General features: G+C 43.4%; 1 protein-coding gene and 1 non-coding gene across 3 annotated transcripts; both read right to left on the reverse strand.

Moving 5' to 3' along the window:
• Positions 1–8865: 8865 nt before the first annotated feature.
• On the reverse strand, positions 8866–36843 carry MOSPD1 (motile sperm domain containing 1). Of its 2 annotated transcripts, XM_003272539.3 has the most exons (6): positions 36681–36843; positions 20487–20741; positions 20297–20372; positions 18034–18251; positions 12710–12871; positions 8866–10424 (listed from the first exon to the last, which is right to left on the reverse strand). In XM_003272539.3, the coding sequence occupies exons 2-6, from the start codon at positions 20638–20640 to the stop codon at positions 10393–10395; spliced, it is 642 nt and encodes a 213-aa protein (XP_003272587.1). In that variant the 5' UTR covers positions 20641–20741; positions 36681–36843; the 3' UTR covers positions 8866–10392. The 2 variants fall into 2 exon arrangements, with proteins under 2 accessions (XP_003272587.1, XP_012354126.1); XM_012498672.2 differs by lacking the exon at positions 12710–12871.
• Positions 36844–39785: 2942 nt separating this feature from the next.
• On the reverse strand, positions 39786–39892 carry LOC115833379. Its single transcript, XR_004028816.1, has one exon. It is a non-coding gene; the product is annotated as a U6 spliceosomal RNA (small nuclear RNA).
• Between the last annotated feature and the right edge of the window lie 32197 nt (positions 39893–72089).

Raw genomic sequence — 72089 nt, forward strand, 5'->3', positions numbered from 1 at the left:
TCAAAGAGGCCTGACTGCCTCTGTAGGCTCCACCTCTGGGGGCAGGGCACAGACAAACAAAAAGACAGCAGTAACCTCTGCAGACTTAAATGTCCCTGTCTTACAGCTTTGAAGAGTGTAGTGGTTCTCCCAGCACACAGCTGGAGATCTGAAAACGGGCAGACTGCCTCCTCAAGTGGGTCCCTGACCCCTGACCCCCGAGCAGCCTAACTGGGAGGCACCCCCAAGTAGGGGCAGACTGACACCTCACACAGCTGGGTACTCCTCTGAGACAAAACTTCCAGAGGAACGATCAGGCAGCAGCATTCGTGGTTCACAAAAATCCGCTGTTCTGCAGCCTCCGCTGCTGATACCCAGGCAAACAGGGTCTGGAGTGGACCTCTAGCAAACTCCAACAGACCTGCAGCTGAGGGTCCTGTCTGCTAGAAGGATAACTAACAAACAGAAAGGACATCCACACCAAAAACCCATCTGTACATCACCATCGTCAAACACCAAAAGTAGATAAAAGCATAAAGATGGGGAAAAAAACAGAGCAGAAAAACTGGAAATTCTAAAACGCAGAGCACCTCTCCTCCTCCAAAGGAACGCAGTTCCTCGCCAGTAACGGAACAAAGCTGGACGGAGAATGACTTTGACGAGTTGAGAGAAGAAGCCTTCAGATGATCAAACTACTCCGAGCTACAGGAGGAAATTCAAACCAAAGGCAAAGAAGTTAAAAAGTTTGAAAAAGTATGGGCACGGTGGCTCACGCTTGTAATCCCAGCACTTTGGGAGGCCGAGGCGGGCGGATCACGAGGTCAGGAGATCGAGACCACGGTGAAACCCTGTCTCTACTAAAAATACAGAAAATTAGCCGGGCATGGTGGCGGGTGCCTGTAGTCCCAGCTACTCGGAGAGGCTGAGGCAGGAGAATGTGTGAACCCGGGAGGCGGAGCTTGCAGTGAGCCGAGATTGCGCCACTGCACTCCAGCCTGGGCGACAGAGCAAGACTCCGTCCCAAAAAAGAAAAAAAACTTGAAAAAAATTTAGACGAATGTATAACTAGAATAACCAATACAGAGAAGTGCTTAAAGGAGCTGATGGAGCTGAAAGCCAAGGCTTGAGAACTACGTGAAGAATGCAGAAGCCTCAGGAGCCGATGCGATCAACTGGAAGAAAGGGTATCAGTGATGGAAGATGAAATGAATGAAATGAAGCAAGAAGGGAAGTTTAGAGAAAAAAGAATAAAAAGAAACGAACAAAGACTGTAAGAGGCTAGCAGAAGTGAAGCCATGGTGATGCCACGGGTAGGATCAGTTTGGATCCCCCACCCCCTCTCCCCTGGCCTCTTGACATCTTTTCACTTTGCACAAACTTCACTTGCTCTTCACTTCAGGAAGAGCACCGTGGTCTCCTCAGCTGCATAGCAGCCCATACACAAAGCCAGGCTCAGATCCATTAGGATGTGGTGCTCTTTAGAAGAAGTGACTTCAGGCTGGGTGCTTGAATCCCAACCTGGCTCAGCCTGTAATCTCAGCACTTTGTGGAGGCCGAGGCAGGCGGATCACCTGAGGTCGAGTTGGAGACCAGTCTGGTCCCATCGCTACTAAAAATACAAAACTTAGCCAGGCTTGGTGGCAAGCACCTGTAAACCCAGCTGCTTGGGAGGCTGAGGCAGGAGAATCACTTGAACCCGGAAGGCAGAGGTTGCAGTGAGCCAAGATCGTGCCATTGCATTCCAGCCTGGGTGACAAGAGAGAGACTCCATCACACACACACACACACACACACACACACACACACACACACACAAAGAAGTGACTTCAAACTAATGACTCCCTCCACAGCCAGCCCCAGACGCAGCGATCAGGGCAGGCATCTGCCTTTGATCCAGGAGACACTGCAGCCCAGGAAACAAGGCCCCAGTTCCCTACTTTTTGAGTAGAGACCACTGCTTTCCAGAATACTCCTCACTTCCCCTTAGGTGAGGAGAAGATGAGCAGTGAGGGAGGGCAGGAGAGGATGAAGCTGGCTCTGTGCCCCACTCCAAGGGCCACGGCTTTGCTCTGTGCCCCACTCCACGGGCCATGGCTTTGGGTCTACGTCACAGCCCACAGCCAAGGGCAATCATAAGCACAATGAGTGCAGCTTCTTATGTCTCAAGTTTTCTGCCCCATCAAATAACCCACCAGGTGTAATTTGTAATTTCCAAAGAGAAAGGGTATTTTCAACTAATTTAGTAAACCTGACATGTTCTCAGTTGCCTTGGTTTTTGTAGGAGGGCATTTTTGTGGCTACTTTCGTGCTGTCTTTTTCTTCAACTTATGGGAAGTGGAAAGAATGCAGGGCTGGCACGTGATCTGCATGCTGGTCTTGGCTCTGCATCTTACTCACTGGGAGGCCTTTTTTTGGAGGGCAAGTAACTTCAACTTCAGAGTCTCAGTTTTCTCAGCTGTAAAAGAGATAAATAATAACTGCCCTTCCAATCTTACAATGGTGATCATTGAAATAAAATTATGGCTTAGAAAAGTCTCATGAAGCTTTGGAGGGAAAATACAGTGATTAATACATTATCAAAATACAGTATTAATAGTACCCTATTTTAAAATGTTCTTCAGTGTTTAGAAAAACATTCTTAGAATAATTCTTGAGGTCTTATCTATTTACCCTATATGTTTTTTGGTTTTGTTTTTGCATATGTTGACTCTATTAATATTATTCATTACATTTTTTAGTATGAGGGCAAGGTTGGCCATGAAATATTAAATTCATTAGAATGTGGGATAAAATGACCCAAATGGTTATTTACATGGCAGGGGAGATACACTAAGAATTTGATCTCATGTATAAAGACAATTAGCTTTGTTGATCCAGTAGGTTTACTACTTTTCCATAGTATATTACTGTTTCACAACAGCACATTATGTCCAGGTCATTTGGTTATAAAGTAGAAAGTCAATCATAACCCCATGGCGACCTATCATCAGGCCAGTTTGTGAGCCTCTTCACCTGGTCTTTTTGATTATGAGAGCAGATTGCCCTGAACTGGATCCCTGGAGCTTTGAGCTAAGAACTTCATCAGATTCCTGCTAGAGGCTAATTAATCATCAAGTCAGCTCATTGCAAAACCAAGTAGCCATGCTGATCCATTAATGCAAGTCCCCAGAGTCTTTAGGGCAGCGAAAGAGAAGGAAATGGCCTAATCTCCTCTCAGGATTAGAAGGGAGAAGTTCCTGAGATCTAATGAGTTCCTGCTAAACTGGGGGTTGTGCTCCAAGAATTATGCTTTTTCTACCTTTTCCAGTAATATTCCTTTCAAAAAGCTACCCAGAAACAAAAGCGCCTATTGTATTGCCCTGCAGTGCTCAAGCATTTAAGTTTCTCTTATTGGTGTAAGCAATTCAACACTCATGCAGAGCTACAGGCTAAGGTCACTCAGTGGGTTAGAAAGAGAAATAGCAATCAACTACCTGCCCTTTCTGCCTACATGAAGTCAGACTGATCTGACTGATTTTTTAAAATGCCTTTACCAGTTATGTGGGACTATAGCAAATCTTCTCTTTGTTCTGGAAGAGCATGTGGTTTGCAATTTGGTTCCTATTTGGGTTAACAGTCACTGACAAGAGAGAATAACTTTGATAATTGCTCTAGGTTTTTTTCTGATTGCTCTGAAATATTTAGCTGTCCAACATGACACCATAATAACTGGCTGAAACGTGAAAAGCGTTCTAGTGGAGCAAGTAGCATGCAAGTAGCTTGCATGGTAGCAGTTTGGTTTTCTGCTGTTGTTGCTGAGATGACTGGTTGTTTTGGTGTTATGTATACATATACCATCCTGGTTTCTTTTTTCACTGAGTTGCCCTAAAAGTAAGCTCCTTTATTTTATTTATTTATTTATTTTTGAGACGGAGTTTTGCTCTTGTTGCCCAGTCTGGAGGGCAGTGGTGCAATCTCAGCTCACTGCATCCTCCTCCTCCTGGGTTCAAGCGATTCTCCTGCCTCAGCCTCCCTAGTAGCTGGGATTACAGGCATGCACCACCATGCCCGGTTAATTTTTGTATTTTTAGTACAGACAGGGTTTCACCATGTTGGTCAGGCTGTTCTTGAACTCCTGACCTCAGGTGATCCACCCACCTCAGCCTCCCAAAGTGCTGGGATTACAGGTGTGAGCCACAGCGCCTGGCCAGTAAACTCCCTTTAAAAAAGCAAACTCTCGGCCGGGCACGGTGGCTCACGCTTGTAATCCCAGCACTTTGGGAGGCCGAGGCGGGCAGATCACAAGGTCAGGAGTTTGAGACCAGCCTGGCCAACATGGTGAAACCCTGTCTCTATTAAAAATACAAAAATTAGCTGGGCATGGTGACAGGTGCCTGTAATCCCAGGTACTCGGGAGGCTGAGGCAGGAGAATTACTTGAACCTGGGAGATGGAGGCTGCGGTGAGCTGAGATTGTGCCATTGCACTCCAGCCTAAGCAACAAGAGCAAAACTCTGCCTCAAAAAAAAAAAAAAAAAAAAAAAAAAAAAAAAAAAAAAAACTCTCTGAGAGGAAGCATGCTATAAATCATAGACTCTGAAGCCAGACTGACCTAAGTTTATTAGCTGTGGGATCTTGGAAAAGCCAAATAACATCTCTGCACTGTAGTTAGCTCATTTTGTAAATCTGACATGATGATATCTGCCTTGTGATCTTGTTGCAAGATTGTTAGGAGGCTGTTTAGAGCCTACCCTGTGCCAGGCAGTCAGTACTCCCTAACTTTCAATACACAGACAGAGCACCTGGGGAATCTTGTTAAACTGCACACCCTGGTTCAGTCAGTCGTGGGTGGAGCCTGAGGCTCTCCATGGCCAGTAAGCTCCCAGGTAAGCCCATGCTGCTGGGCCACGGACCACACATGGAACAGCAAGGGTCTAGATGTCATTTGCAAAGTGTCTAACACAGTTAATGCTCAATACTAATGCCTGTTTACCCTGGAATAATTCAATCACTCATTTTAAAGTGGGTGAGAAGTCCCTTTTCCACAAAAGTAATATCAGTCTGCCAATAGCTATGTACCCATATCCTTTACAAAATCCATCTTGGCCCCGCAGGTGGCTCACGCCTGTAATCCCAGCACTTTGGGAGGCAGAGACGGGTGGATCACTTGAGGTCAGGAGTTTGAGACCAGCCTGGCCAATATGGTGAAACCCCATCTCTACTAAAAATGCAAAAATTAGCAGGGCATGGTGGCACGAGCCTGTAATCCCAGCTACTCGGGAGGCTGAGACAGGAGAATTGCTTGAACCCAGGAGGCGGAGGTTGCAGTGAGCCGAGATTGTGCCACTGCATTTCAGCCTGGGCAACAGAGCGAGACTCTGTCTCAAAACAAACAAACAAACAAACAAACAAAAAACACTAAAATCCATCTCATCACGATTGGCCATGGTTGGTAGTTTCTGAAGGCAGGTGATAGCTACATAGGCAGAGTTCATTTATACTATTCTCTTGACTTTTGTAAATATTCAAAATTTTCCATAAGAAATATTTTAAGGTAAGAAAGAAAACCCCAACAGAGGATTTTTAGGGCAGTGAAACTACTACGTATGATGCTATACTGGTGGGTGAATATCATTAAACATTTGTCCAAACCCATAGAATATATTATACCAACAGTGAACCCTAATGTAAACTATGGGCTTTGAGTGATCATGATGTGTCAATGTAGGTTCATTGATTGTAACAAATGTACCAGTCTGGTGAGGAATGTTGCTAGTGGGAGAGGCTGTGCATGTGGGGGAGGGAGGACGGAGTATATGTGAACTCTGTACTTTCTGAACAATTTTGCTGTGAACCCAAAACTGCTCTCAAAAATAAAGTCTATTAAAAAAAACACACAAAGAAACAAAAAACATCTGCTCCCTAGCAGCCTGAGAACAGCAGAAGATACAGGTTATCTAGTACAGTGACTAGCTGCAAAAACATGTTTATTAGGAGAGAGGGTGCTTTTGTTTAATAGATTGCATTCCTGGCCGAGTATGATGGCTGACACCTGTAATCCCAGCACTTTGGGAGGCCGAGGTGGGAGGATTGTTTGAACCCAGGAATTCGAGACCAGCCTGACAAAGTGAGACCCCCATCTCTACAGATAATAATAAAAAAAAATTAGCCAGGCATGGTGGTGTGTGCCTGTAATCCCAGCTACTTGGGAGGCTAAGGTGGGAGGATCACTTGAGCCTGGGAGGTTGAGGCTGAAGTGAGCCACGATCACAATACTGCATTGCAGCCTAGGCGACAGAGCAAGGCTCTGTCTCAGACGAAAGAAAGGAGAGAGAGAGGGAAAGAAAGAAAAGAAAGAAAAAGAAAGAAAGAAAGAAAGAAAGACCAAATCCATTCCTAACCGTACCTCCTGTGACATGATTGTGCAAAAGTAATTTACTGTGGGATTTCATCTGTGTGTATGTGCGCGCGCCTGTGCCACATTTGCATTCTGCTTTCTATCCCAGAGGTTGGCAGTTCTCTTAACATAATCACACCTCACACTTCGTTTTGTCAAGACAGATTTTGCATTGTTTTTCTCTACCCTGGTGGACTAAAAAATCTGTCTGCATTCTTATGAAATCATTTCATTTATTCTTTTCACTTTATCAAATCAAGCCTTTCCCCCACCTACCTGGATCACATTCTGAACTGTCTAGCTTATGTGTTTGTTAAGTCAGTGATTCACAAAGCAATCATCCAGCTAATTGGCAAACGTATTTAGTGAGCTGGACATTCCTCACCATCATCTTCTTTGAACTGGACCCAGTTTCTATTAGGCGCTGAAGATAACATAGCCCATGGCAGGTGTCACTTTAATTTGTTGACTATCTTTTGATTAACTAAGTGACGGGCAAATCACAGAAAAACTAAATGAACAAAATAAACAGCCAGCTTGCATTTTTGTTCTCTTGGTCATATAAAGCCTCTCCAAACCAGTGTCAATTTATTCCTCCTTTTTCTGCCCATGGCTTACTTAAAGGGTCTTTGATGTGGTAACTGAACAGGCCTCTCTTAGCTGGGTCAACTCTTTGTTATTCTGTTTGCTATTTAATCCCAGAGACTAATGTTCTGCTCTGGTATGTTGTTTATCACTTCCAGATTATAGGTGTAGCAAATACTTTCCTAATGACATAATCACTAACTTGACATTCTGCTTCTAGGATAATGCAGCTAGGCTGGCTGGGCCCCTCCATTTGAAACTTCTAAGATAGCTCCCAGTTCCTCCCACCCCCTAACTTCCTTTAGGTCTAAATTGTTCCTTTTAGGCATGCTTTCTCTAAATGGCAGGGTTTTAGGTACCACTTGAAATCTTCAATCTCTTTCATAATAGTCAAGTTTTGAAACCTTAGCGTCCATTTCCGTGTGTGTGTGGCAACCCTGTAGATACCACCTCTGCAGCCGCTATAGTCCTTCAACTTACTCGTTCAGTGAATGAAAATACCTGGGAGACACTTGTTTCCAGAATCTTTTCTAGAAACTTAAAACTTCACATGCCGACTTTGTACAACTCCTTTTGAAATGAACTCGGGTGGCAGAACTGTGCTGGCCTAACGATTTCGAGGTGGCAGAAACACCCGCAGTGACAGATAATTGCAACTATTGCCATGTCTCTTGCTGTGTTTCCTGTTTGCTAGCTGCCTTCAGGATGAATCATATTTGTTTTCACGAATTACTTCTTTACCTCTTCTCTGATTTCGTGATACCTGAGGCCCCTTGGCTAGCTTAGTTCTTTCCTCATGAGCCTGTGTTCATCCCCATGAGTCATGGCAGTAAAGTTTTCTTCACAGCAGACAGGAAATAATGGAACACACAAGTTTCATCTCCCTAGACATTATTTCAAAACAAATCTCACCTCGTGGCACATCCTTGCCTCTTCTTGTGAATCCAACTCCTCTCTACATGTGAATTAAACTCACCCTTCCAGAGCCAGCTCAAGCCCCAGGTCTCTGACTACTCATGAAACTATTATTGTTTCTATAGAAAAGAAATAAGAATATACAGGTTGAGCGCCCCTAATCCGAAACTCCAAAGTCTGAAATGCTCCAAACTGAAACTTCTGCAGTGCTGACATGATGCCCCAAGTGAAAAATTCCACACCTGACCTCATGTGATGGGTCACAGTCAAAAGGCAGGTGCACAACAGTTTATTCAATGTCCCCAAGGGAAAAATAAAATTACCTGCTATGTGTATAAGGTATGAAGGTATGTATGAAACAAATTTCATGTTTAGAGATGGGGTCCTATCCCCAAGTTATCTCATTATGTATATGCAAGTATCCCCAAATCTGAAAAAATTCCCAAATCCTAAACACTTCTGGTCTCAAGCATTTTGGATGAGGGATACATTTTGGATAAGGGATACTCAACTTGTATATGTTTTGCATAAAGAAATAGAAGTAGCCTGGCCAACATGGCAAAACCCTGTCTACTAAAAATACAAAAATTAGCCAGGCGTGGTGGTGCAAATCTGTAATCCCAGCTACTCAGGAGGCTGAGGCTGCAGTGAGCCGAGATTGCGCCACTGAACTTCCGCCTGGGTGACAGAGAGCGACCCTGTCTCAAACACACACACACGTATATTTAAACTAATAAAAGTGGTCACTTGTAAGGAGCTGGGTGCACCAGGAGGGTGAGGAGTGACTTTTCACTGTATATCTATAGTTTTTTACTTTTGAAGCATGACTGTTACCTATTCAAGAAGTTAAATTACAAAGTGAATTACATCCCTTGGTAAATAAAGCTGATATATTTCACTGTTTCTATTTTTCCTATGTCAATCACAGAAATATGAGACAACTTTAGGAAATAGGAGAGCTAAAACCTTAAGTTCCTCAAAGATAAGTCAAATAAAATGTTTAAATCAATGTGAAGCTCAGGTATCCATTTCTGTTTATTTCTTAAAGTAATTTCTGTTCTTTACAATGTGTTATTACACACACACACGTATGTGCACTTGCACACACGTGCACACACAGGACTTGAGATGGAGAAACAAGAATAGCCTCCATACATAATTTTTACAAAGTTCAAAGTAGATTACATTTATGTGCTTTTCATTCATTACACAATGTACAGACATGATCCGTTTAATGACAGGCTCCTCACACAGTTAAACAGTGAGGATTTCCTATGGAAGACTAGACATAGAAGTTTTTAGAAGCAGAGACTGTTTTCTGCAAAAACCAACCTCAGGCATACATTTGTGTTTACATATATTCCTTGAGAATACTACAGTAGCAGTGCATAAGTTCATTCTGTAAAAAGATCTGAAAGATGATTTTCAAGAGACTCTTAATACATTGTGCTTTCAGGTAAAAATCCTTAGACAAAAGATCAGTTACTATGAAAATAAGTTAAAACTGCATATGTGTTAAAGATCAGAAGAGGCTATAAAGAAATGTAAATAGTTGTGCTTAGGGGACTTTTTTGGCAAAGTTGTCTTAAAAATAAATAAAAACTTAAAAAAAAGTCTCAGTGACTGATATAAAATAGACACAGCTATCAAGAGTTTCTTACACTTGGCTTAGAGTTTAAAGGTGAAAAATCATCTCCACATAAATCACCTGGTATCTGGTAATCCCAGTCTGGGCAACTCAGGCAGGGAGGGGCTTGGAAGAAAACATAGATTTTTCCTTCCTATTAACACAAAGCATTAACCAGAGGTAAAGCCAGGGTGAACCAACTAATTAAACAGATGCCTACCTTCCTTTAGAACTCTTAGACCAAAGAGAGAGGTCACCCTACTTCTATTAGGTTTTTTAAAAAAAACCCTGTGATTCTTGGTGTCTGGACCACAACCCATTCTGTAATAATTCACAAGATTGATTAAATATGTCCTCTCTTCTGCAAGACCCTAGGATAAGCATGATCCCTTAGTACTTTATGCTTTGTTTGCCCTCTACACATTAATGGTAAAACACTTATTTTTAGAAACACCATGGCAACCATTTTAGAGGGCAAGGTATAATTAACATAATAACGCTGATGTTTGTAGCTAGAGAATAAATGTCATTTTAGTTTTGGGCCGGTCAGTTTGCTCTTTTAGTCCTGTAACTTCGAAGCACATATGACCCCTGGCAATCAAAGTGAATTGGAAAAAAAGGTGAGAAAATAACAAATGTTTTAAAGTTTCTTGCACAACAGGTATAGGTATAAAAAGAATTTCTTCAAATAATTTCCCAGGTGTCACTCAGAAGCATCCTTGCTGTCTGTAAAATAATGTTCTGCAGTCCTTCAAATTAAATTATAATTTAAAATATATATTATACGTTTGCAATTATTTGAAATCACTCAATAGTTTGTTGCATGTTAATGGAGTGAAATAGAGATAAAAGGCAGTCCACATTCATATTTTCAAGACAGATTTACTTCAGAAGTCAATTGAAATCCTTGCTCATGTTCTAAGTATGGCCATTGTGATAAGACCTGAAAGAAGAAAAATGGAACAGTTAAAGATATGCATCTAACAGAATCTTTCATTCAATAAGCAATTGTTTGGACCTCAATGAACAAATAAAACATAGCACATAGGCAGGCACTCTACCAAGAACTCAAAGTCAATTTGAATTTTGTTGATATGATAAAGAAGAAATCCAATTTATAGCGATGGCCAGTCACTGGAGAGATTTAATTAAATCACTAATGTCTGGCCATAGCAAATCTATCTATCAAGCATACCTTCTACTTTATCCAGTCACATCAAACATAATAATAGCAGATGTGCCATTAAAGCATGGGTAAAGCCAGTGGACTTTGTTAACAGAACCATCAAGAGTCTACCTGTATCCCAGGGCCCTAGGGCCACAAAGAGACAGAAGCATGGCATTTTCCTGCTTTGCTTCTCTCTTTTGAAGAGAAAATACATAAAATATAAAATAATAAGAAGAATATGCTCAGTCCTAAATTAAGGATGATGAAAGTGTGATAAAAAAAAAAAAAGTACAGAGAAGGAGGATAATCACATGAGACTGGGGCAGTCAGAAAAGTTGCCCCCAGTGATAAAAAGCTGCTTTAAAAGATGGACAGGGGCTAGGCATGGTGGCTCATGCCTGTAATGCCAGCACTTTGGGAGGCCGGGGCAGGTGGATCACACGAGGTCAGGAGTTCAAGATAAGCCTGGCCAACATGGTAAAACCCCGTCTCTACTAAAAATACAAAAATTAGCCAGGTGTGGTGGCGAGCACCTGTAATCCCAGCTACTTGGGAAGCTGAGGCAGGAGAATCCCTTGAACTGGGGAGGCGGAGGTTGCAGTGAGCTGAGATCTGGCCAGCCACTGCCCTCCAGCCTGGGTGACAGAGTGAGACTTTATCTCAAAAAAAAAAAAAAAAAAAAAAGATGGACAGGAAAGAGAGAACGAGGAGATGGGCAGGCATTTCAGGTGAGGGAATGGCATGAGTAAGGGCCTGGAGAACTGGGCCGCTAGAGGAGCTTTTCCAGAATGAGTGAATAATCTAAAAGGCTTTATGCAGTGATTTACAGAAGGAAGCAGCTAGACAAAATTGGCTCAGAGAGGTCTCAGATTGTGGAGAGTCTTAAATGCCAAACTATGGCACTGAAGGTTATATACTTCATCCTATGGATTATGGGGAACCACTGAAGGTTTTTGACTAGGGGGTGGTTGTGAGAGCAAAAGAGAATTAATCTGACAACATGATGGATGGTTGGGGGTGGGAATGAATGGGGGAAAGAAATAGGGAGAGAAGGAACACAGACAGAAGGGAGAGAGACAATCAAGAAGATGATTTCAAAATAAAAAAGAGAGAGCGAGAGAGCGGCTGGGCATGGTGGCTCACGCCTGTAATCCTAGCACTTTGGGAGGCTGAGTTGGGCGGATCACCTGAGGTCGGGAGTTCGAGACCACCCTGACCAACATGGAGAAACTGTCTCTACTAAAAATACAAAATTAGCCGGGTGTGGTGGCGCATGCCTGTAATCCCAGCTACTCAGGAGGCTGAGGCAGGAGAATCGCTTGAACCTGGGAGGCGGGGCTTGCAGTGAGCCGAGATTGCAACATTGCACTCCAGCCTAGGCAACGAGAGCGAAACTCCATCTCTAAATAAATAAATAAGAGAAAGCACATATGCCAGGGAATACTGAAAAGAGTTGGCATCTAAGCAAAGGTGAGAGGAGAACATGAGGAAAGTCATTCATCACCAGAACGCTAATCCTCGACACATGGAAGGTACGGAATAAATATTTGTTCAATTGAAACAATTAGCTCTAAGATTTCAAGCCAGGATGACTGAAATAGTGAATCAACAGGAAATAAGGGAATTGGTTTAAAGAGAAAGGTTCTGAACATGGTGTCTTCAAAAGTAAAGAAAAAATAATAATAAAAAAGTTCACAATATTAAACAAGGCTGCATTGTTCATCTTTATCACTGTATGTACTTTGTCTGTTTCCCTAGGAGCAATTCCTAAAAGTAGAAATGCTGTATCGTGGAATGCATGCGTTTTACATTTTATACATGTTTTATGCCATTGCAAGTCAGCAAAAGGAAAATAATTGAATACAGTATCAGGTACTAGATAAATAAGCTAAAAAGAACTAAATATGAGTTAAAGTCTTCAAAGGCACCTGACCTCAATATGCTCTTGAAGCATTTCTTTACCTGTTCTTTGGAAAAAAACAAAAAAAATCAAACCACCACCACCCTACCACACACAAAGCCCTAAACATATGTCCCAAATGCATCTTTAAAACCCTTACCTAAGATATAAGCAGCCACTAATTTTTGATTCACACTTAAGTGGAGGTAGAGAGGCACCAGCGATTCCACATCCCCCAGTGTAGGCAGCATCAGGGCTGCAATGCACACCACTCCCAGGAAGACAGTTAGTAAACTAGGTCCTGAGGATACAGCTCTGTTTTCTGTAAAAAGACAAAAATCCCTAAGCTTCCTTCTAAAAACTTTAAGACAAAAGTTCCTTCACATACACTGGCTGCCACAGACCAGGATTCTGATTTTGTCTAACTTCTCCGATTGTTTCCCCATCATTTTCATCCATCTGAGAGTTAACTGCTGGGCTGATGTGGAAGCCATGTCTTAACTGGTCTGAATCATTGCAGGATGGAATGCTGACGTGGCATTGTGAGGTAGTGAGTTCTTACTGAAAGGAGGTCACCAACTCCCCCAACCATCCCACCCTAGTCAGTAGAAAGTATTCAAGCATGTATCATCAATGTATGCACATTTTAAAATTACATGCACAAGTTCTGTACTGTTATGCTTAATATAAAACATACAAATAGATTTTTGGAAGAATGTGCTCAAAATAAATATAAATTGAAGTTCTGATACTTTCTTCCAGTACCCCAGTGGCTTGCCGGTGTATATTCAATTTGAGCCTGCCACACTAGACCTCCACTACCTTTTGGGAATATTTTAAGGAGCTCCCCAGATAGGTTTGATCCTAATAACTGTACATCCCGCTATCAATTTTGAAAATGTTAAGGAACCAAAAGTGTTTCCCTCTGCTCTAACCTATTTATAGCAAAGAAGAAAACAGCAGCAACAGTATCTGGCAAATACGCTAAGTGAAATAAGCCAGTCACAGAAGGACAAATACTGCATGATTCCACTTACACAGGAAATCTAAAATAGTCAAACTCATAGAAGCAGAGAGCAAAATGGGTGGTTGCCAGGGGCTGGAGGAGGAGGAGAATGCTTAATTGCTAATTAATGGGCATAGGTCTCAATTATGTAAACTGAGTGAGTCCTAGAAATCTACTCGACAATTGTTCTTACATTTAACCAATATTTTATTGTACACAAACATTCATTAAGAGAGTAGATCTCATGTTAAATGTTCCTAAAATAAAATTCTAAAAGATTTTTAAAAAAGGCTGGGCACGGTGGCTCACGCCTGTGATCCCAGCACTTTGGGAGGCCAAGGTGGGTGGACCATGAGGTCAGGGGTTTGAGAACAGCCTGGCCAACATGGCGAAACCCCATCTCTACTAAAAATACAAAAATTAGCCGGGTGTGGTGGCGCGCACCTGTAATCCCAGCTACTCAGGAGGCTGAGGGAGGAGAATCGCTTGAACTCGGGAAGTGGAGGTTGCAGTGAGCCTAGACTACACCATTGCACTTCAGCCTGGGTGACAGAGCAAAACTCCGTCTCAAAAAAAAAAAAAAAAAAGATTAAAAATGTTATCAGACCTGCTATTCTACAGTTCTGGCTCTATGTGTATAGTATACATACCCATATTTTTAAGAAACCCAATAACAGCATTTTCTGTCATACGGCTTTTCCCGCTACACCTTTCCTTTCATTAAAAGGAATAGCCAACAGCAACACAATCTTTGTGTTTCATTAATGAAATAATGCTGTTCATTCTATTATTAAATGGAACTTTTCTAAATTATTAATACCTTAGCTGTTGTGTGGAGTTTAACTGAACTTCATCAGAGCCAGAGAGGTGAAAACAAATTCAAATTTTATAGTAATTATTGCTTGGAATGAAACAATAGCAGAAATACCTAAAAGAAAAACCCCAAGTCTTGTTTCAGTTAATAGAGTACCTTTATAGTTATCTTTGTTGCAAGGATGAATTCTCAAAAGAAAACAGTTATTTATGACAAGTACGCCATTCACTTCAAACCCACAATAAAGATAATTTCAAATAATTTTTAGTATTTAGAGAACATTTAGTATTTAGAGAAATTTGGAATTTTTAGTATTCAAAAAACATTTGCATAAATGCTTGAAATTTTTCAAAATGGAAAAAGCTTTTTTTCCCCCCTAGTACTACAGGATCGTTGTAAAATATGTTATAAAGATATAGAAAATGTAAATGTTCCTCCATAATTCCACCCTCCTAGAGCTAGCACTGTTAACAGCTTGGTATGTATCCTTTTAGATTTTACAAATGCCCATATAAACATGTAGAAGAATCTTTTATATAAATAAGGCCATATTATACATACTGTTACATAACTGGTTTTTTTCCTTACTTAGAAATATATTTGAAGCTCTTTCTATGACAATGTATAAGCATTCATCATTCTATCAGATCCTTGTAAATGTCTGCCTGGCACACTACCTTATGAATATTTAATCAATTCCCAATTGATGGACTTTTCAGTTATTTTCAATTTTTTATTATTATAAACAATAATTAAGACCATAATTTTCTTAAGCCAGAGGGCACTGACTCAAACATTATAGCATAGACATAGCAGTTCATTAATAATGTAATTAAGACAAACCCACTAAGATTCAGATGTATCTTTTAAAATGGCTTTTTAATAACCTGAGCTCTAGTATTTTATGAAAGTATACTTTGTAGGTTTCCCTTAATTTAACAGTTAAATTTCTGTTGAATGAAAAAAACTCACAAAATATACTCACAAAATGTACTTATGCACATAGGCAAGGTCTGGAAAGTAACATGGAACACTTATATAAGCAGATTTGTTAAGTGTGTGAGATTACAGGTACATTTTCTTATTGCTATATGTGTTTCATACAATACACTTAAATTTTTTTCTTGTTTTTACTGACTTTCAATATGTTTCAAAATCCAAATTTTTCATAATGAAGCCATCAACCATTTTTCTGCTAAAAGTGAGTCTCACAACACTGTTGTACCTCTAATACTTTAATAATATGCATTTGTTGAAATATTCTCTAAGCTAAGGACTTGTAAAAGTAATGACATTTCAAAGCCTCCCCAAAACAATCTCAATTAATTTTCAACATTTTAGTTCAGAAAAACTTAAAAACCTGAGTTTTCCACATGTTGGAAACTACACATAAATTCCTGTAAATTTAATAGACAGGAGACTAAATCAGTTATCATGTAAAAAGTAAATATCAATTTACTATTAAAGAAGAAAACTTTACTCAACTTACTTCCAGGTAATTAGGCACATTGGGGTAACTACCCATAAACGGGACATGTTGGCCAGGACTGTGATTGGGGCTCTGCTGTGGTATCACCTTTCCTCTAAACAGCTGTCATAGCCATGAAAACCTTGTAAGCCAAAACAAAACAAAAAAACCATTCCCACAGACCCTAACCAGACCTGAAGTCCAGCCTTCCTAGCTCAGCCCATTTACAAGTTCATTATGTAACTTCTCTGTGCCAGGCCCTGTGCTAGGTGCTGAGGATATAATATTACTAGGAAAAGTGCCTGCCTTCATTGAGCTTCCTTAGAGGAATAGATTAGATAATTTTTTCCCCCAAAACAGAGATCACCATGTGTTATGCTAGCATCACCTATCCTCATTCATCTGCCTACTCCAATTTTACAATTAGAAAAATTCTCTAATATACTTTAGATAGCAAGGTTTGTTAGAAAACTAAAATAAGGCTGGGTGCAGGAGCTCAGGCCTGTAATCCCAGTACTTTAGGAGGCTGAGGCAGGAGGATTGCTTGAGGCTAGGTAAGACGAGCCTGGGCAACATAGCAAGACCCTGGGTGTGGTGATGAGCACCTGTAGTCCCAGCTACTCGGGAGGCTGAGGCAGGAGGATTACTTGAATCCAGGAGTTGGAGGCTGCAGAGAACTATGATGGCACCACTGCACTCTAGCCTGGGCGACAGAGAGAAACCCTTTCTCAAAAAATAAAAAAATAAGACAATACATACTATAATTATTTAGCCTTTTAGCATGATCTTCACCTGAATTTTAATAAATTTAAAAATAAAAGGAATAAAGTTCTCCTTACATATATTTACATACACATGTATCTTACTCCTTATTATTCTTGGTTATTAAACCAATCTGTTAAATACAAAACTGAACTTCAAAGACCATTTTAAATTACAAGTGTAACTTCAAAAAACAAATACAAATTAAATGGCCTTTCTTGTACTAGAGGAAGCATTTTAAAAAGGGAATCTTGCATTTCATAACTATGTTAACTTTACAATATTGATCTGACAAAGTGACACTGGACAAAGGTTCTCTTTCAGCTTCAAAAGATGAAAAGCTGGTCCTGTCAGTTGATAATAGTTGCTGAGAATAAAACAATCCACTATAGGTTGGTGCAAAAGTAATTGCGGATTTAAAAGTAATGGCAAAAATCCCAATTGCTTTTGCACCAACCTAATAGCTACTACCTAGTCACTAGTCCTGGTATTACCAGAAAATCTAGATGGTCCCTAATGGACTAGGAAGAAACACTTGGCTACAGTAAATCAGAGGCACTACTCCCTGTTATTGAAATAAACATCCTAAAATAAACAAATGGATACGACTGAATTTAACAGCAAGTAGATTTTTTTTAATCCTTCATAAAATGTTGCAATTTCAAGGACGCTGCTATCATATTCATGTACCAGTAACACCATCAAAAAGTTTCCAGTTTCCCTGTTTTTCTATGGAAAATTTATCTTCCTCCTATTACAACAGGTTTAGGAGGAGATAATGAGAAGTTAAGAAGACGGGATAATGACGTCCAAAGAGTTGAATATGAGGGTAGTGTCAATGTTGAAAGAATATATCATAACACTTCTGAATATCTAAGCTGGAAGGAAATGAGGGCTGGAGAGGGATTCAATTAATAGCCCACAGGGGATATTATAATCTACTTAGTTTAATTAACTTCAACTTTAATGAGATTTTTTTTTTTTCAAAATAATATGAACAGTGCACTAAGCTTGGCCTATTGCCAAACACAATCTCTCTCTTCCTTGGAACTAATTAAATGAGAAAGGATATAGGAAAGTCATGGAAACAAAAGTATAGAACTGCCAAATTGTACTAGCTTCATAAAGTATGGTACCTGCAGTCTTAGATATATTTATGTTTATGTTTAAATACAGATATAATTAAAAGGCTACAGCAACATCTACCCTGTCCTTATAGCCTGGTCCAGTGAGGGGTATTCCCTCCTCTCAAAGTCCACCTCCAGGTTTCTTGTTCTACTTCAGGTACCTGATTTTCTAGGTTCAGTTTTGAAGTAGTTGACCATGTTTGAAGTGGTAGATGATTTTTCTAGTAATTATTCTTGGCTGCCTGATTATTTTAAAGTTAATAACGTGTAAGACCTCAAAAGGGCTTTAAAAACAACCCAAAACTACCTGGTTGAAACGACTGCTCAAAAAATAAACTTTCAGTTAAATGTTCCTTTATTCTTTTTTCCTCTTCTTCCTTTTGTTGTTCTTTTGCTGATGGGAGAAGAGTAGCAACAACCTCTTTTCTTCCCAAAGCCTTCCTTTGGCTTTGCTCGGAAACTTGGAGACGGAATTTGTCTATTACACCATAGTGACAGGATCGAACATCTCTATGACGAATCACACTGAAAACAGCAAAAATAACAAATGCTGTTTAGATTTCTGGGGGCTGGCCAAACAGAATGCAGTGAGATATTTTAATATACTAAAACAATATTAACTAACTACAACCAAATACTCAAAAACAGAAATTTGCTAAGATGTTAAAAAATCACAGTATAGCCCAAAAGAAATGAGTAATTCAGAAATATTGGATGAAAGCACATAATCTAAAACACAGAATAAAAGTCTTAAGCAAAAAAATAACAGGTAAAGAAAATTCCTTTTTGGTCAGGCACAGTGGCTCACACCTGTAATCCCAGCACTTTGGGGGGTTGAGGCCTGGAGTTTGAGACCAGCCTATGCAACACAGAGACCCCGTCTCTACAAAAAAAATTTAAAAATTAACTGGCTTGGGGGCGTGCGTGTAGTCCTAGCTACTTGGGAGGCTGAGGTAGGAAAATCCCTTAAGCCCAAGAGGTTGAGGCTGCACTAAGCTATGATCGCTGCCATAGCAAGAGAGCAAGACTCTGTCTTATTTAAAAAAAAAAAAAAAAAAAAAAGAAAGAAAAAATTCTTTTTAGCAATGACATTTTTTTTTTCTGGATAACTCAGTGCAGCAACATTTACTAAATAGGAATACATGCAATTGTTTATTCCCCACAAACATCTCATAAATTTCTATTGCTACTTACTTATTGTTTAGGCAACAAACCTCACCCTACACTTAAAATTGAATTCCATGTATGCAGGTAGAAACAAGCAATCGAATAAGTAAGTAATCCACTATTACCAGTGCAACAGAAGGCCAATAATACACCTCTACTTCTCTAAAGAGAAAAGAGTATACAGCACTGTAGTTTTATTTTATTTTTTGAGATGGAGTTTCACTTTTGTTGCCCAGGCTGGAGTGCAATGGTGCGGTCTCGGCTCACTGCAATCTCTGTCTCCTGGGTTCAAGCGATTCTCCTGCCTCAGCCTCCCAAGTAGCTGGGATTACAGGCACCTGTCACCATGCCCAACTTTTTTTTTTTTTGTAGTAGAGATGGGGTTTCACCATGTTGGCCAGGCTGGTCTTGAACTCCTGACCTCAGGTGATCCTCCCACCTCAGCTTCCCAAAGTGCTGGGATTACAGGCGTGAGCCACTGCACCCAGCCAAGCACTGTAATTCTTATGAATTTTCTGCAATTCCATTTATTTTATTTTGTTCTTACTAGGGAACACAAAACAATTAGGTCAAAGTAACACATTTATTTGGCAAGAGACTACATTTCTTCGTAATAGCTCTTGCTTATTGTGTACTGAATGAAAATTTTTTAAAATGTGCAAAAACACATTCTCAAAGATACATCATTTTATGGCTTTGAGCTGGTGAAAAAGTATTCAAAAGAAAAGAATTCTGCTTCTCATTCTCACAGAAGATTTAAACAAATACAGTGTACTTGTTAGCTTAAATTAAGGGCTGGTCAATGGATCCAACTGGTCACCACTAGTTCTAAAATAAAAATTAAATATGAACAGCTTGAACAATCATTTATCTGACACTCTAAGATGAAATTATCTGGAAGAGCTCAAATAATATTTTACAGATGAGTGGTTACACAACTGCTTCCTGTTTATATAGTTTAACTTCCAGGCTTTTAGTTGAATCACTTCAGATGAACTTATATTACCATTGTTCTTAGAATGTAGTATTATAGTTTTCCAAATGTCACTATAATAGCAGTATGTTCCAAAGAAAGCTAAATCCCCTATTATAGCTGGAGAAATTTAAAGGAATAAGTCAGAACTTTACCTTTATAAGCATCCCTGGTATGACTAAAACCACAACAATGAGAAAATGTTCATGGAGATACTAACATATACATGAGCTCCAACATAATGAAATATTATTAAGTATTTGGCCGAATCTCTTAGAAACAATTTCGATAGACAAACTTTCGGCAAAAATTCAAAATATAATAAATGCCTATGTGAGAACAGCTTCAAGAAAATATCCTTTTTTTTCAAGTTAAAAACATAAATATTAACACACTTAAAACGTGTTACCAGGAATTGATCTTGACTTACATATCCACACAACACTGAGGCTTTACTGCACCTGCAGCATCAACGACAACATACTTATTTGGAGTAGTACACAAAACTGAAAGAAAAAGTCACAATGGCCATTAGTGTTTTTTTTTTTTAATTAGTTTCTACAAGTAAAAAATTAGTAGGGACCAGTTAAAAACCCAGAAAATAGAGCTAGGAGACTCACCTTTGAACTTTAAGGCAAACTCATAGGGATTGTACAGTGTCAACACTTGCTTATGTGTTGACTGATCATCTGCATAAAATATGAGCTCCGTGGGGAACACGAAAACAGGAAGATTTCCTTCCACTAACTCTGGTTGTCTTTTTTGTTGATGCATTGGCACTGAATCCCCCTTGCTGCAGTTTCTGTTTTTACAGTCTCAAATCTATTTTGGACTTTTCTTAGATTTAGTTAAAAACTCCAAAGCATTTTGGCAATCTAGAAATAGAAGGAGACAGCAAGAAGAAAAGTGAGTGATCCCAATTTTCATTAATCTATAGCCCCTACACAAAAAGTATATTTAGCATGCATTAAAATAGGCCCCTAAATCGGCCGGGTGCAGTAGCTCATGCCTGCAATCCCAGCACTTTGGGAGGTCGAGGCAGGCATATCACTTGGGGTCAGGAGTTCCAGACCAGCCTGGCTAATGTGGTGAAATGCTGTCTCTACTAAAAATACAAAATACAAAAATACAAAATCAAAAATACAAAAATTAGCCGGGTGTGGTGACACGCCTGTAGTCTCAGCTACTCAGGAGGCTGAGGCAGGAGAATCGCTTGAACCTGGGAGGTAAAGGTTGCAGTGACCCAAGATCACACTGCTGCACTCCAGCCTGGGCTACAGAGGGAGACTCCGACTCAAAAAAAAAAAAAAAGTCCTCAAATCACTTAAACATGCCTTTTGACTTTTTCCTTTGACTTACTTATATAGCTTTTACCAAATTATGCAAAGAAGTTTATATATGCTCCTTTCACATTGAGGATTTCAACCTATGATTAATAATCTAAATACTCAAAGGAATAAAGAAGTCTTTCTCAAATTAATGACCCCCTTTCAAAGAGGTGAGATCAAAGGGATATCGCTCTTTTTAAACCTCAGATTTTTTAAAAAGTAGAATAAATTAAGTATCGTCACAACTGATTTTGCATGAGTCCAGCAGAATTCTTAAAGACTAAAAAATAAACACAAGGTAAGTTTCCATGATTTCTGGAGAAAACCATGAGAATCACTTTTACACTCATGTCAACAATACTTTATTTAGTGCCTTCTTGGCAGCAGGGGTGGGAGAGTTCTTTTAATCTTTTTTTCACTGAAACCAGAAACAAGCTAAAATGTCTTGAAAGGAGGCCGAATGACCACACATGCTAAGCAGTCCTTGGAATGTTTTTATGAAAATGTGAAGTCAGTAAGTAGGGCTTTGGCATGTGAGTGGCATTGTGCCTCTCCATCCTACATCAAGTACACATGCTTTGTGAAAGCTGTTCTCCAACTTCAGAGGCTTTTTTGGATTCCCTCTGGGTTCCTGAATACGTTCCAGATAGCTATAACTGACAGAAGTCTGAATGCCTGATAAGCGTGATGTTTCTGTATTTATTTCCTAATCCCATTTTAATCAATATTCTTATTTACCAAGCACATCAAGTGTGCCCTTTTTTTCTTTTAAGAGACAAGGTCTCCCTATGTTGCCCTGGTTGGATTTGAACTCCTGGCCTCAAGCAATCCTCCTGCCTCAGCCTCTGGAGTAGCTGGGACTACAGGTGTTCCCCCACAATTGAAACATAGCTTTTAAAAATAAAATGCAAAAGCTAAAATGTACAATCAGAGAAAATATCTGATTTTTACCCTGTAGATCACACCTTTAAAATAAACTATAAGCCATTTAACAGTTTCAAGTTCAGGTTCTCATACATTCAAAGAAAAATAAAACAAATGAATGAATTATTTGGTTTTACCAGCTATTGAGGCTCATATGCTCTGATTCTGATAGAGGCCTTTCCAACTTCTATCAAATAGGAGCTATATAGTCATGTATGCAAATGTTTATTCTTTTCTTTCAGCTGGACATCTATTATATGCCAAGAACTATGTCAGAAGCTGAGCAGAGATACAAAGATAATAACGCACAGGCTCTACTCTCAAGAAGTTCAAGTCTAACTGACAAGCAAAAATATTGAAGCTACCTCTATTATAATAGATGCTTATAAGGATACCATGGTATATATGGTGCTAGAGAATCAGAAGACTACATAAATAATTCTACCTGTAAGAAAGGCCAGGAGTTGGCTGGGCGCAGTGGCTCACACCTGTAATCCCGGCACCTTGGGAGGCCGAGGCAGGCAGATCACCTGATGTCGGGAGTTCGAGAACAGCCTGACCAACATGGAGAAACCCCATCTCTACTAAAAATACAAAATTAGCCAGGCGTGGTGGCAGGTGCCTGCAGTCCCAGCTACTCGGGAGGCTAAGGCAGGAGAATTGCTTGAACCCGAGAGGCGGAGGTTGCAGTGAGCCGAGATCACTGGGCAACAAGAGTGAAATTCCGTCTCAAAAAAAAAAAAATAAATTAAATAAATAAATAAATAAATAAATAAAAAACAAAAAACCAAAGTTGACAGGCCTCCTGCCTCCTAGTCCAGTATTCTTTCCACTATACTGTCTGTCCACTTCAATAAATAAAACTAAGGCTAGATGTGGTGACTCATGCCTGTAATCCAAGCACTTTGGGAATCCAAGGTGGGAGGATTTATTGCGCCCAGGAGTTCAAAATCATCCTGGGCAATATGGCAAAATCCTGTCTCTACAAAGAATATAAAAATTAGCTGAGGGTGGTGGCACATGCCTGTAGTCCCAGCTACTCAGGGGGCTGAGGTGGGAGGATCATGAGTCCAGGGACATTGAGGCTACAGTGAGCCATGACCACGCCACTGCACTCCAGCCTGGGTAACAAACTGAGATTTTGTCTCATAAAAAGAAAATAAAATAAAACAGAACTAAGATGATCAAGTTCCTGGGTTTATAAAAAAAAAACAAAAAAACTAAGATTATTCTAAAAGGCATCCGATTAAATAATTCTAATTTTGCATTTTTATTTCTTCTACTCAAAAGCATACACATTTCTATTGGGATAATGTGCTCTCAGAAGTTTGATGTGTTCTCTTTTTTTTTCAATAAAAAATGGTAAGCTGTATAATTACTATCTTAGGAAGCATTAGGAAAAGAACATCCAAATTTGGCATCACAAAATTATATGCACCATCTCATTCTAAAACTCTGTCGAGATGAGAATTTAATTTAGGATAAAAGGTGGTATCTCTGATTTGTGGAGGATAGATTAATCAATAAAAGTTGGCTAAATCAGGTATCTATCTAGAAAAAAAAATTATCCTTCACTCCTTAATCAGGGAAACTTCTAAACAGATAAAAGTTTTTTTTAAAAAAGTAAAATTAAAAAATAATAATAAAGCCATAAATACTCTAGAAGAAACAATGAGAAAAACAAACAAACAAAAAAACCTCGGCCGGGCGCGGTGGCTCACGCTTGTAATCCCAGCACCTTGGGAGGCCGAGGCGGGCGGATCACGAGGTCAGGAGATCGAGACCACGGTGAAACCCCGTCTCTACTAAAAATACAAAAAATTAGCCGGGCGTGGTGGCGGGCGCCTGTAGTCCCAGCTACTCGGAGAGGCTGAGGCAGGAGAATGGCGTGAACCCGGGAGGCGGAGCTTGCAGTGAGCCGAGATTGCGCCACTGCACTCCAGCCTGGGCGACAGAGCAAGACTCCGTCTCAAAAAAAAAAAAAAAAAAAAACCTCAGGCTTTCTAATAATGATTTAAAAACAGAAACCAAATTGTTCTTTTTTTTTCACTTAGAAATTGTCCCTGGCTGGGCATAGTGGCTCACGCCTGTAATCCTAGTGCTTTGGGAGGCCGAGGCGGGCGGATCACCTGAGGTCAGGAGTTCGAGACCAGCCTGATCAACATGGTGAAACTCCGTCTATATTAAACATACTAAAATTAGCCAGGCGTGGTGGCGTGTGCCTGTAGTCCCAGCTACTTGGGAGGCTGAGGCAGGAGAATCACTGGAACCCGGCAGGTGGAGCTTGCAGTGAGCCAAGATCGCGCCACTGCCCTCCACCCTGGGTGACAGAGTGAAACTCCATCTCAAAAAAAAAAAAAAAAAAAAGAAAAGAAAAGAAACTGTTCTGAAGGCCAGGCTCGGTGGCTCACACCTGTAATCCCAACATTTTGGGAGGCCAAGGCAGGCAGATCATGAGGTCAGGAGTTTGAGACCAGCCTGGCCAACATGGTGAAACCCCGTCTCTACTAAAAATACAAACATTAGCCAGGCATAGTGGCATGTGCCTGTAATCCCAGCTACTCGGGAGGCTGAAACAGAGAGTTGCTTGAACCTAGGAGGTGGAGGTTGCAGTGAACCGAGATTGTGTCACTGCACTCCAGCCTGGGCAACAGAGCAAGAATCCGTCTTGGGAAAAAAACAAACAAACAAATGAAAAACTGCCCCTGAAGACAGAAACAAACAAAAAATGATAAATTCATCTGTATAACTTTTTAAACTCTGCATGGCAAAAAAATTTTATAAGCAAAGCCAAAAGAACATTTGCAATTCATATCACAGGCAATAGTTTCCCTACTATATGGAGGGCCTACAAATTACTGAGAAAAAGACAACTCAATATAAAATTATATTAAATTATTGTTTGTCAATTAAAACTAAAACAAAAAAATAGTAAACTATAATATTTCATAGAAAAGGGACATAAAAGTTGTCCTTGAACTTAACAAAAGGATGTTTAACCTCACTCACAGCAAAGGAAATCCAAGCTAAAGCCATACTATGACACAATTTTTTACCTGTTCCATTAGTAAAACTCAAATTTTGATAGCATATGATGGGAACAATCAAGCATGTGCTTACATTGTTTGTAGGGAGGTGAATTGGCATAACCACTACATGTGCCAAAATTAAATGCACATAGCCTCAGTTCCAGAAATTGTACATCTAGGGATTTATCTGGCATATATATTCCCCTTGTGTGAAGTCATGTAGGCGAAAGGTTTCTCTGCAGTGCTGAGGGTTAAATAAAATGATTTATGTGAAACAACATGGAACAGAACTTGGCACCCAGTAAGAGCTAGTTTTTTGTTGTTAATAGCAAAAGACTGGAAACAAGCCAGGCGAGGTGGCTCATCCCTGTAATCTTAGCACTTTGGGAGGCCAAGGTGGGCGGATCACCTGAGGTCAGGAGTTCGAGACCAGCCTGAACAACATGGTGAAACTCTGTCTCTACTAAACATACTAAAATTAGCCGGGCGTGGTGGTGCATGCCTGTAATCCCAGCTACTAGGGAGGCTGAGGCAGGAGAATCACTTGAACCTGGGAGGCAGAGGTTGCAGTGAGCCAAGATCATGCCACTGCACTCCAACCTGGCAGACAGAGTGAGACTCCATCTGAAAAAAAAAAAAAAAAAAAGGAGATTGGAAACAGCCCAACTGTCCATTAAAAGAGGATTCATTAAATAAAGTACAGTCTATCCATTCATTGGGATACCAGATATCAAGAGGAGACTGTGTAGTTGGAGATGGACTGATCTTCAGGAGGTAGTGTTAAGTGAGAAACGCAAGGAACAGTGCAGTGTGTAATGCATGCTGCCATTTGTATAAAAAGGGACATAAGGCCGGGTGCGGTGGCTCACTCCCAGCACTTTGGGAGGCCGAGTTGGGCGGATCATGAGGTCAGAAGATCGAGACCATCCTGGCTAACACAGTGAAGCCCCGTCTCTACTAAAAATACAAAAAAATTAGCCAGGCGTGGTGGTGGGCGCCTGTAGTCCCAGCTACTCGGGAGGCTGAGGCAGGAGAATGGCGTGAACCCAGGAGGCGGAGCTTGCAGTGAGCCGAGATCGCGCCACTGCACTCCAGCCTGGGCGACAGACTCTGTCTCAGAAAGAAGAAAAAAAAGGGGGGGAGATAAAAGAATATGTAAATCTATTGTCTTGGATATGGGTGAAATTCTTTGGAAGGATATCCACGTTTGTCCCTGGAGAGAGAAACGGGTGGGAGGAATTTTTCTCTGGATATCCTTTTGTATCTTTTGAATTCTGAAGTCTTTGAATACTTACTAAAAAAAAAAAACAAATTAAGTAACAACTCTATTAGGTCCTACTTTGAAAAAGGTGCCTGTTTTGAAACACAAGAGGGAATTTAGAAAGAATGTGAAAAATCTCTGTTAACTGTATTTTCTAGTTTATAATTCTCTAAAAACATATTGAAAACCTTAAACTATGGGCTAAATAGAATAATTTCGATTATTTAAAATAATTTACATGCAACAGAAACTCATAATGAGAAAAAGATTTAAGATAACTTGCAAACTTAAGAATATGTATAACTCTAATGTGAAACTATTTGTTTTAAAAGAATATGAAATGGCTCATAAATCTGACTGGGAAGTCAAAATTAACCACACGGACAAATGCTAAACTCTTGGTTCTAACTTTAAGAAGAAGTTAGTCAACAGAGGTCAAAGTAGAAATTTTACTTTTACTATCTTTGAATAATGGCACAGTAGAAATTCTTTTTCTTTTAATTTCAAAGCTTTCTCTTTATGAGTTGAACATGTACTCATTTTCCCATGAATCACGAATAGGCTATCTCCTTGTTACTATGAAAGAAGTGTTTAATAATTTTTGAGCAGTTTACTATTATTTCTTTTCCTATCTCTGTTCCCATTTATCACTTTTTTTTTTTTTTGAGATGGAGTTTCGCTCTTGTTGCCCAGGCTGGAGTGCAATGTCATGATCTTGGCTCACCGCAACCTCTGCCTCCTGGGTTCAAGCGATTCTCGTGCCTCAGCCTCCTGAGTAGCTGGGATTAGAGGTGCACGCCACCACACCTGGCTAATTTTTTTTTTTTTTTGGATTTTTGTAGAGATGGGGTTTCACCATGCTGGCCAGGCTGATCTTGAACTCCTGACTTCGTGATCTGCCGACCTCGGCCTCCCAAAGTGGTGGGATTACAGGCGTGAGCCACCGTGCCCAGCTTGTCTTGGCTAAGATATAAGTTGCATCCTAAACTCTAACCAGTGGAAATTAGGGAAGAATTGGCACCAGGTCAACAGAGCAGTATTAGCAACTGTGCCAATGAACATAAGGTGTTAACACCTGCCTTGAATTGATAAGTTTTCTGGAGACTAACACTTTCTCTTTGCTGCAGTCCGTATTACCAAATGATAAAGTGCAAAAATCCTGGGGAGAGATTATATACTAAACTGGTAAAAACTTATTGTAAATCGGTTTATGAGGTTGCTTTCCAAAAGTCAAGTACACACCAAGTCAGAGTTAGTTGGTTCCCACTTTTCTCATTTGACAGATGTGGGAAGCAGGCCCAGGATGGTTAAGAGACTTATCCAAGGTTGCACAAGGTATTGGTGGCAGAACTCTGGTCTCCAGGCTTACACTTCCTTATACAGTCATCCCTTCTATGTCTCAATTAAGTCCTGCCTCAGCCGGGCGTGGTGGCTCATGCCTGTAATCCCAGCACTTTGGGAGGCTGAGGCGGGCAGATCACCTGAGGTCAAGAGTTTGAGACCAGCCTGGCCATCATGGTGAAACCCCGTCTGTACTAAAATACAAAAATTAGCTGGGCGCGGTGGTGCATGCCTGTAATCCCAGCTACTCAGGAGGCTGAGGCAGAAGAATTGCTTGAATCCGGGAGGTGGAGGTTGCATTGAGCCGAGATCGCACTACTGCACCCCAACCTGGGCAACAGAGCGAAACTCCATCTCAGAAAAAAAAAAAAAAAAAAAAAAAAAAAGTCCTGCCTCCCTGATGCTGACTACCACACATGCCCTAATCTGTAGCAATTGTCCCTGCTTATCAAGAAGATCAGAGTTCTCAAAGGATGATCCAAAATTCAAATCACAACTAAGTCTGCATTATCTTCATTTGTGTTTCCTTTTCAGTTTTATAAAGAAAAATCAAGAGACAATTTCACTTATTGAGTTGCACACACTATTTTCCTGATGATGAAACAGCTATAGTTGTCAGGAACTATTCATCAGGGCATTAATAACGAAGGTTTGCTGCATTCTTCCTCTCTGGACAGCAAAATTTTACTCATTTTTCAAAACCTAATTCAAATTCCCCTTCCCTGGCTGGGCACAGTGGCTCATGCCTGTAATCCCAGCACTTTGGGAGGCCGAGGCGGATGGATCACTTGAGGCCAGGAGTTCGAGCCAACATGGCGAAACCCTGTCTCTACTAAAAATACAAAAAAATTAGCTGGGCGTGGTGGTGCACACATGTAATCCTAGCTACTCAGGAGGCTGAGGTGGGAGAATTGCTTGAACCAGGGAGGCAGAGGTTGCACCCAGGCTGGAGCGCATTGGCACGATCTCAGCTCACTGCAGCCTCAAACTCCTGGGCTCAAGGGATTCTTCCACTTCAGCCTCCCAAGTAGCTGGGACCACAGGTATGTGCCACCACTCCTGGCTAATTTTTTAAAAAAATTTATGTAGAGACACGGTCTCCCTATGTTGTCCAGGCTGGTCTTGAACTCCTGAACTGAAGCAATCCTCCCACCTTGGCCTCCCAAAGTGCTGAGATTACAGGCATGAGCCACTGCACCCAGCCAGAATGGAATATTTTGACATTTGTTTTGTGTGCATTAATTTTGACTCCTCAGTTAGATTTTAGGTATAATGCCATACTGTTTTTTGGTGGGATGCTTTTGTTTTTTGCACCCCTCACAGGCCCAAGGTCAGTGCTGGGCACTTAGCAGATAGCTAAAAGCTTATCAGTTATCCTACAGATGTCTACTAATAACTGTCTCCTCCACTGGGGAACATTCCCCCCACCACTCGCCCGTCATAGCTGAACACACTTTGTCTATACAAGACAAGCAAGGGATCCTAATTAGAGGAGCAGTAAATCTTAAGTGGCTGCTCACCATGGGTTGGGGTAAGAGGAGAACAGAGAGAATCAGCACTCCCAGTTGCCTCTCTTCCCCTCTTCTCCCCTCCCCTCCTTCTGTTTCCCTCTGATTTTCCTTGGCTCTTCAGTGCCTAACTGTGCCAGCAAGCATTTAGAAATCTGAGGCTCCAACACACTTCTGACCTCACAGGCAGAGAGCGCAGCTGAGATCTGGTGATACAGGAAACTCTCTTGTCTTCCTCACCTGTACCAAAGGCACAGAAAAACAATCCTGAATGAAATTATAAAGAAAACCTTATGTGTGCACACCACCTTGTGACCAGTTTGCAAACTACTTTGACACAAAAAGAAGCATAAACACTCTGAGATATTCACACATGCCTGCCACTACCATCAATCCAAGGAGACCAGTACCGCAAAGTATGATGGTTTTTTCCATTTTCCTCACTTTGCATTGACCAGAGGAATGAAAAGATAAGACTTTGAGATAAACAGGAATCCATTTTACCACCATAGATACAAAACTTAGAGACCGTTAAGGAGCACTGAAACCACTTTCATAGCATTTTCTCATTTGCACCCCGCAACCTGTTTTTAGAAAGAGGAGGCCGCAGGCCGGGCGCAGTGGCTCACGCCTGTAATCCCAGCACTTTGGGAGGCCGAGGCGGGCGGATCACAATGTCAGGAGATCGAGACCATCCTGGCTAACACGGTGAAACCCCGTCTCTACCAAAAATACAAAAAATTAGCCAGGCGTGGTGGCAGGCGCCTGCAGTCCCAGCTACTCGGGAGGCTGAGGCGGGAGAATGGCGTGAACCCGGGAGGCGGAGCTTGCAGTGAGCGAGATCGCGCCACTGCACTCCAGCCTGGGCGACAGAGCGAGATTCCTTCTCAAAAAAGAAAAAAGAAAGAGGAGGCTGCAAGAAGCAAGTGAAATACGTGGATCAAAGTTTGAAAACAGTTAAGGATGATTCAAAGTACAACCTTCACCCAGAAACTGGTGACCCATCTGCTTGGTCACAGTGTACCAGCTACTTAACTATCTCTCCCTGGCTCTTGCTGTTTACTCTGATTAAGGTTCCCAGCTCCACCTTCAGGTCAGCTCCCTTTTATCTGGGCACAGGGGCTATCTCCTTCTTCCATACTCTGTGCAATCCTTGCCAATGACCAACTAAATACTAAATTGTTATGAGCGATATGTTATTTTCCTTTAGTCTCACTAGCATTAAAACTTCCTTCCCTCCCACTTCATAAACTCAGTTGGCCTCCTCTGAATTCCCAGTACTGTTTATTAGGGTTTTTAATTGCTGGCATTTTCCTAAAGTCATAACAAGTGACGTTCTAATGTTTACTTTCTACTTTAATGTTCATTGCTTAATATTTGGCACTTTTGTTTTTATATATTTTCTAGATTTTTGGTATGCTTTGCTATTTTAACTAATGGGATTGACTGCTATAAATAATATGTACTGATTGGCTAATCTATATTCAAGATTTAAAAGTTGAGTAGTACACATTTTAAGATTTTTTAAAAAAGAATACCCTAATGTCTCTTTGAAAACAATTCATATTTTCAAATGTGTTATTTACAACCAGGTTATAATTAATGTGTTGTTTCCATGTTTTACAACATCTCAGTATGTCCTTATTTCAAGATGCGCAATTTTCAAAGCAAAATCCATATTATGGCCAGGCGCGGTGGCTCACGCTTGTAATCCCAGCACTTTGGGAGGCCGAGGCGGACGGATCACGAGGTCAGGAGATCGAGACCACGATGAAACCCCGTCTCTACTAAAAATACAAAAAATTAGCCGGGTGTGGTGGCGGGCGCCTGTAGTCCCAGCTACTCGGAGAGGCTGAGGCAGGAGAATGGTGTGAACCCGGGAGGCGGAGCTTGCAGTGAGCCGAGATTGCGCCACTGCACTCCAGCCTGGGCGACAGAGCGAGACTCCGTCTCAAAAAAAAAAAAAAATCCATATTATATGATTATATATATATGTTGCTGTATGTAACACTCAGAAGTTTTGGAATCACAAATTCATGGCTGGGCATGGTGACTCACGCCTATAATCCCAGCACTTTGGGAGGCCGAGGTGGGCAGGATCACCTGAGGTTAGGAGTTCAAGACCAACCTGGCCAACATGGCAAATCCCCATCTCTACTAAAAATCCAAAAATGAGTTGGGCATGGTGGCGGGCGCCTGTAATCCCAGCTACTTGGGAGGCTGAGGCAAGAGAATCACTTGAGCCCAGAAGGCGGAGGTTGCAGTGAGCCAAGATCGCACCACTGCACTCCAGCCTGGGCAACAGAGCAAGACTCTGTCTCAAAAAAACAAAAAAATCACAGATTCACTCAACAAACATTTCCTGAGCACTTATTATATACGAGGCACTGTGCTAGGGAATATGGAGACAAGATGAAAATATTTTGTCAGCCTTCCAAAAACTCAGACTAGCAGGAAAAACAGATATACAGCAGTAATTAGTATATGATGTGAGCAGTGTCAAACTGCTGATAGATATAAAGTGCTCTGGGAGCATAAAGAAAGTGATCATCTGCCTTAAGACTAGTCTGCAGGGCCAGGCGCGGTGGCTCAAGCCTGTAATCCCAGCACTTTGGGAGGCCGAGGCGAGCGGATCACGAGGTCAGGAGATCGAGACCATCCTGGCTAACACGGTGAAACCCCGTCTCTACTAAAAATACAAAAAAAAAATTAGCCGGGTGTGTTGGCGGGCGCCTGTAGTCCCAGCTACTCGGGAGGCTGAGGCAGGAGAATGGCGTGAACCCGGGAGGCGGAGCTTGCAGTGAGCCGAGATCGCGCCACTGCACTCCAGCCTGGGGGACAGAGCAAGACTCCGTCTCAAAAAAAAAAAAAAAAAAGACTAGTCTGCAGTAGAAGTGGAGGGCCAGGTGAATTCCAGGAAGAATGTGTGTAGAAGCATGAAAGGGATGCTTAAAATGAGCTTTGGCATTGCATATGGTTAAAAATAGCAAATATGGGGAGAGGGGCAAGTTTCGGCTAGAAAGGTAAGTTAGAGGCAGATTGTGCAAGATTTTGTGAACGTTTTGGGGTTTAGACTTGATTCCTTATGCCAGTGGTTCTGGCTTGTTAGAAACACAAATTCTTGGTTCTCACTCTAAACCTACTGAATCAGAAATTCTGGGATTGGGGCCCAGCCATCTGTTTTAACAAGTCTTCCAGGTGATTCCGATCCACATTAAACTTTGAGAACCACTGCTGCAGGCAATAGGAAACCACTTAAGGATTTTTCTTTTTTAAATATAGGGACAAGGTCTCGCTATGTTGCCCAGGCTGGTCTTGAACTCCTGGCCTCAAGCAACCTTCCTGCCTTGGCCTCCCAAAGCACTGGGGTTACAAGTGTAACTACAATTTTGCCTGGCCTTAAGGATTTTAAGCACAGAACTGACCAATTAAGATTTGAAGTTGGAGAGGGGTTGCCATTGACCATTCAAGCACAACACTTGACTCCTGAGTAGTTACCATAAAAAATTAAAAAACTGTTGAATGAATGTGGCATGAAGAAATGATGAGGGCCTAGGCTAAGGCTGCAGGAATGGAGAAGAAACAGATTTTAGAGATATTTTACATGTGACCCAATTCAACCAGGTGACTAGGATATATCCTTACAAAGGTGTAACTGAAATGGTTTTTATATAAAAGAAATCTGTAATTGTGTGGAATATATTGACTGCTAGGCTTGAAAAAAGTGGTCCTCATAGAACCTGGAAAAAGGGGAAGTCAAGAGCAAGTTCTTTGTGTTTCCATATAGCAAAGCTTGCCTTGGCTTGTACATGAGTCCTCTGGTCTGTTTGGCAGTTCTCCTTCTCACTGAGAGTTAGCAAATTGCCATTCATGCTCATAGAAATCTTTTGAGTTTGGTTGGTGTGAATCAATCAGTGAGACTGACAATTTCTTGATGTGCCAATGAAATTTTGAACCTGGAAAAGCTGAACACCAGACATCGGTTCTGGTGATCTAACCAAGGTACTGCTAAAGTAAGACTCTGCTAGAGCCTTCCTTTTTTAAAAAAATTCTAACTTCATCACTAATAACACAGTCTGCCTAATTCAGGAAGAAGCTGGAATGAGTAAAAGAATCAGACTTTGTTCTCTGCCCTGAAGGTCAAGAAAGTCAACTGAAGCTGTTATTTCTAATTTTGGAGGCAGGATTTAGCTGAGGCCATCTTCGATTTCCCAATGAAGAGAGGTATAGGTCAACCTATATGGTTAATATACCTAATGAAAATTTTGCAGGGCTCCTATTTTTCTTTTCTTTTTGAGACAGAGTTTCGCTCTTGTTGCCCAGGCTGGAGTGCAATGGTGCCATCTCAGCTCACCGCAACCTCTGCTCCCGGATTCAAACTATTTGCCTGCCTCCACTTCCTGAGTAGCTGGGATTACAGGCATGCACCCCATGCCTGGCTAATTTTGTATTTTTAGTAGAGACGGGGTTTCTCCATGTTGGTCAGGCTGGTCTCGAACTCCCAACCTCAGGTGATCCACCCGCCTCGGCCTCCCAAAGTCCTGGGATTACAGGCGCCTGCCACCACGCCCAGCTAATTTTTCTATTTTTAGTAGAGATGAGGTTTTGCCATGTTGGCCAGGCTGGTCTTAAACTCCCTCAGGTGATCCACCTGCCTCGGCCTCCCAAAGTGCTGGGATTACAGGTGTGAGCCACCACTCCCCACCTTTTTTTTCTTTTTGAGACAGGGTCTCCCTCTGTCACCCAGGCTGGAGTGCAGTGGCATGGCCTCAGCTTAATGCAGCCTCGATCTCCTGGGTTCAAGCAATCTTCCCACCTCAGCCTCTCAAGTAGCTGGGACCACAGGTGCCAAGCCACTATGTCCAGCTAATTAAAAAAAAATTGGCCGGGCGTGGTGGCTCATGCCTGTAATCCCAGCACTTTGGGAGGCCGAAGTGGGTAGATCACAAGGTCAGGAGATCAAGACCATCCTGGCTAACACGACGAAACCCCATCTCTACTAAAAATACAAAAAAGTAACTGGGTGTGGTGGCAGGCGCCTGTAGTCCCAGGTACTCGGGAGGCTGAGGCAGGAGAATGGCATGAACCCAGGAGGCAGAGTTTGCAGTGAGCCGAGATTGTGCCACTGCACACTCCAGCCTGGGCAACAAGAGACTCCGTCTCAAAAAAAAAATAATAATAATAATGTTGGCCAGGCACGGTGGCTCACGCCTGTCATCCCAGCACTTTGGGAGGTCGAAGTGGGCAGATCACCTGAGGTCAGGAGTTCAAGACCAGCCTGGCCAACATTGGGAAATCGTGTCTCTACTAAAAATACAAAATAAAATAAAGTTGGCTGGGCATGGTGGCTCACGCCTGTAATCACAGTACTTTGGGAGGCCGAGGTGGGCGGATCACTTGAGGTCAGGAGTTCGAGACCAGCCTGGTAGACATGGTGAAACCCTGTCTCCACTAAACATACAAAAATTAGCTGGGCATGGTGGTGCACTCCTGTAATCCCAGCTACTCGGGAGGCTGAGGTGGGAGATCGCTTGAGCCCAGGAGGCAAAGGTTGCAGTAAGCTGAGATTGCACCACTGCACTATAGCCTGGGCAACAGAGCAAGACCCTGTCTCAAAAAATATATATATTTTTGTAGACATGTTAAATGTCTATATATTCCATCTTAAACTTCTTTAAAAACAGAAAAAGAATAGTAGCAAATTACCTTATTGGCCTATTAGGGAATGGAATAGCTTCTCTGATCATTTCTTAACTGTTAGTTTTCTGAAAATGGAGTTAAATGTAAAAGCTCTCTAAGGAAAGAAAAATAAAACACTTGGGAAGCAAATGTACATAAACAATTTAAGGAAGAAGCATGCATTGTTTTACAAGCTATTTGTTCTATTGTCTATTTTTGCCTATAAAGGAGTAACTTTATACCGAATATTGTCCATTACATTTAATTATATATTATTAATACATGTATGGAAAATCTATCACAGCTATCTCTTACAGAGTTGAAAAATTCCAAAATTTCAACTCTCCTAGTATTTAGGTATACCTGTTGTTTTAAGAGTTCAAGAAATGCTTCAGAAACTAGTTTAATCTCGCATCCCGATTGGGTATGTAGACGTGAACAACTTGAAAGACACATTTGGCCGTTTCCTGTTTTCCAAACTTCCCACAACCAACTATAAGTGTAATCTAAAAGTTGGTATCCACTCCATATTCAATATCCTGTATATAGTCTTTTCTAGGCAAAGAGATTTTCCAGTACTCAGAGTAAGTGTGGACAAGATATTCACCAAGAATATTAAATCCCATGTGTGCTTTGCCTGAAAAAGTAGACTTTCCCCTTTCTGTCTGGAATTCACATTAAGAACGCAATGCACTCCGAAAGAACAGGACTGCTTTTTAGGCAAGGTCCAAAGGACCCAATTTTTCACGTTTGAGTCCTCTTCTTATCTCCCTCAAAGGTCAATTTTCACTTAGTATTTGTCCTCTCGTTCCCCGACGTGAGATCTCTCAGATTCTCCTGGGGCAGATCTGCTACTTCAGCCGGAGAGGGCAGATGTCAATTACTTTCTTTCAAAGGGGAAAACCGCAGAACATTGATTAAGGGTAGGAGGGCTGGAGAGAGAGTACAAAATGGACTGTCCTAGGACTTCAGCTCCACCTGATTGGGGCCCAGCCTTCCCAGCCCTCGTCCCCACACCGGCAGCTCCATGTGAAACCGGTCATGTGAGCCTGTTTACAGCAGAGCAGCTGGTGCAACCATCAAGATCCGTGCAGAGGTCCAGGGAGGGGGAAGGATACAGGCCACGCACCCCCTACACCCTACCCCATTTTTCCAAGAAGGCGTTCGCTCTCCCCTCCCCGCCTCTCCACCCTACTTTCATCTCCCTCCAAGCAAAGAGAGCAGAGCTGAGGCTATCCCGGGACGCCTCGCTCCAACCCTGCTGATTTCCTTCCAGTTGCTCGCTGGGGCAACCGGCTAGGCTGGAGGAAGGGCGAGGACGGTGTCATCCCAAACGGGGAGTCAACTTCCCTCCCCCAGCCGTCCTCGGTGCGTCCACCAAAGAGTTGTCCCTAGAGCCGCATCCCCGGGGCAACCGAACTCCGTCGGGCAGGCACCGAGAGGCTCCCGAGCCTGCCTTTGCCCGGGCAGGAGCGAGCCACACACCAGCTGGCCAGACCCCGGGGCCGGGCGCCGCGGGCGACGGAGCCACCGCCAGTCACACACGGGACAAGAAAGGATCCCCCCCCGTCTCCTCCCCGCCGCCCACCCGCATCCCGGCGCCGCGGAGCCCCGCTGTCAATCACAGAGCCAAGCTCCGGCTGTGGGGATGGGTCATTCTTTGGCGGGGGGCTCTCAGCCACGTAACTTCCACATTTTCCCGAAGTCAGAGGAAGTGGGTGACGGGACGGTGGGGGACTCTCACCTCGGCAACACCGAATTCCTCGGAAAGCAGCTGCGACTGCTCCTTCGCTCCTTTGTCAGCGTCTCTAGGCTGCACTGCCTGCTGGGATACCGGCGGACTCAAATGCCACCTCTCTCCGCCCTCGAGGATGAGCTGCGGCTCGGGGGTGGGAGGCGGGAGGAAGAAGAGGTGGGGCTGGGGGCGGGGCCGGAGCCTGGGGCGGGGCTTCGGCCTTGCCACCTGGCCTCTTGGGGTTTCTTAATTCATGCTCTAAACTTCTTCCTTCTCTGTCCTCTGATCTGCCCCTCCCCTCCCGCCTCCCCTTGAAGAGACAGACTGGAGGCTCTCACAGAGGGCCATCTCTCTCTCTGTGCTCGTTAGGCAGTCCCTCTTGCCTCCTGTCCTGTCTCACTCTCCTGCACACACTCACCCAGTGAGTACTCAAGGCTAATGGCTTCTATTCATACTTCTGAGACATGTCTTGTTGACCGCCTCTGGCTCCACCCCATCCTCAGAACCTGTTTAGGCCCCATGACTTTTTGCTTGGACTCCTTCAGTAGCCTCCTGTTTGGACTTTGCTTCCACTCTTACCTCAGTCTAAACCATCTCCCAGAAAGCAGCCAGAGGTATCGATCTAAGATGTACACATGACCACGTTACTTTTCTCCTTAAAATATTTCCGTCTGAACAGTACCTACAACACCTTAGCATGGTATATAAAGTGGGCCAAGGCAGGCAGATCCCTTGAGGTCAGGAGTTCAAGACCAGCCTGGGCAACATGCTGAAACTCCATCTCCACTAAACATACAAAAATTAGCCAGGCGCCGTGGCTCACGCCTGTAATTCCAGCACTTTGCGAGGCCGAGGTGGGCAGGTCACTTGAAGCCAGGATTTCGAGACCAGCCTGGCCAACATGGCAAAACCCATCTCTACTAAAAATACAAAAATTAGCCAGGTGTGGTGGTGCATGCCTGTAGTCCCAGCTACTCCGGAAGCTGAGGCACGAGAATCGCTTGAATCTGGGAGGTCCATGGCTGCAGTGAGCCAATATCATTGTGCCACTGCACTCCAGCCGGGGTGACAGATGCTCTCTCAAAAAAAAAAAAAAAATAGAAGTTGTACATATTTTCAGAGTTCAGGTGATATTTTGGTATCTTCATATAATGTGTAACAATCAAATCAGAGTAATTAGGATACCCATCACCTCAGAAGTTTGTCGTTTCTGGCCGGGCGTGGTGGCTGAAGCCTGTAATCCCAGCACTCTGGGAGGCCAAGGTGGGTGGATCACGAGGTCAGGAGATCGAGACCATCCTGGCTGACAGTGAAACCCCGTCTCTACTAAAAAATACAAAAAAATTTAGCCAGGCGTGGTGGCAGGCGCCTGTAGTCCCAGCTACTAGGGAGGCTGAGGCAGGAAAATGGTGTGAACCCGGGAGGCAGAGCTTGCAGTGAGCCGAGATCGCACCACTGCACTCCAGCCTGGGCAACAGAGTGAGACTCCATCTCAAAAAAAAAAGGAGTTTGTCTTTTCTTTATACTGAGAACATTCAAATTTTTCTCTTCTACCTATTTCGAAATATAAAATAAATTATTGTAAACTATAGTTACCCTACTGAAGTATCGAATACTAGCTCTCATTCCTTCTGAAACTATGAAACTACTAGAAAAACATATTGGGGAAATGCTTCAGGACAGGGCAAAGATTTTTTGGGTAAGACTGCAAAAGCACAGGCAACAAAAGCAGAAATAGACAAATGGGATTACATCAAGCTAAAAAGCTCCTGTACAGCAAAGGAAACATTCAACAAAGAGAAGAGACAATCTACAGAATGAGAAAAGATATTTGGGATCTTGGCTCACTGCAGCCTCAACCTCCTGGGCTCAAACCATCCTCCCACCTCAGCCTCCCGAGTAGCTGGGGCTACAGGCGCATGCACTCATAGCTAATTTTGGTATTTTCAGTAGAGACAGGGTTTCCCCATGTTGGCCAGGCTGGTCTTGAACACTTGGCCTCATGTGATCCGCCCACCTTGACCTCCCAAAGTGCTGAGATTACAGGCGTGAGGCACCACGCCCAGCCTGGAGGTCATTATCTTAAGTGAAATAAGCCAAGGACAGAAAGACAAATATTCAATGCTCTCACTCATTGTGGGAGTAAAAAAGTGGATCTCATAAAGATAGAGAGTATATTGGTAGTTATTAGAGGCTGGGAAGGGGAGGGGAGAAGGGTGCATTGAAGAGAGGTTGATGAATGGGTGGAAATATTTTCCCCCATTCTGTAGATTGTCTCTTCACTTTGTTGAATGTTTCCTTTGCTGTACAGAAGCTCTTAAGCTTGATGTAATCCATTTATCTATTTTTGCTTTCGTTGCCTGTGCTTTTGCAATCTTACTCAAAAAAATCCTTGCCCTGAAGCATTTCTCCAATATGGTTTTTGTTTTTTTTTTTTGAGACAGAGTCTTGCTCTGTCGCCCAGGCTGGAGTGCAATGGCGTGATCTCAGCTCACTGCAACTTCCACCTTCCGGGTTCAAGCGATTCTCCTGCCTCAGCCTCCCGAGTAGCTGGGATTATAGGCACCCATCACCACACCTGGCTAATTTTTGTATTTTTTTTAATAGAGACCGGGTTTCACCATGTTGGTCAGGCTGGTGTTAAACTCCTGACCTCAAGTGATCCACCCGCCTCAGCCTCCCAAAGTGCTGGGATTACAGGCATGAGCCACCGCACCCAGCCTCCAATATGTTTTTCCAGTAGTGTCATAGTTGCAGGTCTTAGATTTAAGTCTTTCTTTTGATTTGATTTTTGTATATGGTGAGAGATAGGGGTCTAGTTTCATTCTTTTGCATATGGTTATCCAGTTTTCCCAGCACCATTTATTGAAGAGGCTGTTCTTTCCCCAAGGTATGTTCTTGGGATCTTTATTCAAAAATGAATTGGCTGTAAATGCATGGACTTTTTCCAGGGTTCTCCATTCTGTTCCATTGGTCTACAGGTTTGTATTTATGCTGGTAGCAAGCTGTTTTGGTTACTATGGCTTTGTAACCAAAGTATACTTTGAAGTAAGGCAGTGTGATGCCTCCCGCTTTGGTCTTTTGGCTCAGGATCTCTGCAACCCTCTTCTCTTTAAAAATACAGAATGCTTCATGAATCTGTTTGTCATCCTTGTGCAGAGGCCATGCTAATCTTCTCTGTGTTGTTCCATTTTTAGTATATGTGCTGCCAAAGAAAGCACTGCAATCCTCTTCTGATGTACCCTCTACTCTAGCCCAATACATTTGGCCATCCGTGGAAGACAGCAGGGTCTGGGACAACTCAACCAGCACTGGCTACCTCAAATACTCTCCCTTGAAAGGAGGCCACACTATCAGTAACTTCCATAGGCCTCTTGGAGTATAATTAAAGATACAATTTTCAAAATTAAATTGTACTGATGCTCAGAGGAAGAGTAAGGTGAAGTGTTGACCGATCCTCTCTCCAAAAGAAAAAGGCCCAAAGAATTCTCCCCAGTTGCCCCACCCAGGCTGCCAGTAGATCTTCCTTAAGCTCATGCTTCTGATAACTTTGTTCACAGATTTCCTCAATTTATAATGCCCTTCTCTGTCTTTGGAATACCTACTTATCTTTCAAGGCCCAGTGGAAATGCTCCTTCCTCCACTAACCTTCCAGGATCTTCCATGAGAACTATTAACTCCTGCTCCGTCACCATAGAATGTTGCTTATTCTGCTTTACAATTCATCTTAACTTAGGTAATCACTAGCCACATGTATATCTTCCTTTCTCTCCTACCTAGACTATGAATTCTTCAGGATGCCAGCACAATGCCTGATCCAGAAATGACACTAATACCATTTGATGAAATAAAATCCTTCATCTCCATTGCATCTGAAGCCCTAAGTAGGCCCAGAAGGGACCCTAGGCAAGGCCTCATACAACAACCATCCACCCTTCCCTAGGACATCTCCAACTTAACCTGGCCACATGTTGCTTTTACAGATGTAAACTGGTTAGGCAGCAGGGTGTTGCAAAAGGACCAATGCTTGTACTTCCCTTGCAGGTCAGACTGGTTTGTGGTATAATATACGGTTGTGGAAAATGTAACTGGTACAGCTCACATAAGAATCCAGTATAGAAGGCCAGGCACAGTCGCTCATGCCTGTAATCCCAGCACTTTGGGAGGCCCAGGCGAGCAGATCACCTGAGGTCAGGAGTTCGAGACCAGCCTGGCCAACGTGGTGAAACCCCGTCTCTACTAAAAATACAAAAATTAGCCGGGCCTGGTGGCCGGCGCCTATAATCCCAGCTACTCGGGAGGCTGAGGCAGGAGAATCACTTGAACCCGGGATGCGGAGGTTGCAGTGAGCCAAGATCCCACCATTGCACTCCAGCCTGGGCGACAGAGTGAGACTCCGTCTCAAAAATAATAGTAATAATAATAATAATAATAATAATCCAGTATAGAAAAATTGTATGGTGCCATAAAAAACAACTGAATTTCCAAAAGGAGACATGTCTCCCACCTCTGGAAGGCTTTTGACTCCTATTTGCTTTAGACTATCCTTGGGCTTGATATCTCTTCAGATCTTATAAATTGGAAGATTTCTTCTTTTGCAAAAGTGGGCATCTTGTTTTGTGTTGTTCTTGCATCATTTAAGGTACATTTGATTTCTTTCCAATCATATCACATACACTGTGGCAGGGTTTGCATTTTGCAGTGAGCCAAGACCGCACCACTGCACTCCAGCCTGGGCAACAGAGCAAGACTTTGTCTCAAAACAAACAAACAAACAAACAAATAGGGTGATTGGTCTCCCTTTTGGTAAAGCCTATGTTAGTTACTTCAGGAAAGATGCAGAGTCCGCTAGGCATTGGCACTGGCAGTCTTGGGATTAAGACACAGTGAGAGCCTACTGTTCATAGCCTTTATATAGGTGTGCTATTTTTGAGCTGAGGTGAGTTTGAGAGGGGCCTTATGAGAGGAGTGGGGAATATTGCCTAGTTCTCCCATTACCTTGAGGCAAGGGCTGGTGACCAAAAGATGTGGCTAAAACAGGGTTGAACACCAACAAGGCTTCGGCTGCATTCTCATTAGCTGACAATCCAGACTCATGGTCAATCCAGCCATAAAAAGGTATTAAAAACGACACCTTTAATTATAGAGTGTTCAGACATGTTGCATTGCCAGTCCATTTTGGTAGCCTTTGCCCAGAGCTCCTCTCCTGTTATTTCTTGCCATAGCTCGTTTTGGAAAAAAATTAAGGAACAGGAATCATAATTGCAGTCATTCAGTGGCAGAGCAGACAATAGAGATCCGTTTTAATTCCCTAGAGCACTTTTTGCAAAAGTAGGAACTGATTTCCACTGTTGCACTAACTAGCTGTACCTTTCTTCTTCCTGGGCCTTGAAATTCACTTCATACAATGAAGCTGCTGGACTAGAATGAGTTTGTGGCAGGCCTGGTCAAAAATTTCTGTTCAAGGTCCTGGAACTAGCCTTTCTCCTGTCTTGATTCCTTGTGCAAGTTTATAGAATCAAGCCACAGCGAAACTGTCCTGTATTTCTCATCACTCCTACCCCATGACCCATATAAGTTAAATAAAAATGACTAATCAAGTTAATAAAGAACACTTGAATTGCCTGCTAGATGTCAACACTATGTATGAACGACTTTGTTTTCTTCTTTAAATAGTGGGAGTATTTTCCATGCTCCAGAGCTTGGGGTGGCCTCAGGGATGCCAAGAACCCTATGACTTAGTGAGCCTGTGGGCAGAGCTAAGGATGGTTTTTCACCTTCTGTAGTAGCAACCAGGGCACCTGTACTCTTTGCACCTGTCAGGTTACAACACTGTTACACAAGGCTACCTATTCACCATGCTAGAGAAAGTTGACCAAGACAAGGAGACAGTCTTGGGCATAGTATTAAGGGGAAAGAAATAAAAGTCAGGAATTCCTTGTGAATGTGGAAAACCACCATGGAATGAGGCATGTGAGGCAGTGTGGTTCACTGGAAGAAACGTAGAGTCATGAGCTGTGGAAACTGGTGTAAGTTGCTTAAATTCTCTGAGCTCAGGCTTAGGCAACATGGCAAACCCCTTGTCTGCTAAAAATACAAAAAATTAGCCGGGTGTGGTGGCACACGCCTGTTATCCCAGCTACACGGGAGGCTGAGGCACGAGAATTGCTTGAGCCCAGGAGGTGGAGGTTGCAGTGAGCCAAGATTGCACCACTGTACTCCAGCCACGGGGACAGAGTGAGACTCCATCTAGAAAGAAAAAAAATTCTCTGAGCTCAGATCCTTCATTTGTGAAACTTTCCTTCATAAGGTAGCCAAGAAATAATGCATGTTTGTAAAGTGACTAGAACACAGAAGGCACTCATGTATATGTTTATATTATGAAGAAGCTGGGACTTGATGAAGAATGAAATAAAGGCCATGGCCACTGAGATTAGTCAACTTTGTTGTAAAAATTCAAGAGGCTGTTGATAATGGGGGAGGCTGTGCATATGTGGGGGCAGGGGCTAAATGGGATATCTTGGTACCTTCCTCTCAGTTTTGCTGTGAACCTAAAACTGCTCTAAAACAATAACGGCTTTAAGAAAAACTACCAAGGGGAGGCCAGGCAGTGGCTCACTCCTGTAATCCCAGCACTTAGGGAGGCCGAGGCGGGCAGATCACGAGGTCAGGAGATTTGAGACCAGCCTGGCCAACATGGTGAAACCCCATCTCTACTAAAAATACAAAAATTAGCCGGGCATGGTGGTGTGTGCCTGTAGTTCCAGCTACTCGGGAGGCTGAAGCAGGAGAATCGCTTGAACCCAGGAGGTGGAGGTTGCAGTGAGCTGAGATCGCGCCACTGCACTCCAGCCTGGGCAACAGAGTGAGACTCCGTCTCAAAAAAAAAAAAACTATCAGGGGGAAACAAAAACAAAACAAAACAAAAAATCAAGGGAGTCCATCTTATCTAATGATGTTGTAGACCAGATACTGTCTTAGGTCACCCTCAATTGCAGAGCTCATGTCTCAGCACCCTCCAGGGATTTCCAAGTGGTAATTCATACTTGGTGTCTCCACGCTGTTGGACATTTGGGCATGCTATTTTCACCCTGTCTGGTACCAAACCCTGATGAGTTTTGCTATTTTCCACAAGAAATCCAGATACAATCAGCATTTTCTAAATTTGTCAATTTTACTGCAATTCTTAAGAATCGTGGGGGAGATCCCACATCGTACCCTGAGTAGCTTTGTACTATCTCACTGTCTCTACTCTTCCACTCTGTTCCTTTCCAAAGTCTGTACTTCCTGTGGCCCTATCCTTTATACTTAGCTCCTTGGCTTCTCTCATAAATGGCAGGCCCACCAGGTTCATCTGGAATTTTCTATGTAGTAATCTGGTAGGTGCTCAATGAAACATATTTAAAACTTAAAACTGGACTGAGACTTTTGAAACACCCAGTTGAGGGAATATGCCAAAGGGCATCACTGAAATTTCATTAAGCATCCAAGATGTATAACTTATCACACTCACCTACTTACCTACTTTCTTCATGGGCAAACTTGGAAGGCAGACTGAACTAATAACATACCTAGAAAAAAACCCACAAGTTTTTTTTGTCGTTGTTTTTGAGACGGACTCTCGCTTATTTTGCCCAGGCTGGAGTGCAATGGCGCCATCTCTGCTCACTGCAACCTCCGCCTCCTGGGTTCAAGCAATTCTCCTGCCTCAGCCTCCCAAGTAGCTGAGATTATAGGCACCCACCAACCATGCCCTGCTAATTTTTATATTTTAGTAGAGACGGGGTTTCACAATGTTGGCCAGGCTTGGTCTTGAGCTCCTGACCTCAGGTGATCCGCCCACCTCAGCCTCCCAAAGTGCTGGGATTACAGGCATGAGCCACTGCACCTGGCCAAACCACAGGTTTTTAAGGTAAGCATGTGCGTCACAGCACTTCTGGGAATATGTCCTCACAGAGGCACAGATGATTTCAATGATTGGGGTGCGCAAGCCACAGCAAGGGGAGATTCTGCAATAACATATACTTAAGATATAGCTTGTATATAATTACACTCCACTTCAGCCCATGTGATTTTGTACTTCAAAAGTGACCAGCTCTATAATCCAGTTGTAAGTATTTTCCCAAATGTCCACTGCGAGAGGCAGGTATACTATACTGCAGTGCAGTGGTTAAGAGCATGGATAAGAGGCATTCAGACCTGGGTTAAAACTTCATTTTGAAACTTACTAGCTGTGTGTGACCTTGGGCCAGTTTGCCTCTTGTAGCTTCAGTTTCCTTATTTGCAAAATAGGGGTGATTATATAAATGTTGATGTTCTCTGTATAACTCTTCAAAACACATTTTTAATGTTGGCATTTGGAGTAACACCAGCATCTAGATACATATTTAGAATCACTAACTTTCCTAAATACATGAAATTCAGCATTTGAAATATCTAAACTACATTTTAAAAGGCCAATTCTAGTTTAAGCTGGTTATGCACACCCAAACAAGTTCCTAGTCTTCGAGGTAAAACCCCCAAATAAAAAACCAGTAAAAAACTAAGTTACACAAGATTATGTCCCCAGAATACACTTTCACCAGTGGTACTTTATTATTAATTTTTTCTTTTTAGAGACAGCATCTTATTCTGTCTCCCAGGCTGGAGTGGAGTGGCATGATCATAGCTCACTGCTGCCTTGAACTCCTAGACTCAAGGGATCCTCCTGCCTCAACCTTCCGACCTGCCTCAGCCTTCCAACCCACCTCAGTCTTCCGAGTAGCCGGGACTAAAGCACATACCATTAGGGCCGGGCGCGGTGGCTCACGCTTGTAATCCCAGCACTTTGGGAGGCCAAGGCGGGCGGATCATGAGGTCAGGAGATCGAGACCACGGTGAAACCCCGTCTCTACTAAAAATACAAAAAAAAATTAGCCGGGCGTGGTGGCGGGCGCCTGTAGTCCCAGCTACTTGGAGAGGCTGAGGCAGGAGAATGGCGTCAACTCGCGAGGCGGAGCTTGCAGTGAGCCGAGATCGCGCCACTGCACTCCAGCCTGGGTGACAGAGCGAGACTCCGTCTCAAAAAAAAAAAAAAAAAAATAAAGCACATACCATGACACCTGGTTAATTTTTTTTTTTCCTTTTCTTTTTTTTGAGACAGAGTCTCATTCTGTCACCCAGGCTGGAGTGTAGTGGTGCGATCACAGTTCACTGCAACCTCCACCTCCCAGGCAAGCGACTCCTGCCTCAGCCTCCTGAGTAGAGGGGATTACAGGCATGCGCCACCATGCCCAGCTAATTTTTGTATTTTTAGTAGAGATGAGGTTTCATCATGTTGGTCAGGCTGGTGTCGAATTCCTGACCTCGTAATCCACCTGCCTCGGCCTCCCAGAATGCTGGGATTACAGGCATGAGCCACTGCACCTGGCCTAATTTTTTATCTTTTGTAGAGATGGGGGTCTCCCTTTGTTGCTCAGGCTGGCCTCAAACTCCTGGCTTCAAGCGATCCCACCTTGGCCTCCTTGCCTCCTGCTTGGGATTACAGGTGTAAGCCACTGTACTGGGTCTACCAGTGGTACTTTTAAGCTGGCATGCTTAAACTTGCCTAACTGTATATGCTCAGCAGTGATAGTCCATGATTGCCTGTCCCCTTGTTCAGAACACTTGGGGCAATTTTTGTTTTTTTTTTCAGAACAAAGGCACATCTGCCTCAAAGAAGTGTACAATTCCATACTTCTTAAGATATAGAAAATGCTGGCTGGGTGTGGTGGCTCACGCCTGTAATCCCAGCACTTTGGGAGGCCAAAGCGGGTGGATCACGAAGTCAAGAGATCGAGACCATGCTGGCTAACACGGTGAAACCCCATCTCTACTAAAAACTACAGAAAATTAGCTGGGCGGGGCGGCAGGCGCCTGTAGTCCCAGCTACTCAGGAGGCTGAGGCAGGAGAATGGCGTGAACCCGGAAGGCAGAGCTCACAGTGAGTGGAGATTGGGCCACTGCACTCCAGCCTGGGGGCAGAGTGAGACTGGTTTGGTCTAGCTCCTGTTTTCCACCGCACAGAAAGCCAATCATTGACACAACAATTATTGCCAGGGAAGAAGGCTTTAATTGGGTGCTGCAGTCAAGATGGGAGCTCAGTCTCAAACCCATCTCCCTGACCCACTAAAACTAGGGGCTTATATCGCAGGGAAAAAATGTAACAATGTATAAGAAAGTAGGAACTAAGGAGGAGCAAGGAAGCAATCACGATGAATGAGGAGTCCCACATCTCATTATCTGGATGTGCTTATGTGATGAGTTTCAGTTCTTGATACTTTTCCTGAGAGGCCTGAAGGTCATCTCCTGAGGAAGTAACTCAGATAAAGCAAATATAAGTTTTATGCTTTAAGATCAGAAGGCTCAATTTCTGTTTATCAAAAAAATAAAAATAAAAATAACTATTTATGGGACTATTGGGTCAGTTTCACTTGCAGCTTTGAAATGAATGTTGTTGTTGCTGTTTCAAACCTTAGCTGTATTCTGGAGGCCTGAGTTTGCTCCTCCCAGAGGCTGTCAGGACAAAATCTAGGATAGCTTAAGCTCCTCTAGTTACATATTAACTCCCACTGAGAGGTGATAGCATGCTGGCAGCCCTCACTCACTCTTGGCGCCTCCTCAGCCTCAGCGCCCACTCTGGCCTCACTTGAGAAGCCCTTCAGCCAGCTGCTGCACTGTGGGAGCCCCTCTCTGGGCTGGCTGAGGCTGGAGCTGGCTCCCTCTGCTTGCGGGGAGGTGTGGAGGGAGAGGCGCAGGCGGGAACTGGGGCTCCGTGAGGCGCTCACCTGCCAGCACGAGTTCCAGGTGGGCGTGGGCTCGGCGGGCCCCACGCTTGGAGCGGCTGGCCGGTGCCACAGGCCCCGGGCAGTGAGGGGCTTAGCACCCGCGCCAGCAGCTGCGGAGGGTGTGCTGGGTCCCCCAGCAGTGCCAGCCCACCAGCTATGCGCTCGAATTCTCGCCGGGCCTCAGCTGCCTCCTGGCGGGGCAGGGGTGGGGACCTGCAGCCCTCCATGCCCGAGCCTCCCCCGCACCATGGGCTCCTGCGTGGTCCAAGCCGCACCCTGCTCCCTGGTGCCCGGTCCCATCGACCGCCCAAGGGCTGAGGAGTGTGGGTGCACTGTGCGGGACTGGCGGGCAGCTCTGCCTGCGGCCCCAGTGCAGGATCCACTAGGTGAAGCCAGCTGGGCTCCTGAGTCTAGTGGGGACTTGGAAAACCGTTATGTCTAGCTAAGGGATTGTAAATACACCAATCAGCACCCTGTGTCTAGCTCAAGGTTTGTAAATGCACCAATCAGTGCTCTGTGTCTAGCTAATCTAGTGGGGACTTGGAGAACTTTTGTGTCTAGCTCAGGGATTGTAAACATACCAATCAGCACCCTGTCAAAATGGACCAATCAGCTCTCTGTAAAACAGACCAATCAGCTCTCTGTAAAATGGACCAATCAGCAGGATGTGGGTGGGGCCAGATAAGGGAATAAAAGCAGGCTGCCTGAGCCCCAGTGGCAACCTGCTTGGGTCTGCTTCCGAAGTTCTTTGCAATAAATTTTGCTGCTGCTCACTTTTTGGGTCTGCACTGCATTTATGAGCTATATCACTCACCGTGTCGGTCTGCAGCTTCACTCCTGAGGCCAGTGAAACCAGGAACCCACCAGAAAGAAGAAACTCTGAACACATCTGAACATCAGAAGGAACAAACTCCAGACACGCCGCCTTCAAGAACTGTAACACTAACTGCGAGGGTCCGCGGCTTCGTTCTTGAAGTCAGTGAGACCAAGAACCCACCAAATCTGGATACACCACCATCTCCCAATTATGCTTCTTGCCCTAATTCTCTGCTTCTCCTATTACTTGAAGTTCCACTCTTCCCTCAGCAACCAGAAGCTTCTACCATGCCTTTTCTGGAATGGCTGCTATATAACTATGACACACCTTTATATCCTCAACACCTTTCATGAGCATTTTTCATCTCAGTGGAAATCTGATTTTCCTCTGAGAACACCATTTCCTTTGTAGCCCCGTTCAATGGTAGCTACTTAATCTCTCAGCACTCCACCTTCCATAGTCTGGGAGGTGGGGTTGGTGTCTTCCACATTGGGGAATGCCACTTTCAAACCATTACTCCTTCCTTTGAGTTACATGCTGTTTGGCTATGATAATGCTTCCCCATCTTGGTCCTTGTTATCTACTGAACTCCTGGCCACTCCTCTGTATTCACTGGAGACTTTAGCAAGTGGCTTTTAGTCTTGCTGTCTACTGTAAGTCCTGCTGCCATCATTCTGGGGGACTTAAGTGTCCACGTGGTCAACCCACCCATTAACCTGGCCATTCTGTCCCTTGACCTAATTTCTTTTTTTTTTTTTTTTTGAGATGGAGTCTCATTCTGTTGCTCAAGCTGGAGTGCAGTGGCGTGATCTCAGCTCACTGCAAGCTCTGCCTCCAGGGTTCATGCCATTCTCCTGCCTCAGCCTCCTGAGTAGCAGGGACTACAGGCGTCCCCCACCATGCCGGGCTAATTTTTTGTATTTTTAGTAGAGACGGGGTTTCACCGTGTTACACAGGATGGTCTCGATCTCCTGGTCTCCTGATCCACCCACCTGGACCTCCTAAAGTGCTGGGATTATAGGCGTGAGCCACTGCGCCTGGCCTGACCTCCTAATTTCTAATGACCTTCTCCTCCCGCAGCCACCCACCTCAACTGTTGCACCCTAGACCTTATAAACAGCAGAAACTTACCCTAATTCAAGCTTGTCCAACCCATGGTCCATGGGCTGCATGCAGCCCAGGATGGTTTTGAATGCAGCCCAAGACAAATTTGTAAACTTTCTTAAAACGTTTTTTTTTTTTGTGATTTTTTGTAGCTCATCTGCTGTCTTAGTGTTAGTGTATTTTATGTGTGGCTGAAGACAATTCTTCTTCCAGTGTGGCCCAGGGAAGCCAAACGATTGGACACCCCTGCCCTAATTTGAAATTCTACTTTCTGATCAAACGTCCCCGTATGCCATTTTCCCTTCAATTACTCCACTATACCCGGTTTTTTTTTCTTCGATGAAGAGATACTTGGCTGGCTATGAACACTGATTCTGTTCCTCTTCGATGCTAACAGAAACCGACTTTTTTCCACGATCCATCTTTTAGGGAATGTGATTCTATTTATCAGCTTTGGGGTCAGTCCTGATTAATCTAAAATGACAATTTTCAAATTGTGGTCCATATTGGTCCCTTTCCAAGGTTTCACAAAGTCAAAACAACTTGCAAAATAATAGTCATTATTTGCCTTTTTTTTTTTTTCTTTGTGGACAATTTCGCTGATGGTGTAAAAGCAATGGTAAGTAAAACTGCGGGTGCACTGGCACACAAATCAAGACAGTAACATCAGCCTACTAATGGTCATTATACTTTTCCCCACCACATGCTTGAAGAAAGAAAAAAAATCAAATTTTACCTGATTAAGCAGTGAAAATTACTAATTTTATTAAATATCAACTTTTGAGTACAGGTGTTAATATTCTGTGTGACAAAATAGGAAATATGCATAAAGCACTCTGTATACAAAAGTATGATGGTTTTCTCAAAAATAAAAACAACTTGTTGAGTTGCAAACTGAACTAGCTGATTTTGTCATGGAACTCCATTTTTACTTGAAAGAATAGCTGACAAACTGTGGTTATTCAGACTTGAGTATCTGGCAGATTATTTTTCATAAGTGAATGAAATGAGCTTGTCACTTTAAAAAAACAACCTTTGTTCTTCACTGCTTTCAACTGTGACAAATGCTCCTGAGCTATCAAAGAAGACGAAAAACAAAAAAATCCATTAGATTTAAGAACATGAAGGTCCTGCTGACCTTCTCAAAAGATTTCACTAGAATGGTGTGGGTGGAATACAGATTAAGGTAGATTGAGAAATGAGTGGGAGGTGAAAAAAAATGGAAGCAGTAAGAATAGACAACTCTTTGAAGAAGTTTAATAATGAAGGGGAAAAGGATAGAATGATAGCTGGAAGGAGCAGTGGGATCAAGGAAAATTATCCTAAAGATGTGAGAGACTTGAGCTTGTATAAACGATGATGGAATGGAGAAAATATTAGGTTGGTGCAAAAGTAATTGTGGCTTTTTCCAATTAAAACTAGTGGCAGGCTGGGCGCGGTGGCTCACGCCTGTATCCCAGCATTTTGGGAGGCCCAGGCGGGCTAATCACGAGGTCAGGAGTTCCAGACCAGCCTGGCCAACATGGTGAAACCCCGTCTCTACTAAAAATACAAAAAATTAGCCGGGCGTAATGGCGGGTGCCTGTGATCCCAGCTACTTGGGAGGCTGAGGCAGGAGAATCGCTTGAACCTGGGAGGCAGATGTTGCAGTGAGCCGGAGATCGTGCCGCTATGCTCCAGTCCAGGTGACAGAGTGAGACTCCCTCTCCAAAAAAAAAAAAAAAAAAAGTAACAGCAAAAATCGCAATTACTTTTGCACCAACCTAATAAAAAGGGAGTGACCAAAGATACAGAAAAGGGAGGGAATAGTGGGTAAGATTCAGGAAAAGAGTTTGGGATCTGGGGCTCAGTTGATGATGATGGTAGTGGTGGTGGTCGTGGTGTGTGTTTGTGTTGATTGAGTAGGGGTGGTAGAAATTTTGAAGAAGGTGGAAAAGGTAAATTGTCATTGTAGAAAGTGGGAGAGCAAACAGACCAAGGAAACAAAGTAGTCTTGCTAGGCAGTGTTGATCTTGATCTCATTCTCTCCCCGTGCTTCTCCCTCCCTTTATAAGTTGCTGGTTTCCAGATCTGTACCTGTAGTCCATGCACTCACTGCCTCTTGATACCAGTGGGCTAGGTGAGATCCGCAAACACTGGTGGAACCTTGACCCTGGCCGTTGTCCAAGCTCTTGACACTGTCTTGAGAAAGAATTCAAGGGCAAGTCAGAAAATAGTGAAAGCACACACTCAAAAAAGGGGCATGCAGGTGTACTCAAGAGAGTCACACCCAATAGAGTTTGGGGCTTCTATTTTTATGGGTTTCTTTAACCAAGGGATGAAATATTCATGAAGACTTCTGGAAAAAGGTGAAGATTTCTCAGAACTGTGGCACCACCCATTTTTACACCAAATATGGGTGTTCCCAGAACTGTTATGGTGCTGGTGGATGTGAGATTATGTTAATGAGCATATAGTGAGATTCTATAGGTCAAATCCAGGGCCATTTTGGGTCCAGTCAGTCTTAGCCAGCTTGGCCCACATCCTGTTATTCAGAGTCTTATGGGTCCTTAGCATATGCAGCTGTTTCAACAGTTTCCTTTTGCTAGTCATGTAAAACTGCTGCCTGAAATTTTCTATTCTCCTGCGACCACCCCATATTATTCCTGTCCCACTCTGACCTCTAGACCCTCATATCTAACCACTGGATATCTCCACTTGGGTGTCACACAAGCATTTCACTCACAACATCCAAAAGCGAACTCATGATCTTCTCTCCCAAATCAGGTCTTCTCTTAGTGTTCCTTATGCCAGTGAATGGCGCTATCATCCATCCTGTTATGCAAGACAGCACCCTAGGAGTCATCCTTGTTTTGTCAATTTTCCTCTCCCTCTATATTCAACCAATTACCAAGTCCTATTAATTCAGTTTCTTTCACAAATCTTAAATCTATCCATACCATTCATTCCCCCTACTACCACTTTAATTCAGGCCGGTATTATCATCTGCACTACTGCTATATCCTCCTACCTTCCTCTCCCACCCTTTATTTTCTTATAAGCAGTCTGAGTGATCTTTTTCAAAAGCAAATATGTCACACCTCTATTTAAAACCCTTTAAGAGCTTTTCATTGCCTCTAGGATAAAGAAAAAAATCTGTAACTCTTCCTCTTTCCTTCTGTCTGCACCTCCACCCTCTGTCACATGGCTCATATTCCCAACCCCTCATCCTTCCCTACGTTATCTTTTTTTTCCATAATCACCTTCTTCTTCTCCTTCTCCTTCTTTTTGTTTTTAGGTTTTCGCCATGCTGTCCAGGCTGATCTCGTTGAACTCCTGGCCTCGAGTGATCCGCCCACTTCGGCCTCCCAAAGTGCTGGGATTACAGGTGTGAGCCACCACACTCGGCCTCCATAATCAGTTTCTAACAGTCTATATACTTTATTTGGACTATTGTTTGTTGTCTGTCTCCCTCCTCTAGAATGCAAGCTGCATGAGTCCATGGATCTTTGTTTTGCACACAGCTATATCACTAGTTTGCACCAAATTTGCCCCCTCAAGCCTGCCCCCCACCCCGCCAAAATTTGTATGTCTAAGTCCTAAAGCCCAGCACCTCAGAATGTGACTATATTTGACATAGGGTCTTTAGGAGGTAATTAAGATAAAATGAAGTCATTAGGGTGGGTCATAATTCGATCTGACTGGTGTCCTTATAAGAAGAGATGAGGGCTGGGTGTGGTGGCTCACGCCTGTAATCCCAGCACTTTGGGAGGCCAAGGCAGGTGGATCATCTGAGGTCAGGAATTCGAGACCAGCCTGACCAATATGGTGAAACCCCGTCTCTACTAAAAATACAAAAATTAGCCGGGCGTGGTGGAGTGCACTTGTAGTCCCAGCTACTCGGGAATTGCTTGAACCCGGGAGGCAGAGGTTGCAGTGAGCTAAGATTGTGCCACTGCACTCCAGCCTGGGCAACAGAGTGAGACTCCATCTCAAAAAAAAAAAAAAAAAGAGATGAGGACACAGACACATATAGAGGGAAGATCATGTGAAGACACAGGATGAAGGTGGCCATCTACAGGCCAAAGAGAGAGGCCTCAGAAGAAACCAACCGTACTGACACCTTGATCTCAGACGTCAGCCTCTAGGACTGTGAGAAAATAAATTTCTGTTGTTTAAGCCACCTGGTCTGTGGTAGCTTGTTGCTGGGCAGCCCTGACAAACTAATACACTCCCAAACACCTAGGACAGCTCCCGGCACATAGTAAGCACTCAGCAAATATTTGCTAAAAAACCAGATAAACGTGAGGCTGTTTTGGAAAACTTTCAAACTGGTTTTTTCCTCTGCTCTCACACCACCACAGCAATCATCACAACAGAAGAAGAATTCTATGACCAAAAGTGGTGGGGAGGTTTTCCCCCACACACCAAGTCCTCCAGTTGAATTCCAACACTCTCTACCTGGAGATACTGTCAGATCCCACAAAGGGAGGCCTCGGTCTCCAAGGCTGCCCCTCCACACACACTAGGTGCAAGTCCAAACCTCCAGAACTTCTGACTGGCTTAAGTTGGGGTTCCCACAATCGCCTCTTTGGGTTCCATTAATTTGCTGAAGCAGCTCAGAGAACTCAGGAAACAAGTTTACTGGTTTATTATGAAGGGTATTGAAAAAGATACAGGTGAAGAGATGCATAGGGCAAGGTATGGGGGCAAGGGGTGCGGAGCTCCTACGATCTCCCTGGGTGCAGCACCCTCCAGGAACCTTTATGCGTTCAGCTATCGGGAAGCTCTCCAAACCCAGTCTTCTTGGGTTTTGATGGACATGTCATTATGTCAGCATTCCTTCCCCTAAGGTATGTGGCAAGACTCTGTCAGGAGAGGGTCTTAAGACCCATAATCAGAAAAGTGGGGGAAAGATTCGAGTTCTGCCTTGCGGCAGGTGAAAGGAGAGTGGGAGAAGATCAGATTCTGTTTTCTGAGGCCAGCTTCTGAGGCATAGCACACCCAATATTATAACAAGAGTGTAACAAGGGCTATGGGAGTTATGAGCCAAGAACCATGGGCGAAAACCAATATATATATGTGCATCATAACACCACAGAGGCCCTCCTTGATCTGGCCCCTGCTGTCGTCTCCCAACACCCCCTGCAACATTTCCCTTTGATCTCTCAACTCTATCCAAACAGGACTTTTCCGAACTCCTGAAACATGACTTGCTCTCCCCACTCAGAACCTTTGCATACTGAGCTCTCTGTTCCGGAGTGCTCTCCCCCTCATCCCACCAGCCCTCCCCCACACCAGCACCACAGTTTTGCATGATTTATCCTTCAGGTCTCAAATGAAATTCAAAAAAAATTTTTCTCAAGCAGATTAATTGGCTCTCAAAATGAGGTTAGTTAGGCCTTTGTGTTCTGCTCTCCTATCTATTCATCTCTTCTCTGTGTGTGCGTTGCTTAGAAGGAATGTTGTGTTGGTTTGGAAGAATGACTGGTAAATTACTCAGAGGAGGGAGTGAGACCCACAGTGAGACATAAGGAAAATAATTTTTTCTCTTGAGTGGGATGCAGATAAAAGGAAGGAGAGAATAAAAGCTTCAGATTCATCTGCTATAACTTGTTTTGTTGTTGTTGTTTTTGTTTTTTTGAGACAGGGTCTTTCTCTGTCGCCCAGGCTGGAGTGCGGCGGCGCCATCACGACTCACTGCAGCCTCGACCTCCTGGACTCAAGTGATTCTCCCACCTCAGCCTCCCGAGGAGCTGGGAATACCCATGCCCGGCTAATTTTTGTATTTTCTGTAGAGACAGGATTTTGGCATGTTGCCTAGGCTGGCCTCAAACTGCTGGGCTCAAGTGATCTGCCCTCCTCAGCCAGGATTACAGGCATGAGCCACCGTGCACCCACCGGTGTCCAGTCTCATCTGTTATAATTTGACAAATACCTGGTATTGGGACAGTTTCTGAGCTGTTTGTTTGAGAGACTGATGGAAGATATTGAGATAAATTTTAACTACACTTTTCTTCTGAACAAGGAAAGGGTCTAGCACTGTGATTTCTGCTTGTTGTGGGGTCCTATCATTTATGGAACTTTCTTATATCTTTTATATATTTTTTTGAGACTAAGTCTCGCTTTGTTGCCCAGGCTGGAGTGCAGTGGCGTGATCTCAGGTCACTGCAACCTCCGCCTCCCGGGTTCAAGCGATTTCCAGATATTTTTTGTATTTTTAGTAGAGACTGGGTTTCACTATGTTGGTCAGGCTGGTCTCTAACTCCTGACCTCAAGTGATCCACCCGCGTCTGCCTCTCAAACTGCTGGGATTACAGTCATGAGCCACCACACCCAGCCACTTTCCTATATCTTTTAACCCAACATCCACTAGCTATGACCTTCTACTCACTCCATTCTCCCTCTATTCACCCCCTCCCCAGACAAACCCCACCTCCTTTCACTGTTCCAATGTGCTTCTCTCACAGCTCTCTGTCCATTTCTGTGTCTGGCTGCTGGATTTGATCCAGCAGCACAGAAACCAGCAACCCAATGAAGGTAAGATACCCACCCAGCAGCCTGGCTCAAGTTCCAGGCATACAGAGCCCTGTTTCCAATCCTGTTGGTCCTAAAAATATACCAACCCTTGGCAGGTGGCTGGGCTATTTTCAACCTTGGGGGCCTCAGGAATCAAAGGATTCGTGCCAGGTCAGGAAGCAGAAAAGCAGGCTTTCATTGGTGGGCTTCATATAGAAACAGCTGTCTTGCAGCATGAGTTCAACTGATTCTCAATTGTCTATTTACTGGCATTGCCATTTTGCTGTTTCCTTTTTAAAGCTCAATCACATTTTCCAGTTCCACCCTAAAACATGAACCTGGGATAGCAAATGCAGATATTGGGAGGGGAGGGTGAAAGTCCAGAGAAATATCTTTTTAAAACCTGTCCACCTTCATGTAGTTCTGGAATTACAGAGGAGCTCTGAAGGAACACTGAGTGACTTCTAGTTTCTCAGCAGTTTCAGGCTTAAACATCATGTCTAAAAAGTGGGTCATGGTGCCTGTTTCTGCTGGCAAAATTAAAGTACTATTATTATCCCCATTTTACAGGGGAAGAAACCTGAGGAACAGATAGGTTAAATTACTTGTCCAAGCTCACACAACTAGGAAGTGGCAAACTCAGATCTGTCAGGTTTCAAAGCTTATGTTCTTAATCACTAGCGTTTCTGACACTGTGGTCCTCAAGTTGTCCCACAGAATGGTATTAAGTGAATGACCACCTTATAACCAAATATTGTCATGCAATTTCAGCACTAAATTTCGCATTTCTGTTTACAATCATAATGGTACCAAAGATTACTACTTTAATTCTTTTGGATCCAAGGGAAAAGAACAGAGGTAGACCTAAAGTATAAGTGATGTATTTCCTTCAAACGAAGCCAGACAACATCAAAGTTAATTCAGAGGAATTGTTTTAATAATGCACATACTAATATTCACACTGGGGCAAGTGATTTCATTTTAGCAAAACAACACCATCCATTATATTAAACTAGTGTTAGTGATTTGATTTGTATTGATTTTTTAGTTTTGTTTGCATTTAATATGTGAAATCATTCTGGGTTTACAGTTGTTTAAATGCTATGAGTATAAGGAGTTTATGTCTTGTTTTATATTATCATATATGTAAGTAATATTATAATAGAAGATCAACACTGAGGGCCTGAAATAATTATTTTCTGATGGAAAGTGTCCACACATTGTTCCTATTTGCGAATCTGCTGTACAGGGCATTGAAAACTGTAAAGAGCTGCACGACTGTCCAGGAATTCTTTTTGTTAGAATTTTGTTTTTGTTGCTGTTTTACCTTGGAGATATCTGAAGGACTCAAGGTGACCCTAACCTCCCTTAAACCACTGGCGCATGTAGGCAATAAAACTAGACATCTTTGGCGTTTCTTGACTATTCAGTCTAGTTACTGTATCTTGGTAATTTGTATTTTAAGCTGTTGCTAAAAGATCGGACAATTTTCTCATTTGTTTCTCCAAACAAAAAGGATGCAGTGGCAGGTCTTAAGGTGAGGAACAAGAAAATGGGGAATAATTTCTATTTTCTTTCACTGCCTCCAAATTGCATATCATTTTCAGCTCCTTTCAAACTTGAATGTAGTTATGAAATTGGGCAAATTGGTTCAAAATGATTGCCCACTCCCTATTCTCCAAAAAGAAAGAAATGGAATGAAATCAAAGCTCTTCACTCCATCCCCAGAGTAAAGGGAAACGTTTGATGCAACTCAGACTGGGGCTGTAATTCTGGCTTTGCAATTTAGAAGCTCTGAGCCTCAGTTTCCTTATATGCAAAATAGGGATAAGATAATACTATTTCCAACCTCATAGAGCTGTAGTGAAGATTAATGTAAATGAGATAATATGTGTATATCATCTAGATGGTGCCTATCACAGAGGAGGTACTCAAAAAAACGTGATTTTTTTTTCTGAGACAGAGTCTGGAGTGCAGTGGCGCGATCTCGGCCCACTGCAACCTCTGCCTCCCGGGTTCAAGCGATTCTCGTGCCTCAGCCTCCCAAGTAGCTGGGACTACAGGTGCCCATCACCACGTTTGGCTAATTTTTGTATTTTTTGTACAGACAGGGTTTCACTATTTTGGCTAGGCTGGTCTCGAACTCCTGGACTCAGGTAATCCTCCTGCCTCGGTCTCACAAAGTGCTGGGATTACAAGCCTGAGCCACCACACCTGGCCGAAAAACAGTGATTATTATCATCTTCAAATCTCTCTCCCAGCAGGACTGCACAAATGTTTTATTATTCTTTACTTTTGTAAAAATTCTTTTGTTACTACTTTAATGCTTTCAGTGAAATCAACAAATGTTTTATTAACTTACTAATTCCCTCTAACAACAGAGCCTATTTTATTCTTTTTGTCCACATTCTTTCAGGGCAAACACATGGAAAAATGCTTAAGATATAATGTTAGCCGGGCGCGGTGGCTCACGCCTGTAATCCCAGCACTTTGGGAGGCGAGGTGGGTGGATCACGAGGTCAGGAGATCGAGACCATCCTGGCTAATACGGTGAAACCCCGTCTCTACTAAAAATACAAAAAATTAGCCGGGCGCAGTGGCGGGCGCCTGTAGTCCCAGCTACTCGGAGAGGCTGAGGCAGGAGAATGGCGTGAACCCAGGAGGCAGAGCTTGCAGTGAGCCGAGATTGCGCCACTGCACTCCAGCCTGGGCGACAGAGCAAGACTCCATCTCAAAAAAAAAAAAAAAAAAAAAAAAAAAAAAGATATAATGTTAAGCCAAAAAAAAAAAAGGTGAAGGGAAACAAAAGTGCGTGTACATGGAACTTACAACCAAGGCTGGGCCTCTGTCTTCCTCATTGCTGTATCTCCAGTCCTTAGAGCAATGATTGTTGCCTGGTAAGTGGTATGACTTAATAAATACCTGTGGAATGAACAAACTATGGGAAAATTTGAAAGCAGCTGAACAAGGACAGAAGGAAGCATCTAGGAGTGAAAAATACTGGGATTGGATTAGAGCAGAGATGTGACTCTCTTTTCCTTCCTTCCTCCCTCCCTCTCTCTCTTCCTTCCTTCCTTCTTTCCCTCCTTCTTTCCTTTTTTCTTTTCTCCCTTCCTTTCTTCCTTCTTTTCCTCCTTCCTTCCTTCTTTCTAAACATTTTTAAAGTATTAAAATATATTTACAGTTGAAACATGGGAAAATGAATGTATTCTGTTTGCCTTACAGAAAAAAATGCACATTAAAAATTTCAGTCAAGCAGGCCAAAGGAGCCACAGATGTATTATTAAATTATAATCTGGCATTATAAATTATAAGCAGGCTTTGCTGGGAATGTTCCTTGGTTCTTTTATTGCACTGTAAGGAGAAAATATTCAGAACACTTTGAAGCATTCAAATAAACATAAAAGAAAGGGGCAACTTGGCAATGGGTGAAATGCGATGCAGGCTTCAACATGTGAACCTAATAGAGTTGCTGTAGAGAGCTTGACAAGTAAATTTATTAGAATTTGTTCATGAAATAATTTATTTATAGTGTATGGACAGTGAACCACATTCAACTTTTCTATTTAGATTCTTGGAGTTTTGAATGTACCTTGAAAGAGTTAAACTTCTTCATTTTACAGATGAGAAAATTAATCCCAGTTTGGGGATGTGACTTCCCCAAAGTCACATTTGTATTTCTATCCCTCAACAGCCTCATCCCAATCAATCTCCACACTTGCATAGGGCTTGAGTTCTCTTTTTTTTTCTTTTGAGACAGAGTCTCACTCTTTCACCCAGGCTAGAGTGCAGTGGTGGGATCTCAGCTCACTGCAACCTCTGCCTTCCAGGTTCAAGCAATTTTCCTGTCTCAGCCTCCCAAGTAGCTGAGACTACAGGCACACACCACCAGGCTCGGCAATTTTTTGTATTTTTAGTAGAGATGGGGTCAGTCTGGTCTCGAACTCCTGACCTCACGTGAACCACCCACCTTGGGCTCCCAAAGTGTTGGCATTACAGGCGTGAGCCACAACGCCCGGCCACTAGGCTTGAGTTTTGTTTCTCTTTTTTCTTTTCTTGAGATCCAGTCTTGCTCTGTCGCCCAGTCTGGAGTGCAGCGGCGCGATCTCGGGTCACTGTGACCTCTGCCTCCTGAGTTCAAGCGATTCCCCTGCCTCAGCCTCCCAAGTAGCTGGATTACAGGTGCCTGCCACCATGCCCGGCTAATTTGGGCTTGAGTTTTCAAAGTGCATTGACACACATCTTGGTGTCTCAGGTTCTCCATGTACAAATTGGGGTTAATTATGGAAACTACCTCGTTCAAGACTACTGTGAGAATTAAATGAAATAGCCTCCAGTAAGCATTAACAATTGTTATTATCTTCTTCTTAAATAAAAATTGTGGGAAGCCATTGTTTTGGACTGAGATCCTGGACTAGGCCCAACAGAGCAAACCAAACCAGAATGGAGTCACTAGTTCTAGGTGCCATGTAATCAAACTGAACTTTAAAATGAGCCAACTTTCCAAAAAATAAGATATTCACAGTGGCCAATCAGAAGGGGCCCAGTTTATCTGAGCCAGTATGATAATGAAGTCCCCTCTATTCTAACCCTGTAAGGAAAGTAACTTTGAAATGAACAATTTGCTGGGTGTGGTGGCTCACACCTGTAATCCCAGCACTTTGGGAAGCCAAGGTGGGAAGATTGTTTGAGCCTAGGAGTTCCAGACCAGCCTGGGCAACATAAGGAGACCCTGTCTCTACAAAAAAAAGTAAAAAATTAGCTGAGTGCAGTAATGCGTGCCTGTGGTCCCAGCTACTTACGAGACTGAGGTGGGAGGATTGCTTGAGCCCAGGAGGATGAGGCTGCAGTGAGCTGTGATCACACCACTGCATTCCAGCCTGGGTGACAGAGTGAGACTCTATCATTAAAAATAAATAAATAAATAAAAACAAGTGAAAAAAATGAGCAATCTACTTTTTGTTCTCTATTTTTGCTTCTTTACCACTTTTCTGCCTATAAAACCAACCCTCTCTGCTCCGCTCATTGGAATTCCTTCTATTTTACGGATGGGATGCTGCCCAATTCATGAATCATTAATAAAAGCCATTTAGATCTTTTCAACTCAATTTGTTGAAAGTTTGCTTTTCGACATCTTTATTGTTATAATTACTATCTTGTGGAATTTCCTCCACAGCCTTGGAAGGCAGGCAGCATAGGCCCTCCCATCATTTTACCTGTGAGCATATGAAAGACAGAGGGGTTAAGTGGCTCATCTAGCTTGTAAGTACCACAGTCACATCTGGAACTCTGATATTCTGCCACCCCATGCATTGATCAACTCCTTCAAGATCCTTTCCAACTCTAAAATTCTGTGGTTTCAATATAAATGAATCTCAGGGTCAGCATTTTAAAAATTTTGAGTCTTTTGTCTCAAGAAAGCAAAGGGTAGGGCTCACATTAGATACAGTCGTCCCTCTGTATCTACAGAGGATTGGCTCTAGGACCCTCATGGATACCAACATTCTCAGATGCTCAAGTCTCTGATATAAAATGGCGTAGTATTTGCATATAACTGATGCACATCCTTCTTTATATAAACCATCTCTAGATTACTTATAATACCCAATACAATGTAAATGCTATGTAAATACATACACTGCATTGTTTAGGGAAGAATGACAACAACAACAAAAAATATGTACATGTTCAGCACAGGCATTTCTTTTCAAATATCTTTGATTTGAAGTTGATTGAATCCACGGATGCATAACCCACAGATACAGAGGGCCGTCTGTACTAATAAATCAGTGGTGTCCCATTTAGTGCATTTAATTTACGCAGATTTAACTGTGTGGGTATGCTCCCCCAATACAGGAAAATAAAAGAAATAGAAAAATCAAATCCATTTGCCATTCCATTTAGTAAGTATATGCCACAGAATGAGCATGAGACAGGAGTAAATCAGTTGGACAGCATATATGCAAGGGCATGGATAGTATACTTTATGGGAAATTACTGGAACTTTCAAGAAATATATACATATATATATTTTTTGAGACAGAGTCTTGCTCTGTTGCCCAGGCTGGAGTGCAGTGGTGGCATCTTAGCTCACTGCAACCTCTGCCTACTGGGTTTTCAAGCAATCCCCATCCCTCAGCCTCCCAAGTAGCTGGGATTACAGGCATGCACCACCACACCTGGTTAATTTTTGTATTTTAGTAGAGACAGGCTTTTCCCATGTTGGCCAGGCTGGTCTTGAATGCTGGCCTCAAGTGATCTGCCTGACTTGGCCTCCCAAAATGCTGGGATTACAGGCGTGAGCCACTGTGCCTAGTCCTTTCAAGAATAATTTTTTTTTCTTTTTTCTTTTGAGATGGAGTCTCACTCTGTCACCCAGGCCAGAGTGCAATGGCGTAATTTCGGCTCACTGCAACCTCTGCCTCCCAGGTTCAAGTGATTCTCCTGCCTCAGCCTCCAAAGTAGCTGAGACTACAGGTGCCTGCCACCACGCCTGGCTAATTTTTTGTATTTTTTAGTAGAGACAGGGTTTTGCCATGTTGGCCAGGCTGGTCTTGAACTCCTGACCTCAAGTGATCTGTCTGCCTTGGCCCCCCAAAGTGCTGGGATTATTACAGGCATGAACCACTGTGGCCTGCTAATATCTTTTTTTTTAAATGCTTTTTTTTTTTTTGAGACAGAGTCTCACTCTGTCACCGAGGCTGGAGTACAGTGGCGTGATCTCAGCTCACTGCAACCTCTGCCTACCGGGTTTAAGCAATTCTCCTGCCTCAGCCTCCCGACTAGCTGGGTTTACACGCTCCTCCCACCACACCCGGCTAATTTTTGTATTTTTAGTAGAGACGGGGTTTCACCATGTTGGCCAGGCTGGTCTCGAACTCCTGACCTCGTGATTCGCCCACCTCGGCCTCCCAAAGTGTTGGGATTACAGGCATGAGCCATTGCATCTGGCCAGGAATAATTTTAATGTGATTTTTGGCTTGACATGCTGACTCTGTAACTTAACTTTCACATTAGATATGACACTGCAATACTACTGCTACTGCTACTACTACTAACAGCACCGTTTACAGATTACTACATGTTGAAGTGTTGTTATTTTTAAAGTACATTACCTTATTTAATTACCATAAGAATCCTATAAGAACAGGTACTTAATTATCCCCATTTTCTCTGGGAATTTATGATACTAATAATAATAGCATTGTAATAAAAGCTGCAAACTTTTGAAAGTCTAATAGCTCAGAAAGATCACTTGTTCAAAATCTTAACAGCTCTTAAGTATCAGACCCAGAGTTACAACCCACATTGGTGAAGCTACACAGACAGAACTCATAAAATGTGACAGGCATTGAGAAGTGATTTCTTTCTTTTTCTTTTTCTTTCTTTTTTTTTTTTTTGAGACAGGGTCTCGTTCTGTTGCCCAGGCTGGAGTGCAGTGGCACAACCTTGGCTCACTGCAACCTCCACCTCCTGGGTTCAAGCGATTCTCCTGTCTCAGCCTCCTGAGTAGCTGGGATTACAGGCACACGCCACCATGCCCAGCTAATTTTTGTATTTTTAGTAGAGATGGGGGTTTCTCCATGATGGCCAGGCTGGTCTCAAACTCCTGACCTCAGGTGATCCGCTCTCCTTGGCTTCCCAAAGTGCTGGGATTATAGCGGTGAGCCACTGCACCCAGCTGAGAAGTGATTTCTAATTGGTCATCATATCTCTGTGAGAAGTTGTATCTAAAAGCCCTAGAATGTCATTTGGAATGGATGTATTTGTTTGAGAACATGCATTTAAATCCTGGACAAGACCAGAATGGCTTTGCTGTCACCCTGACAGTTGTTGAGCTGAAGTATTTGTTTCTCTAAAATTATTTGTATAGATTCCTTTTAAAAAGTTATTGGCTGGGCAAGGTGGTTCACGCCTGCAATCCCAGCACTTTGGGAAACCAAGGCAGGAGGATAGCTTGAGGTCAGGAGTTCGAGACTAGCCTGGGCAACATGGTGAAACTCCATCTCTATAAAAAATACAAAAATTAGGCCAGGCAGGGTGGCTCATGCCTGCAATCCCAGCACTTTGGGGGGCCAAGGCTGGCAGATCATGAGGTCAGGAGTTCGAGACTAGCCTGACCAACATGCTGAAACCCCATCTCTACTAAAAACAAAAAAAAATATTAGCCAGGCATGGTGGTGCACACCTGCAATCCCAGGTAGTCAGGAGGCTGGGGCAGGAGAATCGCTTGAACCTGGGAGGCGGAGGTTGCAGTGAGCAGAGATCGAGCCACTGCACTCCAGCCTGGGCAACAGAGGGAGACCCCGTTTCAAAAAAAACCAAAAACCAAAAAACAAAAAAACCCAACAACAACAACAACGAAAACAACAACAACAAAAAAACAACAAAGATTAGCTGGGTGTGGTGGTGCACACTTGTGGTCCCAGCTATTCAGGAGGCTGAGGTGGAAGGATCACTTGAGCCTGGGAAGTAGAGGTTGCAGTGAGCTGAGATTATGCCACTGCACTCCAACCTGGGTGACAGAGCAAGACCCTATCTTAAAATAAATAAATAAATAAATAAATAAATGTCATTTTGTAAGGTAGCTATTGTTTTATATAAAAATGAAAATCTGTTCAACAGAAGCAATGCCTGAAGTTTCAAAAATCATGTAACTTTAGAAACTCTGATAAGAGTTTGTCCATGAGCTTTAAACTGATTTCCCTTCCACAGTAAAGTAGAAATTTGGAGGCCAGTTTCTGCAAATGCTCTGGGTGACTGTGGCCAACACGCCTCCTCTAGATGGTCCTCAGTATTTTTCCTAAATTTGAGATGGTATTTTAGGATTCCATCCAGCTCTATTATATGAATTGAAATATTCCTGGTTTCTCTTTTAATAACTGGATAATTCTGGTCCTTATAAATGGCTAATTTTTATTTCATCAGTTACTGAGTCTAAATATCACCTAGAATATGAAGAGTAAAACTTTCAAAGAGCTCTTCAAAATTTGAGATGTTGTTTTACACAGTGGTATGTTTGTTGTGCCAACAAATATGAAAACAAGTTGTAGGTATATAAACTATTTGTAAGAGCCCATCAACACTGAATGCAAAAGTGGAGATTCTCCTAAACAACTGTGGAAACCACTTTGAAAATAAATATTTTTCTCTTTTGTAATACAAGGTTGAGGCCGGGTGTGGTGGCTCACGCCTGTAATCCCAGCACTTTGGGAGGCCGGGGTGGGCGAATCATGAGGTCAGGAAATGGAGACCATCCTGGCTAACATGGTGAAACTCCGTCTCTACTAAAAATACAAAAAATAAGCCGGGTGTGGTGGTGGGCGCCTGTAGTCCCAGCTACTCGGGAGGCTGAGGCAGGAGAATGGCATGAACTCGGGAAGCAGAGCTTGCAGTGAGCTGAGATCGCGCACGCCACTGCACTCCAGCCTGGGCGACAGAGCGAGACTCCGTCTGAAAAAAAAAAAATACAAGATTGATGTTAAAGACAAAATCTAGATTGATGTTAAAGACAAAATCTATTTCATACTTCCTATGCATTCCTAAAAGTCAACTTTAACTCTTGTGCTGTCTCCTTAACATTTGTTGTATTTTCAAGTCATATCTTTATTTTCCCAGAACTTTCTCATTTTCTGATTGCTTTTTCTGGTTTTACGTTTGTAATATATTTTTTCATCTTTCTGGGGGTCGTTTTTGATTTTTTCGTTATCTGCTTCCTTCAGGGTCAGCTGTTTCTTTGTTCTTTTTTTTTCTTGAGATGGAGTCTCACTCTGTCATCCAGGTTGGAGTACAGTGGTGTGATCTCAGCTCACTACAACCTCCACCTCCCGGATTCAAGCAATTCTTCTGCCTCAGCGTCCTGAGTAGCTGGGACTACAGGCGCGCGCCACCATGACCGGCTGATTTTTGTATTTTTAGTAGAGACAGGGTTTCACTATGTTGGGCAGGCTGGTCTCGAACTCCTGATCTCAAGTGATCTGCCTGCCTCAGCCTCCCAAAGTGTTGGGATTACAGGCATAAGCCACCACACCCAGCCTTGAACTTCTTTTATGTTGTTGTTTTCCTTCAAATTGTTGGTGTTCCTTAGTTGACCATTTGTTTATAATTGGAGGACTTTGATGAATAGGAGAAATAGCTTGTCTTTGAATAGATCTATTTACCCTAAGGTCATCATTCCTGTAAGGACTGTCTGCCTGCAGCCTCTGTAAGAGCAGATGGGTCCCTTAATGAGCAGGCTTGCCTTTGGGTACTGGGCAGTGAAGCCAGCTCAAGTCATCCTCCCAACATCTTCATTGCTAAAGCAAGGAGGACTTTATTCTTTGTGTACTTTACCCCTGGGTGCTGCTTCGTTTCCTTTCTTCCCTCTGGGTCTGCGTGGAGGCTGGAAGTAACCACAGGCTCTGTCTGCCTCTCTCCTTTGTCCCAGTACCCATTTCTAGGGCTGGCAAGATAAACTACCTACTCCAATAAAGAAGCAGTTATTGAGTGGGTGCTGGTTACAAATGCTGCTTCATATACCTTGGAAACAGGGAGGAACCCTCAGTCCTAGATGTTCCACCCTGATTTCTGTCCCTCAATCTACTTTGCTTTCTGTACCTGTGAACTTCAAGACCTATGAGTTAGTCCTATGAACTTTTTGAGGGTGGGGGACATGTCTCATTCACTGTCGTATCTCCAGAATCTAGAATAGTATCTGCCACAGAGTAGGTGCTTGTGAAGTGTTCACGATCCAATGAAGGGCACCAAATTATGGAGGGCCTTGGTGCCAAGTTATTTTATCCTGAAGAAAATGAGGAGTCACTGAAGATTTTTTGAGCAAGGGGAAGTCATGATTGGATCTGTAGTTTTGAAAGATCATTTTGACTGCAGAATGGGCAGTTAGAAGAAGTCTACAGACTTGTTAGAAGACTGTTCCAATTATCCAAATGAGAGATGATGATCAGTGCTTAAACTAAATTTGTGGCAATGGGGATAAAGAGATGGGAATTGATTCAAATGTAAACCAAAAATAAAATTCTAACCCCCCCGCCCCCAGTCATCTGAATGGACTTCTTCCTCAGCCAGGGCACTCTCAAAATATAACCTGAGAGACTGGTTCAGGCCTTGATGGGAAGTGGGGGCCAGCCATGCCTTCTTATACTTCTCTGGTATTAACATCAATGCAGTCTGATAAGAAGCATTTACGGCCAGGTGCGGTGGCTCATGCCTGTAATCCCAGCACTTTGGGAGGCTGAGGTGGGAGGATTACTTGAGCCCTGGAGTTTGAGACCAGCCTGGGCAACATAGTGAGACCCTGTCTCTACAAAAAATAAAAATTAGCCGGATGTGGTGGCACATGCCTGTAATCCCAGCTATTCGGGAGGCTGAGGCAGGAGGATCACTTGAGCCTAGAAGGTTGTGGCTGCAATGGGCCATGATCTGGCCACTGCGTTCCAGCCTGGGGACAGAGTGAGACCTTGTATTTGTCAGTTTCCACACTGCTATACCCAAGACTAGATAATTTATAAAGAAAAGAGGTTTGACTCACAGTTCAGCACGGCTGGGGAGGCCTCAGGAAACTTAAAATCATGGTGGAAGGCAGAAGGGAAGCAAGGCACCTTCTTCACAAGGCAGCAGGAAGGAGAAGTGCTGAGTGAAGCAGGAAGAGCCCCTTATAAAACCATCAGATCTCGTGAGTCTCACTCACTATCACAAGAACAGCATGGGGGAAACTACTCCCATGATCCAATTAGCTCCACTTGATCTCTCCTTTGGCATGTGGGGCTTATGAGGATTCCAATTCAAGATGAGATTTGGGTGGAGACACAAAGCCTAACCATATCAGACCCTGTCTCTAAAAAATAAAAATTTAAAAAAAAGAAAAGAGGCCGGGCGTGGTGGCTCACGCCTGTAGTCCCAGCACTTAGGGAGGCCGAGGCAGGCAGATCATGAGGTCAGGAGATCGAGACCATCCTGGCTAACACGGTGAAACCCCGTCTCTACTAAATATACAAAAAATTAGCTGGGCATCGTGGTGGGCACCTGTAGTCCCAGCTACTCGGGAGGCTGAGGCAGGAGAATGGCATGAACCCGGGAGGCGGAGCTTGCATTGAGCCAAGATCGTGCCACTGCACTCCAGCCTGGGATACAAAGCGAGACTCTGTCTCAAAGATAGTGCAATGGCACTATCTCAGCTCACTGCAACCTCTGCCTCCTGGGTTCAAACAATTCTCCTGCCTCAGCCTCCCAAGTAGCTGGGATTACAGGTGTCCGCCACCATGTCCGGCTAAGTTTTTGTATTTTTAGTAGAGATGGGGTTTTGCCATTTTGGCCAGGCTGGTCTCGAACTCCTGACCTCACGTGATCGACCTGACTCGGCCTCTCAAAGTGCTGGGATTATAGGCGTGAGCCACCACATCTGGCTGCAAGGACCACTTTCTAGGCAAGAAAACCAATAAAAGAAGAAATTCTGAGAAGATAACACTGGCTAAGTAGGGAAGGCTCTGTTACCAGAAGGCTCTATTGTAGAAGGGCCCAGATGCCAGAAAATGGCCCTGAGCCAGGGAGCCAATGTCACTCTGGAAACAGGTCAGTAGTGTGAAGGGAGAGGCTCTTTCAGGTGTCCCTGGCATGAATATTGTGGCAAGCAGAATAATGGAGCTCCAAAGATACCCATTTTGTAACTCTCAGCATCTGTGAATATATTACATGGCAAGGAGGTGTAAGCTAAAAGAATCCAAAGTCCCTCCACCAACTGAAGGGACTCCCTCTTGGCCAAGGGGACCTCTCGCAAAAACCTTAAAGACTGAATTCCTGGCCATGACGAGAAGTGAGATTGAACATGCCTCGTTATACCCCCACCCCTTTGGAGCTTAGGCACAACAACTGACCAGCATTAATGTTAAAATAGAGATCATAACACTAACAAAACAGACTCTTTATGACTAAGATACCCAATTATAAACAAGACCTAAGGCTATGCAAGTCAAAGGTTAAATTGTAGTTGCCGGTCATTGATCTTGTGACATAGCATCCTTATCTTAAAACATTCCTTTCTGTTGACTCCCAAGTTTTAGACAGAGCTTTACTCCTTTAACCAACTGCAAGTTAAAGAATCTAGGAGGCCACCTATGACCTGTAAACCCCCACTTCAAAATATCCAGCTTTTTTTGGCCAAACCAGTGTATAAACTCCATGTATTGATTTATGACTTTGCCTGTAACTTCTACTTCCCTGAAATATATGAAACAGAGTTGTGACCTAACTGCCTCACGACCACTTACTCAAGGCTTCTTGGATTTGTGTTTCTTCCTGGGCCCCAATCACTCATGTTGGCTTAGAATAAGTCTCTTTAAAATCTTTTAGAGTTTGTTTTTTCCATTAACTGAAGAATTAAGTTTGTAGGTGGAATTAAGTTTGCTAATCAGCTGACTTTGAGATGGAGTGATTATCCTGGATTATCCAGGTGGGCCCAATGTAATCATAAGGATCCTTATAAATAAACAAGGGAGGCAGGGAAATTCGTGTCAGAGTGATTTGATATGAGAAACGCTCAACCTATGCCTTTGAAGATGGAGAAAGTGGGTCAGTCATGAGTCATGTGGTGACCTCTAGAAGCTAGACAAAGCCAGGAAACTGATTCTTTTCTGCAGCCTCCACAAGGGAATGAAGGCTGGCATCTAAACTCAACCAGCAAAATAAATTCAATAAGGAAGATTTGAAGATCAAAGACCTTCCTCTCTCTGGCTTCACATTTCTCATCACTAGGTCAGTGATGTTCAAATCATTTTTAGGTGACAGTTTTAGGTGTCAATTGACTGGGCCACGGAGTCAAGAAGGTTTGGTCAAGCATTATTCTAGGTGTGTCTGTAAAGGTAGGTGTGTGTGTGTGTGTGTGTGTGTGTGTGTGTGTTTTAATATAGAGATCGGGTCTTGCTCTTGCTCTGTTGCCTAGACTGGAGTGCTGTAGCATGACTATAGCTTACTGCAGCCTCAGCCTCCCAGGCGCAAGCAATCCTCCCATTTCAGCCTCCCAAGTATCTAGAACTACAGGTGCATGCCAGCACCTCTGGCTAATTTATTTTAATTTTTTTTTGTAGAGACAAGGTCTTGCTCTGTTGCTCAGGCTGGTCTCGAATTCCTGGGCTCAAGTGATCCTCCTGCCTCAGCCTCACATAGCCCTGGGATTACAGGTGTGAGCCACTGCATCCAGCCTGCAGGGTGTCCCTGCATGATAATAATATCTAAATCAGTAGGATGAGTAAAGCAGATTGCCCTTTCTAATGTGAGTGGGCCTCATCCAACAGTTGAAAGCCTGAATAGAACAAAAAAGCTGACCCTTCCCTGAGTAAGAGAGAATTCCTCCTGCATGATGATCTTCAATCTGGGACATTGACTTTTTTTCTGCCTTTGGCCTGAAACATTGGCTCTCCCTGGGTCTCGAGCCTGCGGGCCTTTGGACTGGAACTAAATTATCAGCTCTCCCGGGCCTCCAGGTTGTCTACTCACCCTGCAGATCTTTCAACTTGCCAGACCCCATAATTGTGTGAACCAATTCATTATAAAAATAAATCTCGATTGCTGGCAAGATGGCCGAACAGGAACAGCTCCGGCCTGTAGCTCCCAGCGAGATCGACATAGAAGGTGGGTGATTTCTGCATTTCCAACTGAGGTACCTGGTTTATCTCTTTGGGACTGGTTGGACAGTGGGTGGAGCCCACGGAGGGCAAGCCGAAGCAGGGTGGGGCGTTGCCTCACCCAGGAAGTGCAAGGGGTGGGGGAATTTTCACCTTTACCCAAGGGAAGCCATGAGAGACTGAGCCTGAGGAACTCAGGCACAGATACTGCGCTTGTCCCATAGTCTTCACAACCCACACACCAGGAGAATCCCTCTGGTGCCCACCCCACCAGGGCCCTGGGTTTCAAGCACAAAACTGGGCGGCCATTTGGGCAGACACCCAACTAGCTGCAGTTTTTTTTTTTTTTGTCTTGAGACAGAGTCTCGCTCTGTCGCCCAGGCTAGAGTGCAGTGGTGCGAACTCGGCTCACTGCAAGCTCCGCCTCCCGGGTTCACGCCATTCTCCTGCCTCAGCCTCCTGAGTAGCTGGGACTACAGGTGCCCGCCACCACACCCGGCTAATTTTTTGTATTTTTAGTAAAGACGGGGTTTCACCGTGTTAGCCAGGATGGTCTCGATCTCCTGATCTTGTGATCTGCCCGCCTCGGCCTCCCAAAGTGCTGGGATTACAGGCATGAGCCACCTCGCCCGGCCTGCAGGAGTTCTTTTTTTTCCATACCCCAGTGGCGCCTGGAACACCAGTGAGACAGAACCATTCACTCCCCTGGAAAAGGGGTGCAGAAGCCAGGGAGCCAAGTGGCCTGGCTGAGTGGGTCCCACCCCCATGGAGCCCAGCAAACTAAGATCCACCAGCTTGAAATTCTCGCTGCCTCTATCGCTCTTGGATGATTCTTCTCAATTGTGATGCTTCTGTGGCACATTGACCATCTGTACCTCTAGAACCTAAGCAAGGGATTGCTTCTTCTTCTTCTTCTTTTTTTTTTTTTTTTCCTGAGAGGGAGTCTTGCATTGTCGCCCAGGCTGGAGTGCAGTGGCAGTCTTGACTCACTGCAACCTCCAACTCCCTGGTTCAAGTGAGTCTCCTGCCTCAGCCTCCCGAGTAGCTGGGATTACAGGCGTGCACTGCCACGCCCAGCTAATTTTTGTATTTTTAGTAGAGATGGGGTTTCACCATGTTGGCCAGGATGGTCTCGATCTCCTGACCTCATGATCTGCCCTCCTCAGCCTCCCAAAGTGTTAGGATTACAGGCTTGAGCCACCGTGCCCGGCCAGGGCTTGCTTCTTCTAACCAGCCACGGGCTGACTTTGTCTGGTGACCTTGTCTGCCTGCTATTTCACTGTTCCTGCTTCCATTCACCAATTCCAGTGGTGTAGCATGCTTTCAGCCCTTGGCCGGCTGACCAGCAAGAAGATGGACCTTTACATTCAAACGAAGGTGGCTTTATAACAAGAAGAACTGAAGGCTGAAACAATCTCTTGCTGCTGCAAAGAACAAATTTTATGTTTCTTCTTCTAATCTTGACAAATGACCTCTTGAAGAGATTCTATGCTACTTTCTCTTTCTCCCTATATGGGACCTTAATGTAGCACAGTGAGACCCAAAGAGGAGCACATTTTCTATTACCACTGCTCTGGGC

This window comes from Nomascus leucogenys, chromosome X, assembly GCF_006542625.1.
Source record: "Nomascus leucogenys isolate Asia chromosome X, Asia_NLE_v1, whole genome shotgun sequence".
In the NCBI taxonomy this organism is placed as follows: domain Eukaryota; kingdom Metazoa; phylum Chordata; class Mammalia; order Primates; family Hylobatidae; genus Nomascus; species Nomascus leucogenys.

What these genes read in the sequence shown, in the direction of transcription:
- MOSPD1 (XM_003272539.3), bottom strand. Translation starts at nt 20,640, where the DNA reads ATGCATCAACAAAAAAGACAACCAGAGTTAGTGGAAGGAAATCTTCCT. An exon ending in GTTTGCCTTAAAGTTCAAAG is followed by an intron (nt 20,373 to 20,486) that starts GTGAGTCTCCTA and finishes TTTTTCTTTCAG; the next exon opens with TTTTGTGTACTACTCCAAAT. An exon ending in TGAGCAGTCGTTTCAACCAG is followed by an intron (nt 12,872 to 18,033) that starts GTAGTTTTGGGT and finishes GTCTTTTTACAG; the next exon opens with AAAACAGAGCTGTATCCTCA.